This window comes from Rutidosis leptorrhynchoides, chromosome 10 (assembly GCF_046630445.1).
Source record: "Rutidosis leptorrhynchoides isolate AG116_Rl617_1_P2 chromosome 10, CSIRO_AGI_Rlap_v1, whole genome shotgun sequence".
Taxonomy (NCBI): Eukaryota; Viridiplantae; Streptophyta; class Magnoliopsida; order Asterales; family Asteraceae; genus Rutidosis; species Rutidosis leptorrhynchoides.
The window spans coordinates 332,301,257-332,373,345 of NC_092342.1; the positions used below are offsets into that span (position 1 = coordinate 332,301,257).

Consider the following 72,089-nt stretch of genomic DNA (forward strand, 5'->3'; position numbering starts at 1 on the left):
CTTCTTGATTCTAGGTTGTTTTTATGATGATTAAAGCTTGTAATTGAAGCTAAATGATGGGGAAAATACTTAGAGATGATCAAGTATGAAGTTAGGAGTATTTTGAGAGAGAATTTGGAGTGTAAGTATGATAAAATGGAATGAAGAAATGGTGTGTATGCATAAAAACGTTTTTAGTTTATATAGAAAGAAAAGATTCTGAATTTTGTTTTCTTGCTAAATAATTCATGCTACTTGACAAATGGTTGGTTCCACATGTTCCTTAATCATTTAAGGCTGCTAAGGAGCATATTTTTATTGGTATATACCAATAGTAAATACATCTAGAAGCTGGGTATAATACGAGTGCAAATACCGAGCGAATACGAGTAGAATTCTTGATGAAAACAAATGGGAATACAATTGTGATTATTTTTGTTAAGTAAGAGTTTTTTGATATACGTATTGAAGTCCTTCAAATGTGTATTAATACATCTTAATACACTATATATATATATATATATATATATATATATATATATATATATATATATATATATATATATATATATTTAACTGAGTCGTTAAATCATCGTTAGTCGTTACATGTAAGTGTTGTTTCGAAACCTTTAAGTTAACGACCTTGTTAAATGTAATTAATCCCATTATTATTATATCTAATGGGATGTTAAATTGTTATATTATCATGATAACATAGTGTGTTAATATATCTTAATACGATATATAAATATTAAGACGTTATTACAACGATAATCGTTACGTATATATATCGTTTCGAAATCCTTAAGTTAATAGTCTCATTTTATGTATATAGTTCATTGTTAATATACTTAATGAGATACTTAATTATCATTTCATCATGTTAAATATATATATATATAAGTTCATATATATATTATCATGTTATTTACAAGTTATAACGTTCGTGAATCATCGGACAAATTGGGTGGTCACACGTTTACATAAAATTCGTTTCAATTAATCAAGTCTTAAAAAGTTTGATTGCTTAATATGTTGGAAACATTTAATCATGTAAATATTGATATTGTTCAATATATAATCATGGAAAAATCCGGGTCATGACAGTACCTACCCGTTAAAGAAATTTCGTCCCGAAATTTGAAGTAATACCTATTCAATGGGCGGTGTTTGTAAACAGCTGTGGATATTTCTGTTTCATCTGGTCCTCTCTTTTCCAAGTGAACTCAGGACCTCTTCGAGCATTCCAACGAACCTTAATTATAGGTATGTTTCTTTGCTTGAGCCGTTTGACTTCACGATCCATGATTTTGACAGGCTCTTCTATAAAATGCAGTTTCTCGTCGATTTGGATTTCTTCAAGAGGAACAGTGAGGTCTTCTTTTGCAAGGCATTTCCTTAGGTTCAATACGTGAAAGGTATTGTGTACTCCAGCAAGTTGTTGTGGTAGCTTAAGTCGATAAGCCACCGGTCCAATACGTTCGATGATCTTGAATGGTCCTATGTATCTTGGGTTCAATTTACCCCTCTTACCAAAGCGTATCACACCTTTCCAAGGTGACACCTTTAACATAACCATGTCATCAACATGAAATTCTAACGGCTTCATTCGAACATCAGCATAACTCTTTTGACGACTTTGGGCGGTCTTCAATCTCTCCTTGATTTGCACAATCTTTTTAGTAGTCTCCTGTATGATCTCGGGACCAGTCAGTTATCTGTCACCTACTTCGTTCCAATAGATAGGGGATCTAAACTTTCTTCCATAAAGTGCTTTGAATGGTGCAGCATTAATACTCGTATGATAACTGTTGTTATACGAGAATTCTGCCAATGGTAAATATTTATCCCATCCGTTTCCGAAATCGATCACACATACTCTAAGCATGTCTTCAAGAGTCTGGATGGTCCTTTCACTTTGCCCATCGGTCTGAGGATGATATGCAGTGCTCATATCCAGACAAGTCCCTAGAGCTTCATGTAGTGATTGCCAAAACCTTGACGTAAACCTACTGTCATGATCAGATATAATGGAAATAGATACTCCATGTCTTGAAACAACTTCCTTCATGTATAATCGTACCAATTTCTCCATCTTATCCATTTTCTTCATAGGTAGGAAATGTACAGATTTAGTGAGACGATCGACAATTACCCAAATGGTGTCATAACCCCATGCAGTCTTTGGTAGCTTCGTGATGAAATCCATAGTAATACATTCCCATTTCCATTCAGGGATTTCTGGTTGTTGAAGCAAACCTGATGGTTTCTGATGTTCCGCCTTGACTTTGGAGCAAGTCAAACATTCTCCAATGTATGTTGCAATATCAGCTTTCAAATTTGGCCACCAAAATTGTGCCTTAAGATCTTGATACATCTTTCCAGCTCCGGGATGTATTGAGTATCTCGTCTTATGTGCCTCATCTAAAACCAATTTTCTTAACCCTTTAAACTTCGGTACCCAAATACGTCCATTAAAATACCGGGTTTCGTCTTCTCGTATCTCAAGTTACTTGACTAAACCCTTGAGCATCTCATTTCTAAAGTTTTCTTCAGTAAGAGCTCCTCGTTGAGCCTCCTTTATTTGTGTAGTCAGGTTTGTATGAATCTTCATATTCATTGCCCGTACTCGAATTGGCTCTCTTTCCTTCCTGCTTAAAGCATCTGCTACTACATTTGCTTTCCCGGGATGATAGCAAATTTCACAATCATAGTCGTTTATCAGCTCGACCCACCTACGTTGCCTCATGTTCAGTTGTTTTTGGTTGAAGATATGTTGAAGGCTTTTATGGTCGGTATACACAGTACATTTAACCCCGTACAAGTAGTGTCTCTCCAAATCTTTAATGCAAACACCACTACTCCCAATTCTAGATCATGAGTCGTATAATTTTGTTCATGAATCTTCAGTTGTCGGGATGCATATGCAATAACCTTCTTTCGTTTCATGAGGACACAACAAAACCTTGTCGCGAAGCATCACAATAAATTACAAAATCATCGTTTCCTTCAGGTAACGATAGAATAGGCGATGTAGTCAACTTCTTCTTCAATAATTGAAATGCGACTTCCTGCTCAGAAGTCCATTCGTACTTCTTCCCTTTATGTGTTAATGCTGTCAATGGTTTGGCTATCCGGGAAAAATCTTGAATAAACCTTCTGTAATAGCCAGCAAGACCCAAAAATTGGCGTATTTGCGTCGGAGTCTTTGGGGTTTTCCATTTTTCAATGGCTTCAACCTTCGCAGGATCGACCTGAATTCCTCGACTGCTCACGATGTGACCAAGGAATTGTACTTCCTTTAACCAAAAGGCGCACTTAGAAAACTTTGCGTATGCCTGTTCTTTCTTCAACAGTTCCAGCACCAACCTTAAATGTTGCTCATGTTCTTGTTCATTTTTGGAATAAATAAGAATATCATCAATAAAGACGATAACAAACTTATCCAAATACGAACTGCATACCCGATTCATGAGGTCCATGAATACAGCTGGTGCGTTTGTCAGCCCGAACGGCATGACTAAAAATTCATAATGACCGTAGCGTGTTCGAAATGCGGTTTTTGGAATATCTTCTTCTTTGACACGCAACTGATGATATCCCGATCTTAGAAAAATTTTGGAGTAAACACGTGATCCTTGCAGCTGATCAAATAAGTCATCAATTCTCGGTAATGGGTATCGATTCTTAATAGTTAACTTGTTTAATTCGCGGTAATCTATACACATTCGGAAGGATCCATCTTTCTTCTTGACGAATAAAATTGGAGCTCCCCACGGTGAAGTGCTCGATCAAATGAATCCACGGTCCAGTAATTCTTGTAACTAGCTTTGTAACTCTTTCATTTCAGACGGGGTAAGTCTGTATGGAGCACGAGCCACTAGTGCAGCTCCTGGTACTAGATCTATTTGAAATTCTACAGATCTAAATGGAGGTAATCCCGGCAACTCTTCCGGAAAGACTTCAGGAAAATCTCTTGCCACAGGCACATCGTTGATGCTCTTCTCTTTTTCCTTCTTTTCGACTTTATTAACATGTGCTAGGATAGCATAGCACCCTTTCTTCAAGCACTTTTGGACTTTCAAGCAGCTAATGAGTTTTAGCTTTGAGTTACCCTTCTCTCCATAAATCATTACTGCCGTTTTATCCTTACGGGGAATGCGAATTGCCTTCTTGGCACACACAACTTCAGCTCCTATTTTGGACATCCATTCCATGCCGACTATTACATCAAAACTTCCTAATTCTCATCAAATCAATTTTAAACGTCTCTCCGGCTAAATTTATTTTACAATCACGGCAAATTGTATCAGTTTTAATTAGTTTACCATTAGCTAACTCAATCATGTACTTAGCATCTAGAGGTAATGATGAACAATTCAATTTAGCGTAAAAGTCTCTACACATGTAACTTCTATCGGCACCAGTATCAAATATAATAGATGCTGATAAGTCATTAATGGTAAACGTATCCGTAACAAGCTCCGGGTCTTCACACGCCTCTCTAGCATTAATAACAAATGCTCTTCCCCGTGCAGGTCCGTTATTCTTCTATGGATTCGGGCACTGGCTCTTAATATAACTCTGTTTCCCACACCCGTAACAAGTAACAGTAGCCAGGCAGTTCTATTTGCATTGGTGGCAGGAGTCTTAGTGCCATTTGTATTTGTAACAGGAACCCAACAATCTTCAGCAAGATGACCCCTTCGATTACATTTGTTGCACACCACATTGCAAAAACCAGTGTGATGTTTGTGGCATCTGTTACATAAGGGATTATGCCCTTTGTAACCCGAGCTTGAACCACTACCCGCACCTTGCGTGGTTTCCTATTTCTTGAGAGATTGTTGCTGGTGACCTCGATCACGGTTTCCATCCCACTTTCTTTTGTTATCTGATACCTTGGTATCGGTATTTGATGCGTTCTTATCCAGGATGATCTGATCCATTAGCTCATTTGCCATGGTGATAGCTTCATGAATTGTCTTGGGTTTGGATGCTGTAACATTGGCCTTGATGTTCTTTGGCAGACCATCTTTGTACAATTCAATCTTTCGCTCTTCCGTTGGTACCAATTCATGACATAACAAGGCTAATTCCATGAATCGCCTGTTATAGTTGGTAAGTTCCGTTCTGACAACTTTCAGATTCGTAACTCGGCTTCCACCTTCCTAACCTCCTTCCTTGGGCAGTATTCGTTGATTAGCATATTTTTCAATTCCTCCCAAGGAGTATCATATGCTTCATCGCCCCCTACATCTTTTACATAGTTTTTCCACCATGTAAGTGCACCATCCTGTAATGTGCATGAAGCATACTTTGTCCGATCCCCTTCCGCGCAACCACTGATTTTAAATAGGGACTCCAGTTTTTTGAACCATCGGGTTAAACCGACTGGTCCTTCTGTTCCATTGAATGATGAAGGTTTGCAACCTTGAAATGCTTTATATGAGCATCCAACACGAGGGTTTGTGTTGTTTGCTGCTGCTCTTACCACTTCGACCCAAAACATTCGGTCGTTTACGCGTTGGTTGATAAGCTCCTCAATTTCTTGTTCCGTCATTCGATTTAATCGAGCCATGTTTCTTCAATAAACATATAAGATAATTAATCAAATAGAATATTATAGATGTAGCAAGTAATTAATGGTACATCGTGGCATATTAATAATATGAACCAATTATTATAAAAGCATTTTCTTCTTACTAGCGTTTTATAATTGCAGCTCGGGTAGTACCTACCCGTTAAAGTTCATACTTAATAGCTAGTACACAAATTAACTACTACAATCATGATAATATTCTATCATGAAAAACTTAATGCATTAATACTTCACGCTTATTCTTTTAGTATAATATTTTACAATAATTCAATACCACTATTTACATAAAATATATGTAAGATGAAATATAGCACATGATATATTATTATATAAGGCGTGAAGTCGAATAGCTACAAAAACATATTAGAAACGACGAGGCTTCATTGGGAATTCAAAGAAATCTAGGAAATCATAGAATTTTCGCTTCCCTACTGTCAGAGTGCGTATTTCAGCGGTAAGTCTAGGTTTTGGTTGGGGTTGTGACGACCCGAAAATATCCGACCAAATTTAAACTTAATCTTAATATGATTTCGACACGATAAGCAAAGTCTGTATTGTAAAGTCTCGAAAGTTCTTGAACAATTTACAAGAATTCCATTAACCTTTGACTATTCTCGACGATTCACGAACAAGTGTTTGTAAATAAATATGTATATATATATATATATATAAAATCAATGCATAAGTAATATTATATATATTGTAATATATATATATATATATATATATATATATATATATATAATTTATAAATATTAAATATTCATTATATTATAAAATTATAATATTAATATTTTAAAAGTAATGGCAAGTAAAATATGGTTGTTATATTTACTTTCTGTATTATTATTAATATTAATATTAATAATAATATTAGGCAATATCATTAAGTATATATATACATGAAATTGATACGCCAAATTTGTTATATTAATATCATTATAACTATCAATATTATTAACGTCATTACTATTATCACTGAGATTATTAAAATTATTATAAGTGTTGTTATTTTTTATATACAACTTATTATTATCATGAATGTAATTATTATTATTAATAATACTATTAACATTATTATAAATATCATTATTCTTGGGATGTATATTATTGTTATTATTATTAATACCATTAAAATTGTTATCATTCTTTTTATTAGTGTTATTTTGATTATTAATATTATTATTATTATCTTTAATAATATTATTATTATCATCATCATTATTATTAATTAAAATGATCATTTTCATGATTATTAGTGTCATTAGTATTATTAATATATTATTATTATTAGAAATATTAATATTATTATCATTATTACTTTTATTATTAATATTTTTAATACTGAGTTATTTTGACTAGTATGTTTATTATTATCAATAATATATATATATATATATATATATATATATATATATATATATATATATATATATATATATATGTATATATATATATATATATATATATATATATATATACCAATATTATTAATATTAGTATAATATATTTATTAATTATTTAAAAATTAAATTAAGATATATAGAAATAGAGATACCATGCGTAACATATATGTCTTAATCTGTTTTAACTTTTTTCTCATATATACTGTTTTACTTGTGATATATGGTCGACCATAATTTCCATAAGTCAATCTATCTATTTGTATTATTGATAACAATCTATTCAAGCTCTACATCATCGAAAATTCCAATAACTGCTTTGGGATTTATATTTTTTTTATAGCTTAAACCTCTGTCGCCATAGTTATTTTACCATATCTCGAATTCAACAAAATTTTCCAAATTCAACAATGCAGATGTGTTAGGATACATGTAGTTAAACTATCTGCAAAGTTTTGAACTTTAATTCTTCCAATTGATCATGAATTTCTGAGTCAAAGTTTCAATTCAAAAAAAAAGTCAGCTGTTGCTCTTCAATTAAATTCGAGTTATCTGATATGTTTCAGGTAAAATTGATAATTTATAAAGTTTCCATGGATGATTAATAACCTAACTCATGTTATTATCATAAGCTAAAAACACCGAAATTCGAAAATCAATTTTTTTTTCAAAGTTGTGCGACAGTAGCAGGCTGTTCCTCTTATTATATTTTTTTTTAGTAAGTTCAATCGTCGAGAAATTTTGTTTCGTTATATATTCGAAACAAACGTAGGTTAGTTGTTATGATTTTGAATTACTTCCAATGAATTGGATTTTGATGATGAAGAAGAAGAAATTAGAACAGAAACAATATTGGATATATTTAATCGGGTGGAATATAAAACAGAAAAGTAAAAACGGAGCAATGGTTAAGTATGGTTACAGTGTAGCGAGTGGTCGCGGGTTCGAGTCTCACCTGGGACAATTCTTTTTAGACAAAGTTTTGAAAGGGTATACACCATTACCTCTAGTTCTATTATCATTATTAATATTAATTATTATGATTATTATTATTATTGTTGTTATGATTATTATTATTAGTTAACAATGTTATTATTATGATTATAAGTCTTATTATGATTATTATTATTATTATTATTATGATTATTATTATTATTATTATTATTATTATTATTATTATTATTATTATTATTATTATTATTGTTATTATTATTATTGTTATTATTATTGTTATTATTATTATTACTAGTGTTATAATTATTAGTATTATTATTTTTACTAATAAAATTAATAGTTACCATTTATGATTATTATCGTAATTATAATTACAATGATGATATTATTTGTGACGATCGCTCCAAATCCATATGGACAAACACGTCATTCATCGATTTCATTGCGAGGTATTTGACCTCTATATGATACGTTTTGTAAACATTGCATTCTTTTGAAAAGGCACACCATAAATGAATATTTAAATCAAAGGTTTTCGACATCTGATGATTTCTACATATAGACAATCACCGTAAATAATAATTTACAATAGTGCTTCCGTTGACAATGCAGTCAAAATAAGATACATGGTGATGATTTTGTGAATGCAACGTTTCCTTGAAAAATATGCCATGTAAGACTCCATGCACATAGCTTGTCTAACATATAAGCAAACAGCGGAAGACTTCTAGGGAACCTGAGAATAAACATGCTAACAAGTGTCAACACAAAGGTTGGTGAGTTCATAGTTTTAATGTTTCGTATAATCTGTATATAAAGGTGGATCACAAGATTTCAGTTGTTTCACCTGAAATGTTTATCAAAAGATTCTACAAGATTGAGCACTCTGGTAACTAAGCTTTAACGTCTATAATAAGTACCTCTGTTTTAACATACATGCAACCAACATGTACAATACACGCAAACCAACGTGTACTAAACTCAAATAGCATACGTCTGTTTTATAGTTCAGGCTAGGGTTTCTATACCTGGAACATACGGGGATGTCAAGCCCTATGGATCCATATACAACTACTCGCGCCCACCAGTTCTTATAACTGGCAGTTACTAGTTACCAAAGCTAAGGGATTTTCGGTTCAAACTCAGTGTAGAATTAAGTATGTACTTGTATCCATTGCGTTTAAAATAAAGTGCATGTATTCTCAGCCCAAAAATATAGATTGCAAAAGCAATTAAAAAGGGAGCATATGAAACTCACCTTAGCAGCACATAAAGTTGTTCACCAAAATGTGATCGAAACTCGGAATACCCAAATAACCGTAGATCTCAACCTAGAGAACATATGTTGGTCAATAAATGTTTAACAAGCTAGGTATGGTTATAGTGTATCACAAACCTAATGCTCGAGATCAACATACAAAAGTTATCCAAAGTCGTTTCGAAAGGTCAATTTTGACAATAGTTCAACAAAACGAGACGTACCTTATATAAGGATTCATTTACTCGGTTGGTAATATTCAAAAATTCAATTTATCAATCTTACCAACAAGTTGTTTAAATATTAATTGCAGATTCAAAAGCAATTCAAATTAACGTCAATTATAATTCAGTTGACCATATCTTTTGTTTCGTTCATCGAAATTACGCGATTTCTAAATGAAAAGTTATTGATTTTTCGCCAGCTTTCCAAAAACATGTATATCATATACCTTTTACCAATAATATATGTATTTAATTCATGATTCATTATAAACTGTTTAACGACGAAATTTAGCATACAAGCCTGTATAAATATATATACTCGAGCACTAGACATGGATACACAATTAATTTATAAAATATAAAATATAAATGCTTACGTATTATTATTGTGATTCAATATTTCAGAAAAGTACGTAGACGTAACGGAGATGATAAACACTAGGTTTGACTTTTGAATATTACCCACGAATATTACCCCTAACCTCCATAGCTATAACCCATAGTTTCCTTAGCTTTATCCCGCTCGAAAAACTTGTTTTGAAGTGACACGCTCATGACCTCGTCGTAGTATTTTATGTATAATATTAATTAATCATAATACTACTAATAGTATAAAAATTAATTATAATATTAATTAATTAATTAATAATAATAATAATAATATATAAATATATATTACAGAGGGAGATAGATGCATTGGTGTGTGTGTCTCGAAGCAAAACGAATTCAATTTATAAATTTTTCCTGAAATCTGACCCCATGCGATCGCATGGGTTTTATGCCTATTTTCCATGCGATCGCATGACCCCAAAATCCAGCTCACATTTTTTTTTTTGTATTTTTGTTTGTCGACATAATTATTAATAATATATATAATATATTTAATTTATATAATTAATTATATATTATATTAAATTCACATGCATAGTTAACTTGTAATTTTTGTTCCGATAAGTCGTACGTTGTTACGCGACTTATGTCCCGGTTCCGGTTTTTCGAGTGTCCCTTCGTACGCTGAGAAAACTTGTAATTTACATTCCGGGACACATACCTTTGTTAAAATATAGCCTTAAATTATCCCTAAATTATACCACCCAAAGTATATCTTAAACTTTCAAGTATTTTGGTCATTTACTTCTATAAATCATTGTCTCGTTATTTATTAATATAATAGTATTTATCAAAAGTTTCATAACCAAGTTAATATCTATTCTCAATATTTATAAACACGTTTTAAAATACGTATCGCAAGTTATTCATATAATTAATTCTTATCAATTAATATTCCTTAATATTGTATGTGTCCAAATTACGTTATTTAAACAAATAATTCACCATTTATTCCGAATACCGTTAAAAATGAATGATTTCTCAAATCAACGTGGACCTCTCAACAGAGACACGTAATAATATCATAATTCTTAAGAGACTCAGTAAATATCTTTTACTAGAATCATTTGGCATAATGTTTTAACTCTGTAGTTAAATATATCAATCAGATAATCAAACCAATAAGTTTAATGCACAGTATCATATCCTCAACACTTTGTTACATTTTCAAGTTATAGTATATGTATCTATATATAAATGTTCGCGTTTCATTGAGAACAATCGAAGGTTAATTGAACAGTTCAAAATTTTGAGATTTAACTTCATAGACTTTGTTTATCGTGTCGGAAACGTTAATCATACAAGATTAAGTTTAAATTTGGCCAGAATTTTCCGGGTCATCACAGTACCTACCCGTTAAAGAAATTTCGTCCCGAAATTTGAGTGAGGTTGTCATGGCTAACAATATAAATGTTTTTATGACGAATATGAGTCGATAAATAGAGTTTTATCACCGTTGAATAATATGGATAAAACAATCCAATTACTTGAAGCGTATGAGGGAAGTTATCGTAATAAAGTAAAATAGAGAATAGAGATGCGTCTTATCTCTTGACGTAGTAACGATTGATTTCCGGAATTTAAGGAATAGAAAGTCTTCATAATCTAAATAAGATTTGATTCTTCGGGAATTAAGGAGATTAAGATCTTCTTTAATTATATGCGGTCATCTGTCTTGATTGCTCTGTCTGTTATTTCGCTATAAATTGACCTCTTATGTTTCATTATTTTCACCACTCCTACATCTTCTTCCTCATTTCATACTTCCAAAAGATTATGAAATGCTTCATCCAGTTCTGATTCTTGATATACTCCTAACTTTTTTATCTGTCATTCTTCTTTTTCATCTACCACCAGAGGAAGTTACTTTCTTTTACCATTACCTTGGGGTTATAGTGTTTTTCATTCTCCCGTGTCTTTATATTGCTATACGCATTGATATACACGGTTTGTAAATTTCAGAGTTGTTATCGGGCTTATATTCTCCTTTTTATTTCAGAGCTCCATGCTTTCGATTTCTCTTCCCGACCTTATGTCAAGCGGATAATGGTCCAGAATTTGTAGGTATGAATTTCGGATGAACATAATTAATGTTCTAAGAAATAAATTGTAATGGCACGATCTTGATTTGTCAAATTACCAGAATATCTGGAAAAGACCGAATCATCAAGAAGTATATTTTCTTGATATATTTAGAGATTATATAGAATGAAAGAGTTATGTAACATGGTTCATGATGAGGGTGTGATCTGTGAACCTTTATCATGTTCCATTAGAAATTCAGCATGACTTACTGTATTATAATCACGTTGATCAAGTGTCATTATATTATACTAATTCATGCTTTAGTACCCAACACTACTTCAAAACATTCATATTTTAAATTCGAATTTTTCAGAATTTAGAAACTAATACAGTCTCTGTTATGATGTAACACAGATAGCGTGAAGGAATGAATAATTTCAGATAGTCACGAAATTATCCTCAGAAATATTGAGGATATTTATAATGAAAGATATGATGATATCTTAGAATATTTAAGATAATGATGATGATGAAGAATATTGTCCGTAAAGGTTTTAGAGTAAGGAGTAAGGTATTTTCTAAGGATTTCAGCAGACACTGAATCATTTGGATTCTTTGAAGGCAGGTTCAGTCTTTGTGATTTATCCACAGCCTCATTCATACTTTGCTCAATCCGTTTTCCAGTTCCAAACCTTCTCTTTTTCTCAGCTTTACCACCATACCATTCATTATCATCAAACTTTTGACTGTTAAAGTCGTTTACAGTTTTTGCTGCTTCATCAGCATTTCGAGAACTAGTTCGTAGTTCAATGTGTTTTTCAGAAACTTCACATTCGAAGTATGTAAGTCCAGGAGGTAGACGTTATATGTACTCATATAACTGTTGGCGTAGACGTGCTGCAAGATTTCAAAATACTGATTGCTAATTCCCGATAATTCGTATGACCATTATTGTTACTAGATGTGGATGAGTACATGATAGGGTTTCAATGAGTATAAGAATTTTTTGGAAGGTCAAGGATAAATGAAATTGTTGGTAAATTTACTGCTAATGTGGTGGAACATAAAAGGTTCCCCAGTAACAAGAACGTATATATCAAGGTTACAATAAGGCTAATCTGAAAAATCAAAGTTGACTAGTTGAAAGTGTGATAAAACTAGATACTTTGAAAAGGATGGCAAGATTATTTTCGATATTAACAACGCTAAAGGATCTTGCACAGTTTTGAAGTCAAAGTATAGCTTTGAAAGATGTAGAGATCCAAGAATGATATTACTGGTTCAGAGTTATGACTTGGATTCTGATTCATCAATATCAGAATATGTAATTGAACTTGTATGAAAACGATTGTATATCGTTGTGAAGATAGTGAGTATAGTTAATGATTTTTGAATCAAAATTGAAGAATGTACAATGTAACATATTAATTGTGAACTTATATATTTTCCGAGTATTACCTACCCGTTAAAGATTTCACAATTAATATTTTGTACAAAAGAATTTTCATTACAGTCTTTATGAAAATATCTGTATGTATATTTTCTTCGGATGTAATTCGGATTTAATGAGTTAATATCATATTAAGCTCATTTGATTTTTAGCTTGACTTAGAAATGAATAATCTCTAAAATATTAAAGATTACATAATCTTGCGGAGTATTAATGAAATCAATACTTCATTATTTATTCTTATTTTTTGGTGAAGGATGTTGGTGCTCATAGTACTCTCACTAACTTTTCAAGGTACGAATGATGTTGTCTAGAAAGTTTCGAGGGTACCGAAGATGAAAGTGTAAAATCAGACATGTTATTGAATAATACACTTGATTTATTATGAAATGAAATTCATTGAATTTGAAACAAAGATTGTAGTTAACGATGATTAAGTTGCTAACGAAGAATGTACATCATAGCATACTATTACTATGAATTAACTGAGTAGTTAAGTTCCATACATAATAGCTTAGTACAGAAAGATTTATTATAGTTTTAAAAATTTATATATATAAGATATACATATAAATTCTTCAGAAGGAATGAGTTAATATTTCATAACTCGTTGATACAATATACGCGTTATTGACTCGTAATGATTTTCCACGGTGCTTTCTTGAATTGACGGAGCTTATGATGTTAGAGGTGCAGCTGATTCTGACGATGTTGACAGCACTGACTGTGCTGGTGAGGCTGACGGTGTTGTTGATGTTGTGGTATAACAAGTTTAGCTTGTAAATCATACACCATTCCGATCAGGGTTTCTACTCTATCTGATTTATGGTTAAGGCTAGAATAGATAATCTCTATGACTTTAGAGATTACATAATCACCGCAGAATGTTTCTCCGATGAAGTTATGAATCCATACTTCATCGTTTGTTGTTGTTGAAACTCCTTGGTATCTATAGTGCGTATGATGTTGATATCCGAGGTACAGTTTGTGATGTTGAGGCGTGTGATGCGGATGTGGTTGTTGGTGGTGGTAATGATCATGTTGGTGTTGATGATGGTGATACTGGTTATCCTACTGGTGCTGCTGCTGGTGTTTGTAACCTTCGCACTATATTCTCCAAAGTCACTACCCGAGCGCGAAACTCGTTGACTTCTTCTATTATACCGGGATGATCGGTTCCGACGAGCGGATAAATAAGATCTAAAATTCGATGTAGTATATAATCATGACAAGAAACTCTGGAAATGAGAGAGAAAATGGTATTACGAACAGGTTCGCCGGTAAGTGCTTCAGGTTCTTCGCCAAGAGGGAAATTTGGTGAATGGAAGGGATCACCTTCTTCCTGTCTCCAATGATTGAGGAGGCTACAAACCCATCCCCAATCCATCCAAAATAGATGATGGCTAATTGGTTGATCCATTCCGATTACACTACCTTCGGAGTTTGAGTGAAAATCCATATCGGAATAGCTGTCAGCATCTGAGGAATTCGAACTAGATGCAGAATTCATCTTACACGGTTTGGATAAAGGATTTTTGATATAAATTGATTTTTAGATATCGGATGATATTCTAATTACATAGAATACCTATATATAATACAAGGGGTCCGTAAATTACGGAGGAACTTTTCGAAAGCTGTCAGGCAAAGTTTACAGTAACATATACGCTGAGATATAAATTAGCAGATACACTAAGATACGAATTTTGTCTATATACTATTCATGCAATTAATGCAGTAAAACGTGTCTTTGACTAGAAATGATAAGAAATGATAAGGAAAACTTATGACATACAGACACAGTCGAAGTCCAGACTTACGGATGCATCCTAACATCTATCAGTTAGACACATTAATGCAAGACCTGATTCGCTACGACCAACGCTCTGATACCAACTGTGACGATCGCTCCAAATCCATATGGACAAACACGTCATTCATCAATTTCATTGCGAGGTATTTGACCTCTATATTGTACGTTTTGTAAACATTGCATTCTTTTGAAAAGGCACACCATAAATGAATATTTAAATCAAAGGTTTTCGACATCTGATGATTTCTACATATAGACAATCACCGTAAATAATAATTTACAATAGTACTTCCGTTGACAATGCAGTCAAAATAAGATACATGGTGATGATTTTGTGAATGCAACGTTTCCTTGAAAAATATGCCATGTAAGACTCCATGCACATAGCTTGTCTAACATATAAGCAAACAGCGGAAGACTTCTAGGGAACCTGAGAATAAACATGCTAACAAGTGTCAACACAAAGGTTGGTGAGTTCATAGTTTTAATGTTTCGTATAATCTGTATATAAAGGTGGATCACAAGATTTCAGTTGTTTCACCTGAAATGTTTATCAAAAGATTCTACAAGATTGAGCACTCTGGTAACTAAGCTTTAACGTCTATAATAAGTACCTCTGTTTTAACATACATGCAACCAACATGTACAATACACGCAAACCAACGTGTACTAAACTCAAATAGCATACGTCTGTTTTATAGTTCAGGCTAGGGTTTCTATACCTGGAACAGACGGGGATGTCAAGCCCTATGGATCCATATACAACTACTCGCGCCCACCAGTTCTTATAACTGGCAGTTACTAGTTACCAAAGCTAAGGAATTTTCGGTTCAAACTCAGTGTAGAATTAAGTATGTACTTGTATCCATTGCGTTTAAAATAAAGTGCATGTATTCTCAGCCCAAAAATATATATTGCAAAAGCAATTAAAAAGGGAGCATATGAAACTCACCTTAGCAGCACATAAAGTTGTTCACCAAAATGTGATCGAAACTCGGAATACCCAAATAACCGTAGATCTCAACCTAGAGAACATATGTTGGTCAATAAATGTTTAACAAGCTAGGTATGGTCATAGTGTATCACAAACCTAATGCTCGTGATCGACATACAAAAGTTATCCAAAGTCGTTTCGAAAGGTCAATTTTGACAATAGTTCAACAAAATGAGACGTACCTTATATAAGGATTCATTTACTCGGTTGGTAATATTCAAAAATTCAATTTATCAATCTTACCAACAAGTTGTTTAAATATTAATTGCAGATTCAAAAGCAATTCAAATTAACGTCAATTATAATTCAGTTGACCATATCTTTTGTTTCGTTCATCGAAATTACGCGATTTCTAAATGAAAAGTTATTGATTTTTCGCCAGCTTTCCAAAAACATGTATATCATATACCTTTTACCAATAATATATATATTTAATTCGTGATTCATTATAAACTGTTTAACGACAAAATTTAGCATACAAGCCTGTATAAATATATATACTCGAGCACTAGACATGGATACACAATTAATTTATAAAATATAAAATATAAATGCTTACGTATTATTATTGTGATTCAATATTTCAGAAAAGTACGCAGACGTAACGGAGATGATAAACACTAGGTTTGACTTTTGAATATTACCCACGAATATTACCCCTAACCTCCATAGCTATAACCCATAGTTTCCTTAGCTTTATCCCGCTCGAAAAACTTGTTTTGAAGTGACACGCTCATGACCTCGGCGTAGTATTTTATGTATAATATTAATTAATCATAATACTACTAATAGTATTAAAATTAATTATAATATTAATTAATTAATTAATAATAATAATAATAATAATAATAATAATATATAAATATATATTACAGAGGGAGATAGATGCATTGGTGTGTGTGTGTCTCGAAGCAAAACGAATTCAATTTATAAACTTTTCCTGAAATCTGACCCCATGCGATCGCATGGGTTTTATGCCTATTTTCCATGCGATCGCATGGCCCCAAAATCCAGCTCACATTTTTTTTTTGTATTTTTGTTTGTCGACATAATTATTAATAATATATATAATATATTTAATTTATATAATTAATTATATATTATATTAAATTCACATGCATAGTTAACTTGTAATTTTTGTTCCGATAAGTCGTACGTTGTTACGCGACTTATGTCCCGGTTCCGGTTTTTCGAGTGTCCCTTCGTACGCTGAGAAAACTTGTAATTTACATTCCGGGACACATACCTTTGTTAAAATATAGCCTTAAATTATCCCTAAATTATACCACCCAAAGTATATCTTAAACTTTCAAGTATTTTGGTCATTTACTTCTATAAATCATTGTCTCGTTATTTATTAATATAATAGTATTTATCAAACGTTTCATAACCAAGTTAATATCTATTCTCAATATTTATAAACACGTTTTAAAATACGTATCGCAAGTTATTCATATAATTAATTCTTATCAATTAATATTCCTTAATATTGTTTGTGTCCAAATTACGTTATTTAAACAAATAATTCACCATTTATTCCGAATACCGTTAAAAATGAATGATTTCTCAAATCAACGTGGACCTCTCAACAGAGACACGTAATAATATCATAATTCTTAAGAGACTCAGTAAATATCTTTTACTAGAATCATTTGGCATAATGTTTTAACTCTGTAGTTAAATATATCAATCAGATAATCAAACCAATAAGTTTAATGCACAGTATCATATCCTCAACACTTTGTTACATTTTCAAGTTATAGTATATGTATCTATATATAAATGTTCGCGTTTCATTGAGAACAATCGAAGGTTAATTGAACAGTTCAAAATTTTGAGATTTAACTTCATAGACTTTGTTTATCGTGTCGGAAACGTTAATCATACAAGATTAAGTTTAAATTTGGCCAGAATTTTCCGGGTCATCACATTATTATTGTTATTACTAAAATTATTATCATTACTAGTATTATTATTAAGTAGTATTAGTATTATTAATATGATTAATATTGATACAAGTATTATTATTACTATTATGATTATGATTATTATTATTAGTGTTATTATGAAAATAACAGAATTTAATATTATTTTCATTAATATTAGCATTAGTACCATTTTTAGTACTATTATTATTATTATTATTAATAAAAATATTAGTAATATGAATATCAACAACAACAACAACAACAACAACAACAACAACAACAACAATACCCAATCCCACCTATATGGGGTATGGGGGAGGTTGATCGTAGACAATCCTTCCTCTATCCAAGAATACAGATAAATCATTTCTCCACCCCGAGTGAAACACTCCAAAGAGTATAGAAAGTCCTTTCTCTCTCTATTCGACGGATAAAGAGATTGCTTCCAGGGACCTCCGGCCAGAAAGTAGGAAGGAAAGAAAGAAAAAAGAGTACAACATAAAAAGTAGATAAAAATAAAAATAAAAATAAAATAAACGAGACGCCATGAAAATGGTGAGATCAAATTTTCATGGGTTTTAAATCATGCCCGGAGTTTAATTTAGGCTCTAAGTGGCGGTAAAGTCGCCAATAAATCGACGATTGCAGTTGACTCACTTAGTAGAGCCATAAAAAAATTACATTATATATATATATATATATATATATATATATATATATATATATATATATATATATATATATATATATATATATATATATATATATATATATATATATATATATATATATATATATATATATATATATATATATGGGAACGTACCTTAGACTGCCGTGCGAAGCTCAAGGAATGATTGGAAAAGCTACACTACATACCAACATACGCATTCATATATACGAAAACAAACGAGCATATAACCATAGACATGCCGGCCAACATAAAAGCACTCATACCAACATACGTAAACATGTATACACAAGAACATACATACATAACATGCCAACAACCAAAACCCAAACCCTAAACGTAAACATGCATACAAACTAACACATACAAACATACATACCCAACAACCAAACAAAACCATACGAATCTGCACACACATACATACCCAAAACCAAGAAGAGGTCCAAGTAAGGGCAGAGCACGTAAAAACACAAAACCTGAAGATACATACATACACGTTCATACGAAAAACACAAAAAGCGAAGACACGACTACCCTAAAACACATATCCACAAAACCAAAAACACACATACACACAGACCCACATACGCAAAACAAACCTTACCCTACTCGTATATTCTAATTCTAGTCCTCCACGTAAGCCTATCGGAAGTCATGTCCTCGGTCAAAAGAAGCTCCTTCAAGTCGAGCTTAATTCTATCATCCCACCTACGAGTAGGTCTACCCCTTCTCCTTACACCATCAACCGTAAGTGCCTCGATTCTCCTAACAGTTACAGTAGGGGGTCGCCTCCTCACATGTCCAAACCATCGAAGCCGTTCTTCTCTTAGCTTGTCGATGATGCTTCTGACTTTCAGGTTCTCTCTAAAAATGCTATTTGGGATCATATCTAACATTGTTTTACTGCACGTCCACCTCAGCATCCTCATCTCTGCCACCTCCATCCTTCTCTCTTGCGCCTTCGTCAATGGCCAACATTCTGATCCATATAGCATAGCAGGTCTAATTGCCACTTTGTAAAATTTCCCTTTCAGCTTTAGGGGGATCTTCTTGTCGCATAAGACCCCAGTCGCTGCCCTCTATTTCATCCACCCTACTTTAATACGGTGTGACACGTCTTCATCAATCCTCCCCGATTTGTGGAGCATCGAGCCTAGGTATCTAAACAAGGTTTGCGGATGCAAGATCTGGTCTCCAATGTAGATGTTCACTCCATCCTCTTGTTCAATGATCCTGTCAAAATCACATCTAAGATATTCTGTCTTTTGTCTACTAATTAGTAAACCATTACTTTCTAAGGCCACCCTCCATTGCTCCAGTCTACTATTAAGCTCCTCCTTAGATTCGGCCACAAGCACAATATCATCGGGAAAGATCAAGCACCAAGGGATACACTCTTGTATCCCTCGAGAAAGCTCATCAAGGATCAAAGCGAAAAGAAAAGGGCTGAGGGCCGAACCTTGATGCAAACCTACTTCTATTGGAAAGACTTCGGTACTTCCCACCGGCGTTCGAACGCAAGACTTCGCCCCATCATACATATCCCTAATAGCACTAATATATGTACTCGGGATACTTCTACCATTAAGGTTCTTCCAGATCAAGTTTCGTGGAACGCAGTCATAAGCCTTTTCCAAGTCCAAGAAAACCATCTCCAGGTTCTTCTGTTTTTCTCTATACTTCTCCATAAGGTTCCTAATAATATGGATAGCCTCTATCGACGAGCGCCCTGGCATGAAACTAAATTGGTTTTCTGAAACATTTGTTACGCTTCGCAGTCTAGTCTCAGTCACTCTCTCCCAAAGCTTCATAGTATGGCTAAGTAGTTTTATGCCTCTATAGTTGCCGCAGGTTTGAGCGTCCCCCTTGTTCTTATAGATGGGGATAGTCTCGCTCACTCTCCACTCCATAGACATTTTAGAGCTTCGAAGCGTCTTGTTGAAAAGGCAAGTCAACCACCTAACACCATCATCTCCAAGGTACCGCCACGCCTCAATAGGGATCTGATCTAGTCCCACAGCTTTATTTCTCCCCATCTTACGTAGTGCCAATCTTGCTTCCTCTTCGTTGATCCTCTTACACTCTATGTTGTTCCGGGATTATTCTCTGTCAGAGCCTAGCAACTCTTCGTACCGCTGAGATTTTCCCCCAGTGAAAAGAGATGAGAAATACTCTTCTCATCTTTTCCTAATTTTGTCTTCCTTTACTAGGGTTTGACCATCTTCATTTTTGATAAACTTGATGTTATCTAGATCTCCGCTCCTTCGCTCCCTAGCTTTGGCTATTCTGTATATATCATTTGCTCCCTCTTTGGAGTCTAGTTTCATGTACAAATCTTCGTATGCATTTTCTTTTGCACGAGCTACAGCCTTCTTAGCTTCTCTTTTTGCTTCTTTATATCTCTCTACAACCCTAAGTCTATTTGTCGGAGTCCCCTCTTGACAAGAGATGAGCTCCCTAAACCTTAGTTGTTTGATCTCGACTTTGCTTTGAACCTCGTTGTTAAGCCACCGTGATTCTCTATCCGATTTATGTCCTCTCGAGGTTCCTACTGCCACACCTAAGGCTTCCTTGGCTACTTCTCTAATGGTGGACGCTAGACGATTCCACATCTGATCAGCATCATTCTGACGTCCTATTTCTACTTCTGCTCCAATTCTTTCTACAACTACAGTTTTAAAAGTCTCTGGCTTCTCTCAGCTCAGCTTCTTCCACCGGATTTTAGGTTGGATGATCCTGACACTCTTGGTGACTCGTCTCTGGGTAACCAGATCCATGACCACCAATCTGTGTTGGGAGGAGCATGTCAATTCATTCAGGACCTTACAGTCCCTACATGTCCTAAAATCCCCTTTGCGAAGTAACAAATAGTCAATCTGGGTGCTATGACCCCCGCTGTGGAAAGTCGCTAACTGAGCTTCCGTCTTTTTGAAAAATGAATTCACAACAACCATATCGTGAGCAACAGCAAATTCGAGAATAGAGAACCCTTCTTCATTTCTTACACTGTACCCAAAGCCTCCGTGGGCACCCAGGTAACCCTCGATATCCGTTCCTATATGACCATTTAGATCTCCACCAATAAGTAATCGATGGTCCAGGGGGCACATCCTCACAGCCTCATCTAACGATTCCCAAAAGAGTCTCTTTTCAGCTGCTCCAAGGCCCGCATAAGGTGCATAAGCACTTATGACCGTGTAGGTCACCTCCTGGATAACTAACGTAACCGACATAATTCTATCGCTCCGTCTACCCACATCCACGACATTCTCGTTATAGGGTGGGCCTATAATGATACCAACACCGTTTCTAGCTACTCTCGATCCCGAGAACCACAACTTGTAGTCCTTGACCTTAGCCGCCCCTCGACCCTTCCATCTAGTCTCTTGGACAAACAAAATGTCCACTTTACGTTTGCATAAAGTCTCCACTAGTTCATACCGTTTGCAGGTCAAAGTCCCCACATTCCAACTACCTGCTCTAATCCTAACCAGTTTCGCTAACCTATTTCCACTTCTAAGCCCTATAGACCTACCCGCCCCTGAACGAGAAGGACATGACCTCAAGTAACCATGAGAGCGACTAGAGTCTATCTTACCCTATGAAACGATCACGATAAAAAGAACGACAAAAAGATAAAATACAACAAGTAATAATACTAGTAATAATAATAATAATAATAATAATAACAATTAATAATAATAAAAATGTTGATAATAATAATACGGAGTAAGTAATAAGAGTAACAAGAATAATAAAAATAATAATAATAATAATAATAATAATAATAATAATAATAATAATAATAATAATAATTATTATTATTATTATTATAATAATAATAATAATAATAATAATAATAATAATAATAATACTAATAATAATATTAATAAGAAAAATATGGATATAATAATAAAAAGTTTCAAAGAAAAAAGGGCCACACACGACAGGATACACAAAGGAACTAAGTAGAAGTAATACAATCGCAAGACGAACAGAGCCACACAAAAGATAAAAGCAACAATTTAAGCAGAGGCAGTAATATAGTACTAAATCAAAACTACAAAATATGCAATCAGTCCTAATTCCAAAAAAAACAAGGAGTAGAACAAGTAAAATATGCAGAGGCACAAGCATAGACCAATAAACCCAAATCAAACAACAATCCTAAAAGTAGAATTAGAGTTAAGATATAAACAAAAACGTATAATAGAGTAAAATAAGCAGAAGAGGAAAAAAAAAGAAGGGAAAGAAACGCAAACACAATCGGGGTTTGGACAAGTTGCGGAGATCGGGTCACCCGGCCGTTGCTGAAGTAAAGACTACCTTCACAAGGAAGCGTGGCACTGTCAACGCACCCCAAAGTCTGAGATTTGGTCTGAAGATCCCGAAAAATTATGCCGAAAAAACACAAAACCGCCGAGATGTGTCTGAGTGCGTGGCAGTGCGTTGCGAGACCGGCAGAGGTGAGACAAGTACGGGTCTATTTGGAAAACGAATAGGAATAAAGTGGTGACGGTGGCTTGGTCTAGATAAGTATTTTTGATATATTGTTAAGTATTTTTGATATATATATATATATATATATATATATATATATATATATATATATATATATATATATATATATATATATATATATATAATCACTTTCAAATATATATACAAATTAATTACATAATATATAAAGTTATAATTGTTCGATTACGAGTATATGTTTTAATATATATACATAATTGAATATAGGTTCGTGAATCCGAGGCCAACCCTACATTTGTTCAATGTCGTCATATGTATTTTTACTACAAAATACATTAAGTGAGTTTCATTTGCTCCCTTTTTAAATGCTTTTGCAATATATATATTTTTGGGACTGAGAATACATGTGCTTTTATAAATGCTTTACGAAATAGACACAAGTAATCGAAACTACATTCTATGGTTGAATCGTTATACCGGATATCACCCTTGTTGAACTTGGTAGCCTAAGAATTGGTGTTTATTATAATTGCCATCAATTGACGCGAATCCTAAAGATAGATCTATGGGCTTTGACACGCCCCAGTCAGAGAATTTGAACTGCTTTAGTACTTCGATATTTATATATGGGGATATTCTAGATGCATTTTGTTAATGTCGGTTACCAGGTGTTCAATCCATATGACTGAATTTTAAACACTTGCGAGTGTATGATTATTGAATAAATAAAATCTTGTGGTCTATTAAAATGATGGAAATGATCGATTATGATAAACTAATGAACTAACCAACCTTTTGGTTGACACTATAAAGCATGTTTATTCTCAAGTGTTAAAGAAATCTTCCGCTGTGCATTTACTCATTTTAGAGATATTACTTGGAGTCATTCATGACATATTTCAAAAGACGTTGCATTCGAGTCATTGAGTTCATCAAGATTATTATTAAGTCAATTATAGTTGGATATATTATGAAATGGTATGCATGTCGTTAACTTTCGATGTAATGAAAGTTTGTCTTTTAAAAACGAATGCAATGTTTGTAAAATGTATCATATAGAGGTCAAGTACCTCGTGATGTAACCAAATGTAATGTATTCGTCCAGATGGATTAGGACAGGTCGTTAGAGTTGGTATCAGAGCAGTGGTCTTAGCGAACCAGGTCTTGCTTTAGTGTGTCTAACTGATAGTTGTTTAGATGCATTAGTGAATCTAGACTTCGACCGTGTCTGCATGTCAAAAGTTTTGCTTATCATTTCATGTCGAAAATTACCTGCTTATCATTCTTAGTCTAGACACATCTTACTGCATTGATTGCATGAATACTGTATAGACAAATTCATATCTTAGCGTATCTGCTAATCCATATCTTAGCGTATCTATTACTGTAGACTTTATCTGACACGTTTCTTTAATTCCCTCCGTAATTTACGGGATCTTCTGTACTATGTATAGGTATTCTATGTAAATAGAATATCATCCGATATCCGAAAATCATTTCATATCGAAAAATCCTTTATTCAATCATACGAAATGGAACTCGTCACTAGTTCAAGTCCCTCAGATTCTGATATGGAGTTTCACTCTAGCTCCGAAAGCAGTGTGACCGGAATGGATCAACCAATTATCCATCATCTATTCTGGATGAATTGGGGATGGGTTCGTAGTCTACTAAAACATTAGAGACAAGAAGAAGGTGATCCCTTTCATCCACCATATTTCCCTCTTGGCAAAGAACCTGAAGCACTTACTGGCGAACCTATTTGAAACACCATTTTCAGCCTCATTTCTAGACTATCTCGTCACGATTATATACTATACCAAATTCTAGATCTTATTTATCCGCTTGTTCGAACCAACAATCTCCCAGGTGTAATAGAAGAAGTCAACGAGCTTCGCTCCCGGGTAGTAGTTTTGGAGAATATGGTGCAAAGGTTACAAGCACCAGCAACAGCACCGGCAGCAATAGTACCATCACCACTACCAACAGCAACATCCGTATCCCACACCTCGACATCACAATCTGTACCTCGAGCATCAACATCGTACTTACCATAGATACCAAGGAGTACTAATAAGAATCAACGATGAAGTATTGATTCATAACTTCATTGGAGAACTATTAGGCGGCGATTATGTAAGCTCTAAAGTCTTAGAGATTATTTATTTTAGCTCAAACCAAAAAGTAAATGAGATTAATATCATATTAACTCATAAATCCATGATTACATCTGAAGAAAATATACATGTATATATGTTTTCATAAGGATTGTAATTAAAAATTCTTTTGTACAAACTGTTAATGGTGAAAATATTTTAACGGGCAGGTAATACCCGAGGAATATTTAGATTTCACATTAATATGTCACACTGTACATTCTTCGAAGCTGATTCAACAGTCATTTACTATCCTACTTACAACCACCGATATACGTATCCGTTCACCGCAGAATAACCATTTTCATCCAATTTCATATTTAGATTTTGATTTACCAGAATCCAACGAGTGGCATAATGAAGAAAACATTGGACAAAATAAAATTTGTTAGAAACAAACAAATTAACTATGAGAAATTTTGTTAAGAATCCACGCTAACTGTTCCTAGCTAACTGTTCCTAGCTAACTGATTATATTTTATTTATAGCAATTTAATTATCGCAATTTATTTATCGCAATTTAAATTCTCGTAATTTTATTTATTGTCATTTAATTTCTGTTATTTATTTTACGCACTTTAAATATCGGGACACGTATACAAGGTTTTGACATATCATATCGACGCATCTATATATATTATTTGGAATAACCATAGACACTCTATATGCAGTAATGATAGGGTTAGCTATACAGGGTTGAGGTTGATTCTATAATAATATATATACTTTGAGTTGTGATCGAGTCTGAGACATGTACACGGGTCACGATACGTATTAATTAATTCAAATATTATATATTAAACTATAAATGAATTATTGGACTGCTAACTGTAGACTACCAACATTGGACAATTAAAATGAATTAAAATATTGATTATAAAATATGAAACTAAACATTTCTTCAAGTTTGCCACTTGATTTCATCTTAAACCTCACTTGTATCTTGACGATTACAATCTGCGTTCAAACTTTCATGATTCTTGAAAACACCTCGATCGAGAGGATGAACCAACCGCACTTCAGCTACGGAAGAAAAGATTGATGCATATAGTTATGCACCTGAAAACACTCGGAACTTGAGAAAACGATTAACACGTATCTGTGCTAGCTCCTTTGGCATTGTTATTACCAAAAATAACTTTGCAATCCCTTTTCAAAATTTGCCAATTTTGTCACAGCTCCAGCAAATCAACTTCGACTTTCATTCAGATTAGCCTTATTATAACCTTGATATATAAGTTCGCCCTTTGTCATCGTTACCGGGAAACCGTTTATATTCCACCACACTAGCAATAAACTTACCAACAACTTCACTACTCATTGACTTAAGTTTCTCCAAAGAATCATTATATTTGTTCATCAAAACCTTATCATATACTCATCCACATCCTATAACGAGAATTATCATATGAGTCATCAGCAATCAGTATTTTGAATCTCGTACCGTTTCTACATCAACCAATATATGTATACATATAACATTTATCTCTTAGAATTATGCATCCTAGAATTCTGGAAAAGCACTCTAGTCTACGGATCAGTTACTGAAAAACAGATTGAGCAAATCATGAAAGAGACTCTGAACAAATCACAAGGATTAAACTTGTACATAAAGAAACCAGATGATTCTGTTTCTTATGAAATCTTTAGCGAATACCTTGTTCCGTAATTGTTCTAAATCATTGTGAATGAATTCCTTCGTCACATTTTGATTGTAGAATACTAAGATATCATTGTATCTTTCATTGTAAATATCCTCAATATTTATGAAGATATCTTCATAAATATCCTTGTCCGATATTATCTATATCTCCGCGCTATCTGTGTTGAATCATAAAAGAAACTGTTTTAGTTTCAAAAATTCTGAAGAATTCGAATTTGAATTATGAATGATTTTGAAGTAGTGTTGGAAATTGATGCATGAGTTAGTATAATATAATGACACTTGATCAACGTGATTATATTACAGTAAGTCATGCTGAGTTTCTAAATGGAACGTGATGATTCACAGACCATAACGTCATCATGTGCCATGTTACATAACTCTTTCATTCTGCTTAATTTCTGAACATATCAAGAAAGTATATTCTTGATAGTTCTATTCTCAGTGATTCAGATAATTTGACAAATCAAATCGTGCTATTACGTTCTTTCTTGTTTAGAACATTAAGTTCATTCAAAACTCCATACCTACGAATTCTGGATTATTATTCGCTTGACTTAAAGTCGGGAAGAGAAAACAAAAGAATGAAGATCTGAAGAAAAAAAAATGGGAGTATACATCACAGTAAATTAGAGAGAGTATTAACAGTGGATGTCAATGATTACAGAAGGACAGAAGCAGAGACATCGACATATAAGAGAAAATATAAAGCCCAATAACAAACCGGAAGTTACAAACTGTGAATATTAATACGAATAACAATATAAAGACACGGTATAATTAAGAATAGTATCACCCAGGGCAATAGTAGAAGTAAACAGATTTTTCTGATGGAAGATTGAAAAGAAGGATGACAGAAATGATAATTTGGAAAATATCAAGGATTAGAACTGGATTAAATATTTTCATAATCTTTTGGATGTATGAACTAAGAAAGAAAGTATAAGAATGGTGGGAATAATGGAACGAAAGAGTTTAATTTATAATGGAAATACCAGATAGAGTAATCAAGGCAGATCTCCGCATTTAATTAGAGAGATCCTGATTTCCTTATTCGCCGAAGAATCAGATCTTATAGATTTCCAAAGATTTTCTTTTAAATTCCTTAAATTCCAGAAATCCACCGTGACTACGTCGAAAGTTATGACGAATCTCTATTTAATCATTTCACTCTTTTGTGATAGCTTCACTCGTACTCTTCGAATAATCGAATTATCTTACCTATATTACGCAACGGTGATAAAATTCTATTTTATCAACTTATAATCATCATGAAAACATTTTTATTGTTAGCCATGACCACCTCACTCAAATTTCGGGACGAAATTTCTTTAACGGGTAGGTACTGTGACGACCCGGAAATTTCCGATCAAATTTAAACTTAATCTTAATATGATTTTGACACGTGATGGTTAAAGCTAAGGGGTATAAAATACTATTAAATTTTAGCAGGAAATACTATTAAATACGATACAATTTTACACAAGATATTTATTTATTTATAGAATGGATATACTTAAACCTTGCTACAACACTTATAGGCAGTGTACCTAATCGTACAGTAGTGTAGTTTTTAGTAAGTCCGGTTCGTTCCACAGGAAAAATCTTTTAATCAAAGCTTAACGCTATATTAGTTTAATTTATAAAAATATGAATATATATATAAGTAATATTATTATTTTAAAGGGGGGTTTTTACCGTTTAATGACCGGTTTGTCGGTTTTAAAACTTTAGTCGCAGTTAAAACCAAATGTAAAATATTAAATAAATAAAAGAGTTAATTTAAAGCGTAAAGTAAATAACGATAATGAAATTGCGATAAATAAAAGTGCGATAAAATAAACTTGCGATAATTAAAAAGTACGATAATTAAAAGTGCAAATAAATACAATAACAATAAATAAAAATGCGATAATTAGAAGTGCAATTAAATATAAAATAAAGGAAATTAAATATGAAATAAAAGAATTATGCTTATTTAAACTTCTGTAATCATGATGTTTGACGTGTTGATTTTAGTTTTATGCCCATGGGTTAATTGTCCTTTGTCCTGGATATTTAATATGTCCGTCAGGTTTTTGTCCATAACAGTCCATCAGTCATAAATATAAAGTGCGAGTGTCCTCGTTAAATTATCCTTATACCCGAAGTTAAATATTCCAACTAATTGGGACTTAAACTGTAACAAGATTTTAATACTTTGTTTAATAATTACACCAGGATGTCGACTGAGTGTAACCCAAGGTTTTAATACTTTGTTATCAATTATGCCAAGTGTCCTTGTACATAATTTCACCCATGTTTTAATAATTCTAGTGGCTATCAATCCATTCCCTCCGTGTCCGGTTAAATGAATGATTATTCGTACATATAAATACCCCGCCCATCGTGTCCGATTGAGTGTAAATGGTTATTTATAGGGACGCCCAATTGTAAATCTTTATATTAACATTAACAAACTATCATTTAGTTAAACAAATATAAAGCCCATTAATAGCCCATAGTCTAATTTCCATAAGTGTCGTTCTTTTGTCCAAACCCCAATTATGGTACAAAGTCCAATTACCAAATTTTAATAATTAGCCCAACATCATGATTACTTCGGATTAAATAAGCATAATAATAACTTAGCTACGAGACATTAAATTAAAAAGGTAGAACATAACTTACAATGATTAAAAATAGCGTAGCGTTACACGGACAGAATTTCGACTTACACCCTTACAACATTCGCTAACACACCCTTATTATTAGAAATTAAAATTAAAATTAAAATTAAAATATAAATATATATATATTACGTATATATTGAGAGAGAGATTAAAGGATGGATAAATGGTGCACCAAAGCTCGATTTTTATAGGCTTGTGATTTGGAAAAGGGGCTCATGCGATCGCATGGATTTATGCCTTCCAGGCCATGCAATCGCATGGCCAGCTGGGGAGAGCCACTTTTGGTTGTTTTCTTCTGCCGACGTTTATTTAAATATAATATAATATATATATTAATTTTAAGAATTAATTATATATTATATTATATTCATATGCATAGTTGACTTGTAATTTTTAGTCCGTTGCGTCGAGCGTTGAGAGTTGACTCTGGTCCCGGTTCCGGATTTTCGAACGTCCTTGCGTACAATTTAATATCTTGTACTTTTCGTTTTGAATCTTGTACTCTTGTAATTTTGAGACGTTTCTTATCAATAATTGGAACCTCTTTGATTGTCTTTTGTACTTTTGAGCTTTTTGGTCGTTTGCGTCTTCAATTCGTCGAATCTGCCTTTTGTTTTCACCTTTTATTATTTAAACGAATATCACTTGTAAATAGGACAATTGCAACTAAAAGCTTGTCTTTCTTGAGGAATAATGCTATGAAATATATGTTCATTTTTAGCATTATCAAATATTCCCACACTTGAGCGTTGCTTATCCTCAAGTAATATAGTCTTGAAATACTAGAATCACTTCTTTATTCTTCACACTTTGTACATCAGTGATTTCTTTACGGTGGTATAAACAATGGTAGTAACGATGTGGTTTACAGTCTCACATGACTTATGAAAATTTAGATCCTTTAGGAAATTGGATCTTTATGAAAACAATTGATCTTTTGAAAATTAAATCTAGTTTTTACCCTAGATAAGTTTTCCGGAATAACCCTTCACCGGTGTTTGCAAAATATTTTTGTGGGTTTGGTGGGTTTCAGATTTGAAAATTTTAGCTCAAACTTGTGGTTTTGTGTCACCCACTTGCTAACCTTGTATTAGGAAAGCAACACGTCCAATATACTTGCTCCGTATATTACCTTTTGGTAAACTACCGTCCGGTTGTAAAGGAAAGCGTTGAACAAGCAACTGTTAAGACAATGTCCCCTGACATGCTTTTGATTATGGTCTATAACGTGTCGGACGCAATTACTATCCTTTGTAGGAGCAATAGTAAAGCTCACCCTTATAATTTTTCGGTCTGGCACAAGGTCCTGTCTTCGACCATGCTATGCAACCAACGTTCTTACGGTTGACACCCGATTTGGTTCAGGTAACCTAATGAATTCCAGGTGAATTCCTAGGATTTTACGTTCAATGGTAATGAACGCATTGAAAATGGGTTTTCAGAAAATAAATCGGTTTATAATTTGATCAAAATATTTTCTCGTTCAAGCTCGAGTTTAGATATCATTGAATTCCATGATTTTGTAATTCTCAATCTTTAAGGTCAATCTCTAGGATTGAGTAATATCAGTCTTAAAAGCTGATTTTTGATCTTTTAAGGAGATTATCCTTTCTGGGGATCTGATTTATTAGTCTTATCAAGCTAATTTGCACGGTGCCTCCCCATTGTACGAGATAAATCCTTCTCATGGTTAGGATAAATCTGACCACTTGGCGACCCTGTTTTATGCTGAGGTCCGTGGATTTCCTGCTGATTTTAGTGATGACTTTTCTAGGTTTTTTGTCAACCTACAGCTGGTCTGGACGACAACTTCATGACCTAAATCAAGAAGCGCGTTTCTTTTTCGAAAGACTTTACTTCCTTTAAATGATGGAATTGATTCATCGTGTAGATCCATCTCTTCTTTTCTTTCATCGGGTAAAACAGTTTAGTTTAGTCCAAATCAAAAGTATTTTCAATTATTTGTACAAAAATATGTGATATATATTTTGAATAACTCGGTGAAAATTTCCCACACTTGGCTTTTATTTTCCTTTTTATTGTCCTCTATTCCATTTTAAATGAATTCTAACATTTTGGTTTGTTTCTCAATTTATGTCCTTTCCGAGGTAACAATAATTTCGGTGTGAACACCTAGTTTTATCGTTCATAAATATGTATAAACATGATTTTGAGTTCATTTATTTGAAAATTTTGAAAAATTTTACTAGAATTGGGTAGTCAGTATATAAGACTAGGGCTGTTCTTTATTATCAGAGAGCACTAGATTCTAATACAACTACTACTTTACTAATATTTCTAATGGTAACCAAGTGTATAAAGTAATAATTTTAAAATCCGAAAGAATTTAACCTCTTCCCACACTTAAGATCTTGCAATGCCCTCATTTGCAAGAAATCAGTAACAATTTAAATTATTGAGGGTGATTAGCGTAGAAAAATGATTAAATTTTACCAAAGTTTCCAAACATATTGGCGTTTGTTTGCTGAATGATAAATGGTGCATATCATTTGTTCATTCCGTCTGTTGTTACATCACATTTATTTGTCATCTTGTCGTCAAAATTAGTAGCTTTTGCTGAACTTAATGCCAGTCTTTGAAAATGCGCTGTTTTACCCTGTTTTGTACAATTTACAATATACATACATACAAATATAAACATGCTTGGCAATTTGAAATGGGACTTAATATCCCACTTTCAAATCCTAAATGTGAAATATTAGTACACAATAATAATAAAAATGATAAAGATTACATAAGTATATTCAATAACATAAGTTTAAACATGAATAAGTAAAAAGATAAAAACATAAAAATCATATAAATAACCAAATGGAACCAAATCAGTCTGGATATGGGTTCCAGTTCATCTCGTCAGGTGGGTTCCATTGTTGGTTATAGGTGTTCTGATAGGCTTGGTTATAGTCATACCGGTAAAAGGGTGGTCGGATATCGGGGCTGTGTGGCGGAAAATGAGCAGGTCGAGTAGGCACGTAATTATTTGGTACCTGATATGATAGCTGGCTCATGATTTGGTGCTGATGAACTACCCAGCTATCGTGTTGGCGTCGCCTATAATCCTCGTATACTCGCTCGGAGTTGCACTGCTCATACATACTATGTCTGGCCGCGTTCGTTATTGCTTCCTCATCTATACGAACGTGGACGTCAAGAATAGCATCTTGAAAGACATCCTTAATGTCTTCCGCCTCCTCCATTTCCTCGTCTGAGCCTCTCTCTACCTGAGGATGAGATCCCTCATAGGGTACTGCCTGGTTACGTTTACTTTTCAATACCTTAGCACCCACATAAACTTTCAATCCTAAGGGCTCAACCTGTTCTCTACAAAGCTATAATGGACCCCCTTGGTTCCTATCAACACCTAAATACTCTCCAATGAGAGTAACAAAAATTCCTCCTCCTATTATACTCCCGTCCTGCATTCCCTCTACCATTTTAGATAAATAAAAAGCAACACAGTAAGGGATATTGACAAAGCTTCTAGGATCCCGAATACACTTTAGGTAGAATAAATCATGTAAGGTAATTTTTTCTTTATTGTGACCTCTCCGTGTAATCGAGTTACCCAAAAATCTATGAATAATACGAAGCTCGGCTCTGTCAATTTGTGTATAGGAGTGTCCTCCTGCTCGTGTAAAAACATCAAAATGTGACATACACCTCCAAATGGCGTCAGCGTCAAAGTTACTATCTACCCTTTCACCATAATGAATCAAATTTGTACAATCGGGTAATAGCAACTCACCAGGAGTATATATCTGTAAGGCCCTGGCCATGTCCAGCATGGACATTCTGTACATCCTACCGCCAAGGATAAACCTAAGAAATCTTCTATCATCTATTCTAACTATATTTGTATCAAGTGATACAGTACTCATCAACTCAACACACCATTCCTTATATACAGGTCTATGAATGGTGAAAAGACGTTCCCAATCTGTAAAAGAAGAACTGCCATACCTTTGTACCAAAAGCTGTCTAACACGGTCAGCTAGATGGACCGTTTCCAAAGGGGCCCAATCGATTACCCTTGGCACCTCTACATTTTTTGTTACCAATTTGAATTTGTTCCTTTGATATGTCTCGTAATCTCTCAATCTCCTATCAAATCTTAGATTAGGATGCAGAGTGTGCTCAGGAATCGTTGGGAATTCTACTGGCGGCCTCATCGGGAATACTATGAATTCATTAACAAACTGTATCGGATCATAATAAGGTATGTGCTGATCAGGCTGTTGTTGTTGTTCCTGTTGTGGTTGTTGTTCGTGTTGCATTTCTGGTTCTGGTTCTGGTGCTGGTGCTGGTCATCTAGATGATGATGCTCCTGAACCTCCAGTATCGGCTTTCTGCAAAACACATTAAACACAAAATTTGTGCATCCAAATATGCATTAGTGTTAGCAAAATAACAACTTAAAACAATCACTATAACATGTTAAATCAAAATTAAACTTATACACATTTTCACAATTTTTCACAATTCTACACTTTTCAAATAAGCACATATGAAAATGTATACAAAATTCATAAGCATTTAACTCAAATATCATGTCAAAATAGTCATTACTAATAATTAAACAAGTCTCAAATGGTAAATATATCAAATTAATCAAGTTCATGAATTTTGGACTTAAAAAGTCCACTTTAATCTCCAAAAATCATGTTTAGGATCAATGTTTGGATCATTTAACTATCTAAAGATGTTACACTACTCAATTTAGCAATAATTCATGACAAAAATCGGCCATAACCTGTTTATATCAAAAAGCCCCAAATTGCTCAAGAACACAAACCCTAGATTTCTAAAATTTTTGAAGTTTTTGGCTTCAAATCATGTTAAATAGCATCAATCTAGGTTATACATGCATAAAATACTAAAAATTTAACACTAATTATACTAGAAATTAACAAAATTGCATTAGGTAAAAAATTGGTAATTATCACAAAAACTAGGAATTTATAGAGTTTAGGGGTGTAATTTTTACCATTTTGCTGAAGAATGAGAATTTAGGCATGATTAGAGCAAGAAAAATGACGAATTACGGTGGAAAATTGCGAATTTTAGAGGTGATTTGAGAGTGTTTTCGTATGTGTTGTGTGTTTTGTGTGTTGAAGAACAGAACAGGCGACTGCTTGTATCAGGCCTGATTTTACTCCCCATGCGATCGTATGGAAACAAAGGCCTAACTCCATGTGATCGCATGGAGTCTCGGGTACAGTGTTTTTGCATTTTTTTTTTATAAAACCTTATACTTTATAAAACTTATAATTAATTAAATTCTAAAAAATTTTGTTTTCCTTTAGGAGCGAGGGTGTTTCGGATCGTTGTCATAGTCCGTCCCTCGACAAAATTTTTAAAATTTGTCAACTCAAAGCGCGGTTTTAAAAGTAAAGATTTTTGGTTTTTTTTTTTAATGTTTTTGGCATACTTTAGTTCAATAAGATTAAAAATAATGATAATAAAAGTTCTCGTCCCTCCCTCGGGTAAAGCAATTTCGGTTCAACGACCTAGTCTTCAACTCACGACGAATTTTAAAAATCATATTTTTAACTTAGCGAAATAAAGTAAATTTTTGTTTTTAAATTCACACAACTTAAATTTAAAATATGCATACAATTAAAAATTCACATTTTTTTTTAAAAATTAAAAATTCACACCAAACTTATATTATATTTTTTTGTTTTTATACATAAAAACTTATATTAAAAAGATTAATTTTTCAAATATTTACAAACTTAAATATATTGATTTTACAAAGTTCAAAATATTAATTTAATATTTATATATTAATTTTAAAAACATGGTAAAAAATAAAATTAAAAATCTTTTTGGCTTTTATCCCACTTTAATCAATCAAATATTATCAAAAATATACGCCCCTCTTTTCGGTAAAGTAATTTCGGTTCCATGACCTAATTTAACTCATGACGAATTTTTGAAATATTTTGGGTTGATTGATTAAAGATATTTATACCTTAAGAATAAACGTTAAATTTCGCAGTGATGTAATAAATTTTTGAATGATATCAATAATTTCGGTCGCCAAACCTAATTTTATTCAATACCAATTTAATACTTTATAGCGAACAATTTAGCGTTTATTATCAAAAAGGTTAAAAATAAAAAAAATTAAAAACTGTACAGACTTACCTGTGAGATAGTATTCTTAGTTATATGATCTATCCCACTCATAAGATAGTCGGTTTAATTGGTTTTCCATAGCTACATAGGCGTAACCTCGAGCATTCAGTGTTTTTTCTTCTAAACATATGAACAGTCCGTCTCTGCATAAAGTAACAAATTCGGTGTTTGAATAGGTTTGATTATTTGAACATTTACCTCCATGTGACCATTTTCCGCATTTGTGACATCTTTCAAGGTGTCGTGCTCTTCTTTTCGCTGCGGATTTTGATTTTCCTTTACCAAATTGTAACTTATTATCTTCGCATCTGGATTCTTTTCTTACTCCGTCCAATCTTTCTCTGATTACTGATACTATTTCACTCGGAAGTGTGTCATTATTACGTTTAGTGATCAAAGCGTGTAGCATTAGACCATGGTTTAGTTCACAGGCAGTCTTTATTTCGTAAAAACCTAAAAAAATAAAAATTCAGAATGGGGGGAGAAGACTAGTTCTTTAGGGTCTGCTAGGGAAAGACCATTCGGGTTCCATTTTCGAGAACTACACGAAAACAGAAAATCTAACTCTAACAGAAATACATATTATCCTTTAAAGACTTGATTCTCCCCACACTTAGTTAGCTGTGGTATCGAAATTGTGATTAACTTCGTTGTCGACTTCCATCGGATTATCTATGTAATGTTTAACTCTGTGACCATTAACTTTAAATTCAATTCCATTTGAATTTATTAATTCTATCGTTCCATATGGGAAAACTCTTTTGACTATGAATGGTCCAGACCATCTTGATTTCAATTTTCCAGGAAATAGCTTGAATCGTGAATTGAAAAGAAGAACTCTGTCTCCTTCTTTAAATTCTTTTAAACTTCTGATTCTTTTATCATGCCATTTCTTCGTTCTTTCTTTATAGATTAACGAATTTTCGTATGCTTCTTGTCTTAATTCTTCTAAATCGTTTAGTTGACTTAACCTTAGATGTCCAGATTCATGTAAATCAAGATTACATGTCTTCAAAGCCCAAAATGCTTTGTGTTCAATTTCTACTGGAAGATGACATGCTTTTCCGTAGACGAGTTTAAAAGGTGTGGTTCCAATTGGAGTTTTGTAGGCTGTTCTAAAAGCCCAGAGTGCATCCTCCAATTTAATGGACCATTCCTTCGGATTTGATCCTACAGTTTTTTCTAGAATACGTTTTAAAGCTCGGTTGGTATTTTCAACTTGTCCACTTGTTTGTGGATGATATGCGGTGGAGATTTTATGAGTTACTCCATATCTTTTGAGAACTTTCTCAAGTTGATTATTACAGAAATGAGTACCCCGATCACTTATTAAAGCTTTCGGTGTTCCAAACCTTGCAAAAAGACGTTTTAAAAAGTTGACTACAACTCGTGCATCGTTAGTTGGGAGAGCTTGTGCTTCCGCCCATTTAGATACATAATCCATGGCTACGAGAATGTAGAGATTATTATGAGATTTTAGAAATGGACCCATAAAGTCAATACCCCAAATGTCAAATACTTCGCATACTTGAATGACATTTTGTGGCATTTCATCACGTTGACTTATTTTTCTGACCCTTTGACAAGCATCACAGGATTTGCAAAGAAGGTGAGCATCTTTGTAAATTGTAGGCCAAAAGAATCCAGCATCATAAACTTTTCTTGCTGTTAGTTGAGGCCCATAATGCCCTCCTGTTGGTCCTGTGTGACAATGGTTTAAAATTTTACTAGGTTCATCTCCGTATACACATCGGCGTATTATTCCATCTGGATAATTTTTAAACAGATGTGGATCTTCCTAGAAATAGTGTTTTATATCACTGAAGAATTTTTTTCGTTTTTGGTACGATAGTCCTTTTTCAAGGAATCCACATACTAAGTAGTTTGCATAGTCTGCAAACCATGGAATTTCATTATAATCTATCTTCAATAGATATTCATCAGGAAAGTTGTCTTGTATGGCCGATTCATTTAGAACTTCTAATTCAGGATTTTCAAGACGAGAAAGATGATCAGCGGCGAGATTTTCTGCTCCTCTTTTATCTCGGATTTCAATATCGAACTCTTGTAAGAGTAAGATCCAACGGATTAATCTTGGTTTGGCATTTTGTTTCGAAAATAGGTATCTAAGAGCAGAATGGTCGGTATAGACCACCGTTTTTGCTAGAACGAGATATGAACGAAATTTGTCAAAAGCAAAGACAATAGCAAGGAGTTCTTTTTCAGTAGTTGTATAGTTCGTTTGTGCTCCTTGTAATGTCTTACTAGCATAATATATAGGTTGAAATCGTTTTTCAATTCTTTGTCCTAAAACGGCTCCCATTGCAAAATCACTTGCATCGCACATAAGTTCAAACGGTAGATTCCAATTTGGTGTTATCATGATCGGCGCATTAGTGAGTTTCTCTTTAAGAATATTAAAAGATTTGATGCATTCATCTGAAAAGATGAATGGAGCATCCTTTTCTAGGAGTTTATTCATAGGAGTGGCAATTTTAGAAAAATCTTTTATGAAACGTCGGTAAAAACCGGCATGCCCTAGAAAACTCCTAACTCCTCTAATATTGGTGGGATGTGGAAGTTTAGCAATTACATCTACTTTAGCTCTATCTACTTCAATTCCTTCCTTTGAGATTTTATGTCCAAGAACGATGCCTTCTTTAACCATGAAATGGCATTTCTCCCAATTAAGAACTAGATTTGATTGTTCGCATCTAATAAGCATTCGTTCAAGATTAACTAGACATGATTTAAATGTATCACCGAAGACTGAAAAGTCATCCATGAAAACTTCCATGCATTCTTCTATCATGTCGTGAAAAATAGCCATCATGCACCTTTGAAAGGTTGCAGGGGCGTTGCAAAGTCCAAATGGCATGCGTTTGTAAGCAAAAGTACCATAAGGGCACGTGAATGTGGTTTTCTCTTGATCTTCGGGTGCTATTGGAATTTGAAAATATCCGGAAAATCCATCAAGAAAACAATAGTAACTATTTCCGGCTAATCTTTCCAACATTTGATCAATAAAAGGTAAGGAAAAGTGATCTTTTCTGGTGGCGTCATTTAATTTTCTATAATCAATACATACACGCCATCCTGTTACAGTCCTAGTAGGAATAAGCTCATTTTTTTCATTTGTAATGACAGTCATGCCACCCTTCTTAGGCACGCATTGAACTGGGCTTACCCATGGACTATCAGAAATTGGATAAATTAGACCTGCGTCTAGCAGTTTAATAATTTCTTTTTTAACTACATCTTGCATATTCGGATTTAGTCTTCGTTGGCGTTGCACATACGTTTTATGACCTTCTTCCATAAGGATTTTATGTGTGCAATACGAAGGACTTATTCCTTTAATATCTTGAATCTTCCATGCAATGGCTGGTTTATGAGCTTTCAACACAGAAATGAGTTGTGATTTTTCATTTTCAGTAAGAGAAGATGATATTATTATAGGTAATTCAGATTCACCATGTAAATAAGCGTATTCCAAATGGTTTGGAAGTGGCTTTAACTCTAATGTCGGAGGTTCTTCTATCGATGATTTATATCGATATCTGTCTTCTTCTTTTAGCATTTAAATTTCTTCTGTTGTTGGTTCATATCCATTAGCTATTAGTGTAGCTAACATTTCAGCTTCATCAATTTGTTCAGTTCCTTCTCCTAAAGAACATTCTCCTGTTCCTTGTAATTCTGGAAATTCTTCCAACAATTCTGCATGTGAATCTATAGTTTGAATATAATAATATGTATCATCTGCAGATTGCGGTTGTTGCATTGCTCTATCAACTGAAAAGGTAACACTCTCGTCCTCTATACTTAGGGTCAATTTCTTACCGAACACGTCTATCATTGCTTTAGCCATGTTTAAGAATGGTCTTCCTAATATGAGAGGAACTTGAGAATCTTCTTCCATGTCCAGAACAACAAAATCTACTGGAAATACTAAAGTACCAACTTTAACTAGCATGTTCTCCATTATCCCTCTAGGATATTTTATTGATCGATCGGCTAGTTGTATACTTATTCTTGTTGGTTTCAATTCTCCTAGGTCTAGTTTAGTGTATAGTGAATACGGCATTAAATTTATACTAGCACCTAAGTCTGCCAATGCTTCTATTAAACTAAGACTACCCAGAAAACATGGAATTGTGAAACTTCCTGGATCAGATAGTTTTTCTGGTATCTTATTCAACAGCACTGCTGAACAATTAGCATTCATAGTAATAGCCGAGAGTTCTTCCATTTTCTTTCTATTTGAGATTAGATCTTTCAAGAATTTAGCATATCTAGGCATTCCTGAAATCACATCAATGAAAGGAAGATTTACATTTATCTGTTTAAACATATCCAAGAATTTGGATTGCTCGGCTTCAAGTTTCTCTTTCTTCATTTTACTCGGGTAAGGAAGTGGTGGTTGGTATGGTTTAACATAAGGTTTATCCTTAGCTGTGTTATCTTCATTAACCTTTTCAACTACCGGTTCTTTTTCCTTATCTTGATCAGGTTGTGGTTCTTATGGAGTAGGAATAGCTTCATCAGAAGTTACAGGTATTTCAGGTGGTTTAAGTGTTGTACCACTTCTTGTGGTAATGGCTTTAGCTGTTTCATTCCGGGGGTTTGCATTTGTATCACTAGGTAAACTTCCCGATTTTCTTTCACCTATTAACCTTGCTAGGTTACTTACTTCTTGTTCCAAATTTTGAATAGAAGCTTGTTGATTTCTAAATGCTTGAACATTTTGTTCATTGGTTTGTTTCTGAGATGTGAAAAACTGCGTTTGAGTTTCAACTAGCTTCGTCATCATATCTTCTAAATTCGGCTTTTTATCATCGGTTTGTGGTGGTTTGTTTTGAAAATTAGGTCTTTGCTGGTTGTAAGTATTGTTGGATACTTGTTGATTGCTAGGACATTGTTGGTTGTTGTATGGAATATTTCGATTATAATTCTGGTTTTGATTGTAAATCGGTCTTGGCGGTTGATAATTATTCTGATAATTATTTTCAGGCCTTTGGTTTAGATATGAAACATTCTCTCTTTGTTCCATTGTTAATTCAATACTGAGACAATCTTTTGTCAAATGTGGTCCTCCACACTGCTCACAACTAATTCGTATTGAGTGGATATCTTTAGTCATCTTTTCCATTCGTCTCTCGACAGCATCTATCTTTGCGGAAATGGAATCTAAGTCATGGCTAGAATCGGCTCTAGCTGCTTTAGATGATCTAACGATATCTTTTTCTTGATGCCACTCATGTGAGTGGGAAGCAGTGTTATCAATAATTTTGTAAGCATCAGTTTCGGTTTTCTTCATAATAGAACCACCAGCTGCTATATCGATGTCTTTCCTTGTAGTGATGTCGCATCCTTGGTAGAATATTTGTACTATTTGACAGGTATCTAAACCATGTTGCGGACATCCTCTTAATAACTTTCCAAATCTTGTCCACGCCTCATATAGAGTTTCATTCGGTTTCTGTGTGAAAGTAACAATTTCTCCTTGAAGTCTTACGGCTTTAGATGCCGAAAAGAATTGTTTAAGAAATTTTTCAACTAAAATGTCCCATGTATCGATCGCCCCTTCAGGTAACGATTCCAACCAATCTTTGGCTTCTCCCTTTAAAGTCCAGGGAAATAACATGAGATATATCTGTTCATCCTCAACTTCTCGGATTTTAAATAGAGTGCAGATCCTATTAAAGGTACGAAGATGTTAATTTGGATCTTCCTTCGGCGCACCACTAAATTGGCATTGATTAGTCACCATGTGTAGAATTTGTCCTTTGATTTCATAATCTGGCGCATTAATGTCAGGATGAGTAATTGCGTGACCTTGGCCAGTGCGTTTAGCTCTCATTCGGTCTTCCATACTTAAAGGTTCCAGATTCTCCATAATTGAATTTGTTGAATCGGAATCACTAGAGGATTCTGATTTAATGGTTTGTTCCTCAACAATCTCTGTTTGAATGATTGGTGGTTCCGGAGAAAAATTTAATGGTTCAGGATCTATGAATCATCCCTGAATATTCTCCGGATTCTCAATTGTGAGGTCGGGTTCAAAAAATAGATTATCGAAAATTTGAATTGGAGTACTTGGTCGACTGGATGACGATTCTAAAGAAAAATCAACGGCGGTAATATTTGCTAGATGTCTTGATCTAGTTACAGGGGTGAACATACAAAAGGTGGTGAACGTCTTGCTCGGTGCATTCACTGAATATCTTATTAGTTTTTAAAAGGAAAGAAAAATTATATAAGTTATCCAATTAATAGACTTTTCTGATTTTGCTCACGTTTCGAATAGCCAAAAGATGCAGCAGAGGGGCAGGATTCGTTTGGTCTCAATATAATTGAGGACTGTTTGGCTCCAATAACCCGGTCCACGTACAAATCCAACTATTACTACGAACCAGAAAATTTTGATGTCTATCAATTTAACCACTTAAAATAAATTTTCGTAATTTTAAGAAATTTAGATAAGAAGTAGAATAAAAATCTATGTCCTAAAACTAGAATGGCGAGAAATAAGAAAGAAAAAGAGCGCGTCGAAAAAGGTCGAAAAAGAAAAAAAAATTGAAAAAGGCGTCGAAAAATAAGAAAGTGAATTATAAAACTTAAAAATACCTGACTATCCCAACCTTATTACTATCACTAACTTAAAATTATAATCGCAAATTGAGATTACTAATTGGAATGATAATTGATCCATAGGTAAAAGGCGTCTAAAAATATTAAAGCTTACAAGTAGAACTATATCCCAAATGGCAATAATTTAAAAAGGTACTAAAACTTAAAAAGGCGTCGCAAAATTCTAAAGCACCTATATCTTAGTCTAAAGAAAAAGCACTTAAGGAATTTTACGACAGAGCCTAAAAATCTAGAAATAAAAATAACTATGGCAAAAACTATGTCTTAAAACTAAATACAAGCGAAAAATACAAAAGTTACGCTAAAACAATTAAAAAGGAACAAAATATAAAAATATACTAAAAGTTGTAAAAAGGACAATTTTTATAAAAATATTATTTTTATATTATTTATTTTATAAAACTATTAATTTTATAAATTAATTAAACTAATTAAACTTAAATAATACAAAATAGTAAAATTAAAACTTAAATATTATAATAATACAACCCTAATTAGGGTTTGTTTAATAATAATAATAACCCGTAATAAATGCTGACTGCAACCAACTGTGGCGTGTCAGACGGGCTCATGCGATCGCATGAGTCCTAAGCTATCCAGCCATGCGATCGCATGGGCTAGGGTTTCGGGCCACAGAGTGGGCTGCTACAGTACCGGACTCGAGTGTTTTTATTTTTATTTTTTTATTTTGCTGTGTTGAATTTTCTGTTTTATATATTTATGTAATATATTTATATAAATTAAATAAAACTTATATTTTTATAAAATAAAGATAAATAAACTTTTATAGAACTTAAATATTTAACAAACTCTTAAAAATATTTATATTTTTGTTTTCTTTTTATATTTTTGAATATATTAAAACGTATTTTTTTACAAAAGCGTATTTTAATAAAAGTAAACTAAAAATAAAAATCTTTTTGTTTTTTATATATATTAGTGTTGCGCTTCCGGCTTTTAAGCAAGAAAGTTCCCCGGCAGCGGCGCCAAAAATACTTGATGGTTAAAGCTAAGGGGTATAAAATACTATTAAATTTTAGCAGGAAATACTATTAAATACGATATAATTTTACACAAGATATTTATTTATTTATAGAATGGATATACTTAAACCTTGCTGCAACACTTATAGGCAGTGTACATAATCGTACAGTAGTGTAGTTTTTAGTAAGTCAGGTTCGTTCCACAGGGAAAATCTTTTAATCAAAGCTTAACGCTATATTAGTTTAATTTATAAAAATACGAATATATATATAAGTAATATTATTATTTTAAAGGGGGGTTTTTACCGCTTAATGACCGGTTTGTCGATTTTAAAACTTTAGTCACAGTTAAAACCAAATGTAAAATATTAAATAAATAAAAGACTTAATTTAAAGCGTAAAGTAAATAACGATAATGAAATTGCGATAAATAAAAGTGAGATAAAATAAACTTGCGATAATTAAAAAGTACGATAATTAAAAGTGCAATTAAATACAATAACAATAAATAAAAATGCGATAATTAGAAGTGCAATTAAATATAAAATAAAGGAAATTAAATATGAAATAAAAGAATTATGCTTATTTAAACTTCTGTAATCATGATGTTTGACTTGTTGATTTTAGTTTTATGCCCATGGGTTAATTGTCCATTGTCCTGGATTATTTAATATGTCCGTCTGGTTTTTGTCCATAACAGTCTATCAGTCATAAATATAAAGTGCGAGTGTCCTCGTCAAATTATCCTTATACCCGAAGTTAAATATTCCAACTAATTGGGACTTAAACTGTAACAAGATTTTAATACTTTGTTTAATAATTACACCAGGATGTCGACTGAGTGTAACCCAAGGTTTTAATACTTTGTTATCAATTATGCCAAGTGTCCTTGTACATAATTTCACCCCTGTTTTAATAATTCTAGTGGCTATTAATCCATTCCCGTATCCGGTTAAATGAACGATTATTCGTACATATAAATACCCCGCCCATCGTGTCCGATCGAGTGTAAATGGTTATTTATAGGGACGCCCAATTGTAAATCTTTATATTAACATTAACAAACTATCATTTAGTTAAACAAATATAAAGCCCATTAATATCCCATAGTCTAATTTCCACAAGTGTCGTTCTTTTGTCCAAACCCCAATTATGGTACAAAGCCCAATTACCAAATTTTAATAATTAGCCCAACATCATGATTACTTCGGATTAAATAAGCATAATAATAACTTAGCTACGAGACATTAAATTAAAAAGGTTGAACATAACTTACAATGATTAAAAATAGCGTAGCGTTACACGGACAGAATTTCGACTTACACCCTTACAACATTCGCTAACACACCCTTATTATTAGAAATTAAAATTAAAATTAAAATTAAAATATAAATATATATATATTACGTATATATTGAGAGAGAGATTAAAGGATGGATAAATGGTGCACCAAAGCTCGATTTTTATAGGCCTGTGATCTGGAAAAGGGGCTCATGCGATCGCATGGATTTATGCCTTCCAGGCCATGCGATCGCATGGCCAGCTGGGAGAGCCACTTTTGGTTGTTTTCTTCTGCCGACGTTTATTTAAATATAATATAATATATATATTAATTTTAAGAATTAATTATATATTATATTATATTCATATGCATAGTTGACTTGTAATTTTTAGTCCGTTGCGTCGAGCGTTGAGAGTTGACTCTGGTCCCAGTTCCGGATTTTCGAACGTCCTTGCGTACAATTTAATATCTTGTACTTTTCGTTTTGAATCTTGTACTCTTGTAATTTTGAGACGTTTCTTATCAATAATTGGAACTTCTTTGATTGTCTTTTGTACTTTTGAGCTTTTTGGTCGTTTGCGTCTTCAATTCGTCGAATCTGCCTTTTGTCTTCACCTTTTATTATTTAAACGAATATCACTTGTAAATAGGACAATTGCAACTAAAAGCTTGTCTTTCTTGAGGAATAATGCTATGAAATATATGTTCGTTTTTAGCATTATCAACACGATAAGCAAAGTCTGTATTGTAAAGTCTTGAAAGTTCTTGAACAATTTACATGAATTCCGTTAACCTTTGACTATTCCCGACGATTCACGAACAATTGTTTGTAAATAAATATGTATATATATATATATATATATATATATATATATATATATATATATATATATATATATATATATATATATATATATATGAAATCAATGCATAAGTAATATTATATATATTGTAATAAATATATAAAATTTATAAATATTAAATATTCATTATATTATAAAAATATACTATTAATATATTAAAAGTAATGGCAAGTAAAATATGGTTGTTATATTTATTTTCTGTGTTATTATTAATATTAATTTAATATTAATAATAATATTAGGCAATATCATTAAGTATATATACATGAAATTGATACGCCAAATTTGTTATATTAATATCATTATAATTATCAATATTATTAACGTCATTACTATTATCACTGAGATTATTAAAATTATTATAAGTGTTGTTTTTTTTTATATACAACTTATTATTATCATGAATGTAATTATTATTATCAATAATACTATTAACATTATTATAAATATCATTATTCTTGGGATGTATATTATTGTTATTATTATCAATACCATTAAAATTGTTATCATTCTTTTTATTAGGGTTATTTTGATTATTAATATTATTATTATTATCATTAATAATATTATTATTATCATCATCATTATTATTAATTAAAATGATCATTTTCATGATTATTAGGGTCATTATTATTATTAATATATTATTATTATTAGAAATATTAATATTATTATCATTATTACTTTTATTATTAATATTTTTAATACTGAGTTATTTTGACTAGTATGTTTATTATTATCAAAAATATATATATATATATATATATATATATATATATATATATATATATATATATATATATATCAATATTATTAATATTAGTGTAATATATTTATTAATTATTTAAAAATTAAATTAAGATATATAGAAACAGAGATACCATGCGTAACATGTATGTCTTAATCTGTTTTAACTTTTTTCTCATATATACTATTTTACTTGTGATATATGGTCGACCATAATTTCCATAAGTCAATCTATCTATTTGTATTATTGATAACAATCTATTCAAGCTCTATATCATCGAAAATTCCAATAACTGCTTTGGGATTTATATTTTTTTATAGCTTAAACCTCTGTCGCCATAGTTATTTTACCATATCTCGAATTCAACAAAATTTTCCAAATTCAACAATGCCGATGTGTTAGGATACATGTAGTTGAACTATCTGCAAAGTTTTGAACTTTAATTCTTCCAATTGATCATGAATTTCTGAGTCAAAGTTTCAATTCTAAAAAAGTCAACTGTTGCTCTTCAATTAAATTCGAGTTATCTGATATGTTTCAAGTAAAATTGATAATTTATAAAGTTTCCATGGATGATTAATAACCTAACTCATGTTATTATCATAAGCTAAAAACATCGGAATTCGAAAATCAATTTTTTTTTCAAAGTCGTGCGACAGTAGCAGGCTGTTCCTCTTATTATATTTTTTTTACAAAGTTCAATCGTCGAGAAATTCTGTTTCGTTATATATTCTAAACAAATGTAGGTTAGTTGTTATGATTTTGAATTACTTCCAATGAATTGGATTTTGATGATGAAGAAGAAGAAATTAGAACAGAAACAATATTGGATATATTTAATCGGGCGGAATATAAAACAGAAAAGTAAAAACGGAGCAATGGTTAAGTATGGTTACGGAGTAGCGAGTGGTCGCGGGTTCGAGTATCACCTGGGACAATTCTTTTTAGACAAAGTTTTGAAAGGGTATACACCATTACCTCTAGTTCTATTATCATTATTAATATTAATTATTATGATTATTATTATTATTGTTGTTATGATTATTATTATTAGTTAATAATGTTATTATTATGATTATAAGTCTTATTATGATTATTATCATTTTTATTATTATTATTATTATTACTAAACTTATTATCATTACTAGTATTATTATTAAGTAGTATTAGTATTATTAATATGATTAATATTGATACAAGTATTATTATTACTATTATGATTATGATTATTATTATTAGTGTTATTATGAAAATAACAGAATTTAATATTATTTTCATTAATATTAGCATTAGTACCATTTTTAGTACTATTATTATTATTATTAACAAAAATATTATTAATATGAATATCATTAGTAGTAATGTTATTATCAATATAATTAAATACAACTTTTATTTATATTAAATATTATTATCTATATAAAAATATACTTATAAGTATATTACATATAAATATAAATTAACTAGATTAAAAATTTTATATAAATATCCATATATAACAAATTAAGTATTTTTGATATATTATTAAGTATTTTTGATATATATATATATATATATATATATATATATATATATATATATATATATATATATAATAATCATTTTCAAATATATATACAAATTAATTACATAATATATAAAGTTATAATTGTTCGATTACGAGTATATGTTTTAATATATATACATAATTGAATATAGGTTCGTGAATCCGAGGCCAACCCTACATTTGTTCAATGTCGTCATATGTATTTTTACTACAAAATACATTAAGTGAGTTTCATTTGCTCCCTTTTTAAATGCTTTTGCTATATATATATTTTTAGGACTGAGAATACATGCGCTTTTATAAATGCTTTACGAAATAGACACAAGTAATCAAAACTACATTCTATGGTTGAATCATTATACCGGATATCGCCCTTGTTGAACTTGGTAGCCTAAGAATTGGTGTTTATTATAATTGCCACCAATTGACGCGAATCCTAAAGATAGATCTATGGGCTTTGACACGCCCCAGTCAGAGAATTTGAACTGCTTTAGTACTTCGATATTTATATATGGGGATATTCTAGATGCATTTTGTTAATGTCGGTTACCAGGTGTTCAATCCATATGAATGAATTTTATACACTTGCGAGTGTATGATTATTGAATAAATGAAATCTTGTGGTCTATTAAAATGATGGAAATGATCGATTATGATAAACTAATGAACTCACCAACCTTTTGGTTGACACTTTAAAGCATGTTTATTCTCAGGTATTAAAAAAATCTTCCGCTGTGCATTTGCTCATTTTAGAGAAATTACTTGGAGTCATTCTTGACATATTTCAAAAGACGTTGCATTCGAGTCGTTGAGTTCATCAAGATTATTATTAAGTCAATTATAGTTGGATATATTATGAAATGGTATGCATGCCGTTAACTTTCGATGTAATGAAAGTTTGTCTTTTAAAAACGAATGCAATATTTGTAAAATGTATCATATAGAGGTCAAGTACCTCGCGATGTAACCAAATGTAATGTATTCGTCCAGATGGATTAGGACGGGTCGTTAGAGGGGTTCAGTAGATGACATTTCTGTAGTATTGGTAAGACATTGTTGACTAGGTGTGGTAGTATCGGGAGCACTTGGTATAATAATTGTTTTATTAGTTTCTGCTTTTGGAATTTCTGGGTTGACGATTATAGGTTCCTCTTCTGGTTCCTCTAGGAATTGTGAGTCTTCCAAAAATGCATCCGACTCCAGGTCATCATCATCATCAGTTATATAGATGATTGATACACCTTCCTTCGTGTCATCATTGTTATCAGATAAGTCGATGATTGGTACTTTTACTGGAGATTCAACTTCGGAGTCGCTGAATGTGATAATGAGATTGGTGCTAGAAGTAGACATCTATCACACATTAACTACCTCATTAGTAATATACCACATAATATTTACATGTTATAATATTTAATTTCTGACCAAAAATGATAAGTAATGGTTTTCAAAAACAAGTTCGGTCAAAGTCCAGACTCACTAATGCATCCTAACAAATACCTGTCAGACACACTAATGCAATTTCTGGTTCACTAAGACCTCTGCTCTGATGCCAACTGAAATGACTCGTCCATATTACTATATACGCGGTACGTTATTCATTGGTCCCATAGCGAGGTATTTGACCTCTATATGATACATTTTAGAAAATATTGCATTCGTTTCATAAAAAGACACACCCTTATTATACATAATGCATGTTTTAAACAAGTGGGCGATTATTTAAGAAATAATTCCCATAATACATCAGTTTTCAAATACTACACACGTGACATAACAGTTGAATATAATACATGACAAAGTTTTTATTGAATGCAACACTTCATTTAAACAAAAGCATGAGACTCCATGCACAGCTTGCTCAGATAATGCAACAGTGGAAGACTTTCTTAAGGACTTGAGAATAAACATGCTTAAACAGTCAACACAAAGGTTGGTGAGATATATAGGTTTAAAGCTAGCATCGATATGAATATAGACCATAAAATTTCATAGTTATAAATATTTCAATAAAGATATTCTATAAGTTGTTGAGCGCTTCGGTAACCATACTTAACCATAAATGTAGCATATTCCCTTTATTATGAAATCTCCCTACACTGTACCAAGTGTAGTAAAAATGAAGTACTATGCAACCGTTTATGATACTAGAGCGACTAGCCCGGTTGGGGTTGTCAAACCCGATAGATCTATCAATAGGATTCGCACCTACATGTTCTTACAACATGTAAATATTAGTTACCAAGCTATTAGGGAAGATATGCAATGTGGCACAACTCAACGTAGAATATATTTTAAGTACTTGCGTCCATGGTGTAAAACATAAAATGCATGTATTCTCATCTCAAAATATTTTTAGAGTTTAAAAATGGGACTATATACTCACGGTAGTAAAAGTATATTAATAATAAGTTTTCAGCTTATTAAAAATATGGCCATCGTCCTTGGATTCACGAACCTATAACAATAATAATGATTCAGATAATAATACGACATATGAATAAAATAAAACAAGTTCATAGAATACTTATATATTAATTTTTAATATTTTTATGTTAGTAGTCCTTGGTTAGTAGTCCAAAATAGTCTGAAATGTCCAACAGTCCAATAATCGGTATATATATAATCTTAGAATTACCCCCACGATGTATTGTATACGTATTGTATTTGCATCAACCCAGAGATGTATTGTATATGTATTGTCTTAGAATTTATCAAAATGTATTGTATACTTATTGTCTTAGGATTTATCAAAACGTATTGTATACTTATTGTCATGGAATGTACCAAGATTATTATATATATACAATCTTGGAATTAACTAAGATTATAATATTTTGTTATACTAATGATAACATGTCCAAATATATATAGAAAAAGTTAGCAAGGATATGGTTAATATAGTTTTTACAATATAAATTTCGTCCATACAACGTTAATTTTAGCAGATTTTGTTTTGCTCGCCAAATATTCATTACAATTCCGTTTAAAGTGAATCAAATTGCTATGGTTTCATAATGAATTGTAGTATTTAGAACTAAACTGAAAAAGTAGTAGTTTATAGTCAGAGTTATAGGTTACAAGTCATATTTGAAAGAGGTAGTCATTTCCGTCGAAAAACGACATCTTGATGACCATTTTGAAAAACATACTTCCACTTTGAGTTTAACCATGATTTTTGGATATAGTTTTATGTTCATAAGAAATATCATTTTCTTAGAAGAACAACTTTTAAAACAAAGTTTATCATAGTTTTTAATTATCTAACCCAAAACAGCCCCCGGTTTTACTACAACGGCGTATGTCCGGTTTTACGGTGTTCTTCGTGTTTACAGGTTTTAAATCATTAAGTTAGCATATCATATAGATATAGAACATGTTTTTAGTGGATTTTAAAAGTTATGTTATAAGGATTAACTTTGTTTGCGAACAAGTTTAGAATTAACTAAACTATGTTCTAGTGATTACAAGTTTAAATCTTCGAATAAGATAGTTATATATATATGAATCGAATGATGTTATGAACATCATTACTACCTCAAGTATAGTAGGTAAACCTACTGTAAATTATGAGAAAATAACTTGAGCTTCAAAGGATCTTTGATGGCTTGGAAGTTCTTGAAGCAGAATCATGACACGAAAACAAGTTCAAGTAAGATTACTACTTGATTTAAGGTAGTTATGTTTATAGGAATTAAACCAAAGCTTGGATATAATTATTACCTTGATTAAGAATGAAAAGTTACTGAGATTAGATGGAAGTTTTTGATCTTTGATGAGTTGTTGGATTGGATTAAAAAGATTGGAAGTAATCTTGCAACTTCTTGATTCTAGGTTAATTTTTATGATGATTAAAGCTTGTAATTGAAGCTAAATGATGGGAAAAATACTTGGAGATGATCAAGTATGAAGTTAGGAGTATTTTGAGAGAGAATTGGGAGTGTAAGTATGAGAAAATGGAATGAAGAAATGGTGTGTATGCATAAAAACGTTTTTAGTTTATAAAGAAAGAAAAGATTCCTAATTTTGTTTTCTTGCTAAATAATTCATGCTACTTGATAAATGGTTTGTTCCACATGTTTCTTAATCATTTAAGGCTGCTAAAGAGAAGATTTTTATTGGTATATACCAATAGTAAATACATCTAGAAGCTGGGTATAATACGAGTGCAAATACCGAGCGAATACGAGTAGAATTCTTGATGAAAACAAATGGGAATACAATTGTGATTATTTTTGTTAAGTAAGAGTGTTTTGATATATGTATTGAATTCCTTCAAATGTGTATTAATAAATCTTAATACACTAGATATATATACATTTTAACTGAGTCGTTAAATCATCGTTAGTCGTTACATGTAAGTGTTGTTTCGAAACCTTTAAGTTAACGACCTTGTTAAATGTAATTAATCCCATTGTTATTATATCTAATGGGAGGTTAAATTGTTATATTATCATGATAACATAGTGTGTTAATATATCTTAATACGATATATAAATATTAAGATGTTATTACAACGATAATCGTTACGTATATATATCGTTTCGAAATCCTTAAGTTAGTAGTCTCATTTTATGTATATAGTTCATTGTTAATATACTTAATGAGATACTTAATTATCATTTCATCATGTTAAATATATATATAAGTTCATATATATATTATCATGTTATTTACAAGTTATAACGTTCGTGAATCATCGGACAAGTTGGGTGGTCACACGTTTACATAAAATTCGTTTCAATTAATCAAGTCTTAAAAAGTTTTATTGTTTAATATGTTGGAAACATTTAATCATGTAAATATTAATATTGTTCAATATATAATCATGGAAAAATCCGGGTCATGACAAGTTTCATCATATCCCGAAATAGAGACTGCACATCCAAACGGCTAATAGAGCAGAAACAACGGCAGCTTTCCTTTTTTATCAAGGTGGTTCCAAAAGTGATTCGGAACCTTACCTCAATATAGAATTAGCTGTTAGATTTTTGATGTATAAAAGAAAGCTCATTGCTATTGTCAATCTCAATTCAGTCAATTGTAACTGATTATAGCATTCAATAAACACACTTCAATCTTTAAATTTCACTGTTAACATGGTAATAGAGCTAACGGGATCGATCCATTGATCAATACAATCATTTTTTTAGCTTCAATCATTTACCAGAAACAATTTCAAGCTGCCATGTCAAGAATCGACGGTAGCTCAAAAGACAAAGCTGCCATGTCAACAAGTAACGGTAGCTCGATTAATCACATCAATTGCAGTGATTTTAGAATAAATAATATAAAATCTGAACAAATAAGGTTAAGCAAAAATACTTACCTTAGCATTCTCCTCAAATCACCATCGGTTACCATCAAAATGAAAGAGTTCATAGCCTGCCCACGAAGCAAAAGTTTGAGAACGGCGGAAATGGCAACAACGGTGGCGACTGTAGCGGCGGCCGGCGGCGACCAGAAGGTTACCAATAATGGCTCATGGAGAATCAATAAAGAAAACAGCACACCATCACAGGTTCTGTTTAATCCAAACCATCTTTTATTTAATTGTTGTAAATCGGTCAGATGGGTGAGGAAAAAATCCTCAAGCCCTAGAATGCCACAACTGATTGATTTGAAAAGGGAAAACCCTACTCATTGTCAATCTATTAATGCAATAAACCATAATCGGTTCTGGTGTCTTCAAGATGAAGAAATAGGGATAAACCCTAACCTTGGATCGAAATTAAGGGAGCCGAGCAAGAGGGAGAAAAAACTCTCAAACCCTAAAACACATACGATGACTAAAAGGTGTGTGTTAGGAGATTTTTTAAACCAAGATGAGGTGGTCATCTTGCAACCAACAAAAAAATAAAAAGCCCATTCTACCAGGCCCTTTTATTCGTGAAAATAAATCTAGAAAAGTCCAAAACCATTTTCTAAATAATGGATTAAAGAAAGTCATCCTGAACACTAATTTTTCTGAAAATAACCACTTAAATAAAATAAATAATGATTTATGCATCGGAAAAGTGAATGCGATTTCAGAAAAAATAAAAAGTAATGAATGGATTTTTGACTGTGGTGCTACTCACACAATGATTTTTGAAAAATCCGATTTTTATTCCGAATCAAAACCTCGGGTAAATAAGATTCAAACCGCTAACAGAGGAATTGTACAAGTAAAAGGGGGTGGAAATATTGAAATTACTCCAACTATGAAATTATCTAATTGTTTGTATATTCCTGCCCTATCCCATAAATTGTTATCGATTAGCCACGTCATAAAAGAACTGAATTGTTCTGTTTTATTACACCCTACCTTTTGTATCTTACAATATATTAGGACCGGGCTAATTATTGGGCGGGGCACTGAACGGGGTGGGTTATACTATGTAGACGAAGTAACCCAATAAGGTACCGTGATGCTTGCACATGGAACACCTAATAGGGAGGCATGGTTATGGCATAGGAGATTGGGTCACCCTTCTGTCGGATATTTACATGCTTTATTTGAGACGACCCGTCCTAATCCATAAAGACGAATACAATAATATATGGTTACATCGTGAGGTACTTGACCTCTATATGTTACATTTTACAAACATTGCATTCGTTTTTAAAAGACAAACTTTCATTTCATTGAAAGTTGACAGGCATGCATACCCTTTCATAATATATCCAATCTATAAATGACTTAATCTATTATCTTCTTAATAGTAATCTTTATTGAACTCAGTGACTTGAATGCAATGTCTTTTGAAATATGCCATGAATGACTCCAAATAATATCTCTAAATTAGCAAATGCACAGTGAACGATTTCTTTCAAACCTGAGAATAAACATGCTTTCAAGTGTCAACCAAAAGGCTGGTGAGTTCATTAGTTTATCATAAACATTCATTTCCATCATTTTAATAGATCGCAAGATTTCAGATATATAATTGTACACGTAACCCGAGTACAAAATAGTACGCATAACCTGCGAATTAAAAATCATTCATATGGTGAACACCTGGTAACCGACATTAACAAATACATCTAGAATATCCCCAATATATAGGTACACTCATCTGTATATAAAATCGAAGTACTAAAGCATCCATAACCCGGATGGGACGTGTTAAAGTCCATAGATCTAACTTCAGGATTCACGTCAATTTAGGGGTCTGTTCTCAAATTCTTAGGCTACCAAGCTAAAAGGGTGATATCCAGTTTAATAATTTAACCATAGAATGTAGTTTCAAGTACTTGTGTCTATTTCGTAAAACAGTTATAAAAGCAGCGCATGTATTGTCAGTCCTAAAAATATATATAAAAAGGGAGTAATGAAACTTAAAATAATGTATTTCGTAGCAATAATGCATATGACGTCACTGAACAAGTGCTGGGTTGGCCTTGGATTCACGAACCTATTTAAGTATCTGTATATTTATATAATGATCAATATCTGTCTAACAATTAAGGTCGAGTCATAGTGTATCACAATCCTAATGCTCGAGATTATCATGCAAAAGTCAACAAAAGTCAACTTGACCTACAATAGCTTTCAAAATCTATACATGTTTATTATATAATTTAAATATAGTCGTTATATGTATTTACATATATTTATCAGAATTTATTAGAGTAATTAATACAAGTCATTTATTAATAAAATTTATTAAAATTTATATATAATAAAAATATTTTTTTATATATCTCAAGTAATAAAATTTATTAAGTTCACTAATATCATAAAAATATAGTGGTATGTATTATTAATGTAATTATGTTAAGTGCGATAAAAATATCTTTGTATCTCATATTTATTCGATAAAAATAATATATAATAATAATAATGAGTAAAAGTTGTATTATTTTGTAATAATAATAATAACTATTATTATTCTACAAATATAATAATAACATTTATATTTACTATTGATGACATTAATTATAATAAAATGATTATTCTAATCATGATAATTTTAATAATAACAATATTTTTTATTATTAACTATAATAATACTAATATTTTATTAAAATAATAATTCTATTCAAAATGATAATTTTTAACAATAATGCTAAAATGATAATAATAATGATATTTAATAATAACAATGATATTTCTATTAAAATCATAATTTTAATAAAAATGATAGTTTTAATATTAATAATACTTTTAATAAAAATAACGCTAAAAATAATAAAATGATAGTTTTAATAAAAATATTAAATATTTTAATAATAATAATAATAACAGTACTAATAATAATAATAATAATAATAATAATAATAATAATAATAATAATAATAATAATAATAATAATAATAATAATAATATTGATTATTAAATAATAATAATAATAATGACGATAATAACGACGATAACGATAACGATAACGATATCGATAATGATATCGATAACGATAACGATAACGACAACGACAACGACAACGATAGTAATAATAATAATCATTTTAACAATAATACTTAAAATTATAGATAATTCAATTGACTATATCATTTAATCCGTTCATCGAAACCATACGCTTTCTAAATGAAAAGTTATTAATTTTTTGCCAGCTTTCCAACGACATACATATCATATACCATATCCTAGTAGCATATGTAATAAATTCATGATTTATCATAAAATATATAACAACTAAACTAAGCATACAAGCATGCATAATCATATTTACTCGAGCACGAATCAGGGATACATTATTAATATATTAAAATAAGGTATGAATGCTCACGTATTGCAGGAAAGGTACGTAGACGCAACGGAGATGTTAAATATTAGTTTGTCCTCACGAGCTATACCCCCGAACCATACTCATAACCTGCATAGTTATAACCCATAATCTCCTTAGCTCTATCCTACTCGAAAAAACCCTTTTTGAAATAACTCGCTTATGACCTCGTCGTAGTATTTTATGTATACTAATACTAATAATAATACCAATAAGATTAATAATAATATTCTTTAATAATAATAATAATATTAATAAAATAAATAAATATTTACGGAGTACATAATCAGAGAAAAGAGATGAGTGAATTGAGAAATGATTCGAGCACAAAAACGATCGAACTTATAGGGTGTTTCTGGGATCCACATCTCTGCGACTGCAGAGTGTTTCCCTTTGATTATTACCGCGATCGTGGCACCCCTAGTTCCAGCTCATTACCATTTACCTCATGGGCTGCCGACGATTTTTATTATATTTTATATATAATATATTTAATTTATATAATTAATTATATATTATATTATATTTACGTGCATAGTTAATTTGTAAATTTAGCTCCAATGACTCATACGTTGTCACTCGACTTATGTCCCTGTTCCGGTTTCTCGAACGCATTTTCGTACGCTTAGAAAACTAGCACTCTATGTTATGCGACGAGTATCTTTATAAATAATTATGCTTAAAACATCGATAATCTATATCACTTGAAATATAACTTGTACGTTTGAGTGTTGTGGTCATTTGCTTTTATAAATCATTGTGTCGTTATATATTAATACTAAATTATTTTTAAAGCAAAACGGTTTCTGACAAAATTAATATTATATTTAATCGCATTGTAAAATATGTATAAGTTTTCATTTAAAGACATAAGTTTGTACATATAATATAGGATTGAAATATTTATTTAATAATATAATATTTTAGTTTTTCAAAAGAAATTATATTTCAAAATTCATTTATAATCATTTAAATGATAGAAAATATTATGTCATATTACGTTTACGTTTTTGAAACACTATATATATATATATATATATATATATATATATATATATATATATATATATATATATATATATATATATATATATATATATATAATATAAAGCTTTAATTAAGTTCTTCAAAATTCCTTTAACAAAGTATCTTATAAAACGTTTTGATAATAAAGCTCTTTCTAAGTTGAAAACGCCTTAGTATAAAATCAAATAAATATGATAACTTTTGTTTTTCAAAACTAATATATATTTAAGAATCATTTTGTTAAAAGATTAAAATAATGGAGATCGTTATATCATAAAATGTTTTAGAAAAGTAAGATCGTATATAATTCATAATAGGTTTTCAAGTTTTTAAATTACCGTTTGCTGGTGAAGCGTAAGATAAAGTCCAATGGTTAATATTAACGTATGAAATCGTCTTATTGTAAAATGTCAAATGGGTTTATCTAATCGACGAACCTTATCCTAGTTATTTATTCTATATGTTCAATTATTATGAAAGCTAAATAATTAACTTATCAAAAGACACGAGGAAAATATTGTAAAGTAAGTATTGGAGGTCAAACAGGAATCTCCACTAACTTTTGTCTAACACTCGTTAATTGATACCTTGTTCTCACTTGTAAATCACTTTACCAATTATTTCGAATGCCGTTAAAAAGGATAGATATCATAATTCATAGTGGACCTCATAACAGAGACTCGTAATCAAAATTACAATGTATCTGATAAATCAATCATTTGATAATATCTTATAATTCTATCGATAAACATATTGAAACAAATACGTTCATGTAAAGTATTATAGGTTTAATACTTTGTTAATATTCTTAAGTTATAATATATACATATACATATATGTACATATTCATATCTAATTATAAAATGGTTCGTGAATCGTAGGGATTTGGTCGAGGTTAAATGAATGTATGAACATAGTTTAAAATCCTTGAGATTTAACTTAACAAACTTTGCTTATCATGTCGGAATATTATAAAGATTAAAGTTTAAATTTGGTCAGAAATTTCCGGATTGTCACAGTACCTACCCGTTAAAGAAATTTCGTCCTCGAAATTTGATTGAGGTCATCATGGATAACAATAAGAATGTTTTCATGACAAATATTAGTCGATAAATAGAGTTTTATCATCATTGAATAATATGGATAAAAAAATTTGATTACGCGAAGAGTATAAATGAAATTATCACAAAAAGATGAAATGAGTAGGTGTAGATTCGTCATATCTTTTGACGTAGATACGATTGATTTCCAAGTTCAAGAGATTTGGAGAAAATCCTCGTAATAAGATTTGATTCTTCGGTAATCAAGGGAATTAGGATCCGCTTTAAATGCGATCATCTGTTTTGATTGCTATGTCGGATATTTTACTATAAATCCACCCCCTTCGTTTCCTTACAACTCATACCTTCTATTCTTTCTTCCTCAATTCATACTTTTAAGCATTTATTAATATGCTCCATCCAGTACTGGTTCTTGATATACTTCTAACTTTCATATCTGTCATTCTTCTTTTTCATCTACCACCGGAGGATTTTATTTATTTTTACTATTACCTTGGGGTTATAGTAATTTTAATTCTCCCGTGCCTTTACGTCACAATACGTATTGATATGCACGGTTTGTAATTTATGTGTTGTTGTCGAGCTTTATATTTTCTTTTATATTCAAGAGTTACATACTTTTGTCTCCTCTTCCCGACTTCAAGTCAAGCGATTAATGGTCCAGAATTTATAGGTATGGATTTTCAAATGAACATAGTTAATGTTCTAAGAAGGGAATTGTAATGGCACGATCTTGATTTGTCAAATTACCAGAATATCCCGAAAAAGGCCGAATCAGATCGAATTCCAATCGCAAAATTGTTCTCAAGCGAATGGCTTTTACTCAACCTCAATTCATTCAGTTAGGACCTCCCTTTATTTCATTTCTTTCCTTGGCAGCGTGAGGAGGATTTGTTGATATTTTAGAGGTTAAATAGAATGAAAGAGTTATGTAACATGGCACATGATGACGTTATGGTCTGTGAATCATCATGTTCCATTTAGAAACTCAGCATGACTTACTGTAATATAATCACGTTGATCAAGTGTCATTATATTATACTAACTCATGTTTCAGTTCCCAGCATTACTTCAATAACTTTCATATTTTAAGTTTGAATTTTTTAGAATTTAGAAGCTAAAATAGTTTTCCTTCTGATCTAATACAGATAGCGCGAATAGATAATTGATTTCAGATGAGAATAGTTATGAAGATATCTTCAGAAATATCGAGGATATTTATAACGAAAGATACGATGATATCTTGGAATTTCTAACATCGATGGATGATGATGAGGATTTATCCATAAAGATATAGAGTCAGGAGCAAGGTATTCGATAATAACTTCAGCAGATACTGAATCATTTGGATTCTTTGAAGGCAGGTTTAGTCTTTGTGATTTGTCCACAGCCTCCTTCATAGTTTGCTCAATCCATTTTCCAGTACCAAACCTTCTCTTTTTCTCAGCTTTGCCAACCCACTATTCTTTATCATCAAAATTTTGAATGTTAAGATCGTTTACAGTTTTTGCTGCTTCATCAGCATTTTTCCAAAAATTCGGAGAACTAGTTCACAGTTTAGGGTGTTTTTCAAAAACTTCACATTCGCAGTATATAGGTCTAGGAGATAGACGTTATATGTATATATATAACTGTTGGCGTAGAATTGCTGCGAAATTCGAGAATAATGATTGATGATTTTCGACAGTTGGTATGGCAATTATTGTTACAGGATGCAGATGAGTAGATGATGGGTTTTCATGAATAATATAGATATTTTTCAGATAGACTAAAGCCGAAGTTGCTGGTACATCTGCTGATAATGTGGTGGAATATAAAAGGTTCTATGATAATAAAAAGGTAATCGTATATATCAGGGTTATAATAAGGCTACAACGAATGAAAGATCAAAATTGACTTGTTGGAGCTGTGATAGAATTTGCTACTTTGAAAAGGAATCGTAAAGTTATTTTTTTGCTAATAAATGTCAAAGGATCTGACACGGGTACGTGTTAAACTATGACTTTGGTTTCGAGAGTTTTTCAGGTGCATGACTGTGGGTAACATGTGGTTGGATCATCATCCTGATTGTTCATTATTTGAAGTGTCTTCAGGAATTTCGAGGGGTTTGAACATAGATTGTAATCATTAATATTCATATGATGTTCTAGGATTTTGAATGATACAAATACTTTTATGGGTTCTATGAATAAAAATGATGTTCTAGCACAGTTTTAAAGTCAAAGTATAGCTTGGAAAGATGTAGGGATCTAAGAGTGATATCTTCTGCTAAATCTTGACTTTGGATTTCTGATTTGTTCAAAATCAGGGTATGTAATTTATGAAAATGGTTGTCCTGATTTTATGAAAGAATGTGTGTCGCTGTAAAAGTAGTGAATATAGTTAGTGATTGGTTAGTCAGAATCGAAGAATGTACAGTGTAACATATTAATGTGAAATCTAAGTATTTCTCGGGTATTACCTACCCGTTAAAAGTTTCACAAGTAATATCTTGTACAAGGGAATTTTATTACAATCTTTATGAAAATACATGTATATTTTCTTCAGACGTAATACAGATTTAATGAGTTAATGTAATATTGACTCATTTGATTTTTGGCTGGATCTAGAATTGAATAATCTCTAAAACCTTTAGAAATTACGTAATCTTCGCAGATTATCTCTTCAATGTAAATGAAATTATAAATCAATACTTGATTATTCATTTTTATTGATTTTCCTCGGTGAATGGTGTTGGTGCTTGTGGAATTCTTGCGAACTTCGCAAGATACGAATGATGATTTCTAGAAAATTTCGAGTATATCGAAAATGGAAGTGTAAAAATCAAACATACAATTGAATAATACACTTGGTTTATTATGAAATGGAATTCATTGATTTGAGACAGAGATTGTAGTTAACGATGGTTAAGTGGTTAACGACGGATGTACCTCATAGCATATTAGTGATATGAATTAATCGAGTAGTTAAGATTCACACATAATAGCTTAGTACAAAAAGATTTATTATGTTTTCGAAATTTATATATATATAAGATATACATATAAATTCTTCAGATGGAATGAGTTAATACTTCATAACTCGTTGATACCATATACTCGTTGTTGATCAATGATGATGTTCATGGTGACTATGGATCTGGCGGAGCTTGTGATGAGGTAGATGCTGCTGGTGCTGACGATGCTGACGGTACTAACGGTGCTGGTGATGCTTGTGTAAGTCTCGCTTGTAAATCACACACTATTCCAGTCACGGTTCCTACCATATCTTCTATCCACTCATCTGATTTATGGTTAAGGCTAGGATAGATAATCTCTAAACTTTAGAAATTACATAATAACCGTAGAATGTTTTCCCCAATGAAGTTATGAATCAATACTTCATCGCTTGTTGTTGTTGGTATTCCTTGGTATCTACAGGGCGTATGACATCGATGCTCATGGGACGGATTGTGAAGTTGAGGTTTTTGATGCGGTTGTTATTGGTGGTGGTAATGGTACTGTTGGTGTTGTTGATGGTGGTACTGTTGTTGCCGTTGCTGCTGCTGGTGCTTGTAATCTTTGCACCATATGTTCTAAAGTCACTACCCGAGCGCGAAGCTCGTTAACTTCTTCTGTTACACCGGGATGATTGTTGGTTCGGACGAGTGGATGAATAAGATCTAGAATTTGAGATAGTATATAGTCATGACGAGATACTCTGGAAATGAGAGAGAAAATGGTGTCTCGAACAGGTTCACCGGTGAGCGCTTCAGGTTCATCGCCAATAGGGCAATGTGGTGGGTGAAAAGGATCACCTTCTTCTTGCCTCTAATGATTAAGTAGGCTACGACCCATCCCTAATTCATCCAGAATAGATGATGGCTGATTGGTTGGTCCATTCCGGTCACACTGCTTTCGGAGTTCGAGTGGAACTCCATATCAGAATAGCTGTCGGAATTCGGGGAACTGGAACTGGTTACAGGATCCATCTCATACAGAGTAGGGAAATGATTTTTCGATATGAGGAAGATTATAAGACTTAGATTTGGTATTCTTTAATACATAAATTATATATGTATATATAATACCAAAATCTCATAAATTACGGAGGAATCTTTGAAATATGTCAGGCAAAGTTTACAGTAACAGATACGTTAAGATATGCATTAGCAGATACGCTAAGATATGAATTTTGTCTATACACTATTTATGCAATCAATGCAGTAAGATGTGTCTAGACTAAGAATGATGAGCATGTAATTTCTGACAAGAATGATAAGCAAAACTTTTTGACATGCAGACACGGTCGAAGTCCAGACTCACTAATGCATCCTAACAACTATCAGTTAGACACACTAATACAAGACTTGGTTCGCTAAGACCACCACTCTGATACCACCTGAGACGACCCATCCTAATCCATAAGGATGAATACAATAACATATGGTTACATCGCGAGGTACTTGACCTCTATATATTACATTTTACAAACATTGCATTCGTTTTTAAAAGACAAACTTTTATTTCATTGAAAGTTGACAGGCATGCATACCCTTTCATAATATATCCAATCTATAAATGACTTAATCTGTTATCTTCTTAATAATAATCTTTATTGAACTCAATGACTTGAATGCAATGTCTTTTGAAATATGCCTTGAATGACTCCAAGTAATATCTCTAAATGAGCAAATGCACAGCGGAAGATTTCTTTCAAACCTGAGAATAAACATGCTTTCAAGTGTCAACCAAAAGGTTGGTGAGTTCATTAGTTTATCATAAACATTCATTTCCATCATTTTAATTGACCACAAGATTTCAGATATATAATTGTACACGTAACCCGAGTACAAAATAGTACGCATAACATGCGAATTAAAAATCATTCATATGATGAACACCTGGTAACTGACATTAACAAATGCATCTAGAATATCCCCAATATACAGGTACACTCATCTATATATAAAATCGAAGTACTAAAGCATCCGTAACCCGGATGAGACGTGTCAAAGTCCATAGATCTATCTTCAGGATTCGCGTCAATTTGGGGGTCTGTTCTCAAATTCTTAGGCTACCAAGCTAAAAGGGTGATATCCAGTATAATAATTCAACCATATAATGTAGTTTCAAGTACTTGTTTCTATTTTGTAAAACAGTTATAAAAGCAGCGCATGTATTCTCAGTCCCAAAAATATATATAAAAAGGGAGTAATGAAACTCACAATACTATATTTCGTAGCAATAATGCATATGAAGGCACTGAACAAGTGCAGAGTTGGCCTCGGATTCACAAACCTATATTAAGTATATGTATATTTATATAATGATCAATATCTATCTAACAATTAAGGTCGAGTCATAGTGTATCACAATCCTAATGCTCGAGATTATCATGCAAAAGTCAACCTGACCCACAATAGCTTTCAAAATCTATACATGTTTATTATATAATTTAAATATAGTCATTATATGTATTTACATATATTTATCAGAATTTATTAGAGTAATTAATACAAGTTATTTATTAATAAAATTTATATTAAAATTTATATATGATAAAAATATATTTTTTTATATATCTCAAGTAATAAAATTTATTAAGTTAGTTAATATCATAAAAATATAGTGGTATGTATTATTAATGTAATTATGTTACGTGCGGTAAAAATATCTTTGTATCTCATATTTATTCGATAAAAATAATATATAATAATAATAATAATGAGTAAAAGTTGTATTATTTTGTAATAATAATAATAATAACTATTATTATTCTACTAATAATAATAATAACATTTATATTTACTAATGATGACATTAATTATAATAAAATGATTATTCTAATCATGATAATTTTAATAATAACGATATTTTTTATTATTAACTATAATAATAATAATAATATTTTATAAAAATAATAATTCTATTCAAAATGATAATTTTTAATAATAATGCTAAAATGATAATAACAATGATATTTGATAATAACAATGATATTTATATTAAAATCATAATTTTAATAAAAATGATAGTTTTAATATTAATGATACTTTTAATAATAATAACGATAAAAATAATAAAATGATAGTTTTAATAAAAATATTAAATATTTTAATAATAATAATAATAATAACAATAATAATAATAATAATAATAATAATAATAATAATAATGATTATTAAATAATAACGATAACGATAACGATAACGATATCGATAACGATAACGATAACGATAACGATAATGATAGTAATAATAATAATAATAATCATTTTAACAATAATACTTAAAATAATAGATAATTCAATTGACTATATCATTTAATTCATTCATCGAAACCATACGCTTTCCAAATGAAAAGTTATTAATTTTTCGTTAGCTTTCCAACGACATGCATATCATATACCTTATCCTAGTAGCGTATGTAATAAATTCATAATTTATCATAAACTATCTAATGACTAAACTAAGCATACAAGCATGCATAATCATATTTACTCGAGCACTAATCAGGGATACACTATTAATATATTAAAATAAGGTATGAATGCTCACGTATTGCAGGAAAGGTACGTAGACGCAACGGAGATGATAAATATTAGTTTGTCCTCACGAGCTATACCCCCGAACCATACTCATAACCTCCATAGTTATAACCCATAATCTCCTTAGCTCTATCCTACTCGAAAAACCCTTTTTGAAATAATTCGCTCATGACCTCGTCGTAGTATTTTATGTATACAAATACTAATAATAATACCAATAAGATTAATAATAATATTCTTTAATAATAATAATAATAATAATATTAATAAAATAAATAAATATTTACGGAGTACATAATCAGAGAAAAGAGATGAGTGAATTGAGAAATGATTCGAGCACAAAAACGATCGAACTTATAGGGTGTTTCTGGGATCCACATCTCCGCGACTGCAGAGTGTTTCCCTTTGATTATTACCGCGATCGTGGCACCCCTAGTTCCAGCTCATTACCATTTACCTCATGGGCTGCCGACGATTTTTATTATATTTTATATATAATATATTTAATTTATATAATTAATTATATATTATATTATATTTACGTGCATAGTTAATTTGTAAATTTAGCTCCAATGACTCATACGTTGTCACTCGACTTATGTCCCTGTTCCGGTTTCTCGAACGCATTTTCGTATGCTTAGAAAACTAGCACTCTATGTTATGCGACGAGTATCTTTATAAATAATTATGCTTAAAACATCGATAATCTATATCACTTGAAATATAACTTGTACGTTTGAGTGTTGTGGTCATTTGCTTTTATAAATCATTGTGTCGTTATATATTAATACTAAATTATTTTTAAAGCAAAACGGTTTCTGACAAAATTAATATTATATTTAATCGCATTGTAAAATATGTATAAGTTTTCATTAAAAGAAAAAAGTTTGTACATATAATATAGGATTGAAATATTTATTTAATAATATAATATTTTAGTTTTTCAAAAGAAATTATATTTCAAAATTCATTTATAATCATTTAAATGATAGAAAATATTATGTCATATTACGTTTACGTTTTTGAAACACTATATATATATATATATATATATATATATATATATATATATATATATATATATATATATATATATATATATATATATATATATATATATATATATATATATATATATATATATTTGTAATTTATAATATAAAGCTTTAATTAAGTTCTTCAAAATTCCTTTAACAAAGTATCTTATAAAACGTTTTGATAATAAAGTTCTTTCTAAGCTGAAAACGTCTTAGTATAAAATCAAATAAATATGATAACTTTTGTTTTCCGAAACTAATATATATTTAAGAATAATTTTTTCAAAAGATTAAAATAATGGAGATCGTTATATCATAAAATGTTTTAGAAAAGTAAGATCGTATATAATTCATAATAGGTTTTCAAGTTTTTAAATTACCGTTTGCTGGTTAAGCGTAAGATAAAGTCCAATAGTTAATATAAACGTATGAAATCGTCTTATTGTAAAATGTCAAATGGGCTTATCTAATCCACGAACCTTATCCTAGTTATTTATTCTATATGTTCAATTATTATGAAAGCTAAATAATTAACTTATCAAAAGACACGAGGAAAATATTGTAAAGTAAGTATTGGAGGTCAAACAGGAATCTCCACTAACTTTTGTCTAACACTCGTTAATTGATACCTTGTTCTCACTTGTAAATCACTTTACCAATTATTCCGAATACCGTTAAAAAGGATAGATTTCATAATTCATAGTGGACCTCATAATAGAGACTTGTAATCATAATTACAATGTATCTGATAAATCAATCATTTGATAATATCTTCTAATTCCATTGATAAACATATTGAAACAAATACGTTCATGTAAAGTATTATACATTTAAACATTGTTAATATTCTCAAGTTATAATATATACATATACATATATGTACATATTCATATCCAATTATAAAATGGTTCGTGAATCGTCAGGATTTGGTCGAGGTTAAATGAATGTATGAACATAGTTTAAAATCCTTGAGATTTAACTTAACAAACTTTGCTTATCATGTCGGAATAATATAAAGATCAAAGTTTAAATTTGGTCAGAAATTTTCGGGTTGTCACATTATTTCCTAGTCTTTTTCCATCTAATGTTAATTTAAAATGTGAAACTTGTATTTTGGCCAAAAGCCACCGAAGTACTTTTAAACCTTAGTAATACTAGAAAAGATGTACCATTTGCATTAATTCATTCTGATGTATGGGGTCCTGCACCGGTTACTGGGGGGAGAAATTTCTGGTACGTTCTCTTATTTATTGATGACCATTCACGCATGACTTGGACTTATTTTTTAACTCACAAATCGGAAGTGTTTGAAAAATTTTCCCACTTTTATAAAATGGTACAAACTCAATTTAACAAAAATATACAAATTTTAAGATCCGATAATGGGGGTGAGTTTTTCAATACTTCAATGAAACATTTTTGAGAAAGTAATGGAATTATTCATCAAACCTCGTGTGCTCATACTCCCGAGCAAAATGGCGTAGCCGAACGTAAAAATCGACTACTTTTAGAGATGACAAGAGCTTTATTAATTGAATCCAAGGCTCCGAAAAGTTTTTGGCCCGAAGCTCTTGCTTCCGCTACCTATCTTATCAATCGATTACCTACTAAAGTTTTAGGCACAAAAACTCCTAAAGACACTCTTTCCCAATTTCATACCCTTCCAACCTCATTTAGCATTGAACCTCGCATATTTGGGTGTTCCGTCTTTGTTCACATCCCAAAAAGTGAGCGCACCAAACTAGATCCATGTGCGGAAAAGTGTGTGATGGTTGGTTATGGGATCAACCAAAAAGGGTATCGGTGCTATAGTCCAAAGAAACGTCATTTCTATACTACTATGAACTGTGACTTTGTCGAAACTGAATATTTTTATGATACCCAACTCACGAGTGAGGGGGAGAAAGAGGATAATAACACTCTCAGTTGGGTAACTTGGATACCTAAACTGTGACGATCGCTCCAAATCCATATGGACGAACACGTCATTCATTGATTTCATTGCGAGGTATTTGACCTCTATGTGATACATTTTGTAACATTGTATTCGTTTGAAAAGGTATTTCATAAATGAATATATAAATTCCAGGTTTTTAACATCTGATGATTCCTACGTATAGACAATCACCATTTAAATGGTTTACAATAATACATCTGTTGACAATACAGTCAAAATAAGATACATGGTAATGGTTTGGTGAATGCAAGTTTCTTGTATATAGCATGTATGACTCCAAGCACATATCTTGTATCACGTATAAGCAAACAGCGGAAGACTTCTAGAAACCTGAGAATAAACATGCTTCAAGTGTCAACACAAAGGTTGGTGAGTTCATAGTTTTAATATTACACATAATCCGTATATCAATGTGGATTACAAAAGTTCAGTTGTTTTATTCAAAACGTTTATCAATAGGTTTTACATAAAAGGTGGATCACAAGATTTCAGTTGTTTCATCCGAAACGTTTATCAATCGGTTCTACAAAATTGAGCACCCTGGTAACTAAACTTTAACGTTTATATAATTTGTACCCTTTGTATAATCATCTTAATAATACACGCAAACCAACGTGTACGCTTCTCAAATAGCATACGTTCGTTAAAAGGCTAGCGCTCTAGCTCGGACGGGGATATCAAGCCCTATGGATCCATATACAACTACTCGCGCCCACCAGTTCTTATAACTGGCAGTTACTAGTTACCAAAGCTAAGGGATTTTCGGTTCAAACTCGGTGTAGAATTTAGTATGTAATTGTGTCCATTGCGTTTAAATTAAAGTGCATGTATTCTCAGCCCAAAAATATATATTGCAAAAGCAATTAAAAAGGGAGCAAATGAAACTCACGCATATAAATATTGTATATCGGTTAATAAAGCATTTGCGTGTATTCTCAGCCCAAAAATGTAGAGAGTAAAAGGGATCTTATGAAACTCACGCATATAAATATTGTATATCGGTTAATAAAGCATTTGCATGTATTCTCAGCCCAAAAATGTAGAGAGTAAAAGGGATCTTATGAAACTCACTGTTTTATATTGATATACAATATTGCAGGAAAGCACGTAGACGCATCGGAGATGATAAACACGAGGTTTGATTCACAAAAATACCCCCGAACATTACCCATAACCTCCTTGGTAATAACCCATATTTTCCTTAGCTCTAGCTCGCTCGGAAACTCGTTTTGAAAATTACTTGGACAACACTCCGTCTTAATATTTTATGTACATTATTATTTTTGTATCGCAAAAATAATAACATTAATAATAAAAATAATAAGATTAATAATAATCTTATTATTAATAATAATAATAATAATAATAATAATAATAATAATAATAATAATAATAATAATAAAATAAATACGGAGTAATATATGTTAAAATAGAAGCAGAATGATCGAGTTTTTATAGGTGTGGCCTGTCCCCAGGCCCCATGCGATCGCATGGTTCTGAAGGCCATTGGCCATGCGATCGCATGGCCCATTTTTCCAGCTCACATAATTTTGTCCTAATGCTTGTCGACATAATTAAATAATATATATATAATATATAATTTAAATTAATTAATTATATATTATATTTTATTTCCGTGCATAGTTGATTTGTAATTTTTGTTCCGATAAGTCGTACGTCATCACTTGACTTATGTCCCGGTTCCGGTTTTTCGAATGTCCTTTCGTACCTTTAGAAAACTTGCATTTTACGTTTCGTGTCACGTACCTTTGTCAAAATATAGCCTTAAGTTATCCATAAACTATACCACTCAAAGTATATCTTAAACTTTAGAGTGTTTTGGTCATTTACTTCTATAAATCATCGTCTCACTATTTGTTAAAATACATTTTTAAAATAGTGTTTTAATGTAGCAATTCACTGTAGCAAAGTAAATTTTACTGTAGCAAATAGTGATTTTCGAAAACACTGTAGCATTTTGGGTACTGTAGCAATTTGAAAATACTGTAGCAAATTAGTGTTTTACTTGTTCATCTTAAACGTTATAGTTAACTTATCTAAATATCAATCGAATCAATAATCGAATGTTACTATCGTTTACTAAATAACTTGAAATCATATATATTCAAATAGATATATAAACCAATAAGTTTAATGTACGGTAACATGCAATTAAAACTTTGTTACGTTTTCAAGTTATAGTATATATATGTATCTATTTACATATAATGGTTCGCGAATCGTTGAGAACAACTGAAGGGTATTTGAATAGTTTAAATTTTTTGAGATTCAGTTTTACAGACTTTACTTATCGTGTCGAAATCATTAATCATTTAAGATTAAGTTTAAATTTAGTCGAAATTTCCGGGTCATCACATAAACCTAGTAACACCCAAACACTAATGCCCAATTCCGATAATATATTAACACCAAATCCTGATCCCGAATCACCAAATCCTGGTCCCGAATCACCAAATCCTGGTCTCGAATCACCAAATCCTGATCCCGAATCACCAAATCCTGATTTCGAATCACCAGATCCTGATCCCGAATCATCAAATCCTGATCCCGAATCACCAAACCCTAGTCCTGAATCACCCAACATAGAACCAAATGAAAACTCCTTAGTAATGAACAAGGAGAACAAAACAGTCCAACTTCTGCTGAAACCACACAAAGATATGTGCTACCGCAAAGAGCCAACAGAGGAGTACCACCAAAAAGATACTCTCCGGAAAAAGAAGCTCAAAGGTCGAGGTATCCTATGGCTAATATTGCACAAGGAAACCTATCAAGAGAAGCACGAAAATTCAATTCGACTTTATATTCTGAAGAAATTCCAACAAGTGTTGATCAAGCCATGAAATCTGAAAAGTGGAAGAATGCCATGGAAGAAGAAATGGAAGCTCTCAAGAAAAGTGACACATGGGAAAAATGTGTCATTCCTCAAGGAAAAAAACCTATAGGGAATCGATGGGTGTTTACAATAAAATACAAACCAGATGGTACCATTGAAAGATACAAAGCCCGACTAGTTGCGAAGGGATATACTCAAACATATGGAATAGATTATTCCGAGACTTTCTCACCAGTTGCAAAGATTGATACCATCAGGGTTTTTTTCTCAGTTGCTGCAAATGAAGAATGGCCACTTCACCAATTTGATGTGAAGAATTCCTTTCTGTATAGTGAACTAAAAGAAGAAGTCTATATGGAAGCTTCTTCAGGATTCTCCGGAAACTTCGAAAATGGGGAAGCTTGTCGAATTAAGAAATCTTTATATGGGTTAAAACAATCCCCAAGGGCTTGGTTTGGGAGATTTACACTAATTATGAGAAAATATGATTTTAAACAAAGCAACGCGGATCATACTCTCTTTTTTAAAAGAAAAGAAAATTTAATTACATGCTTAATCATTTACGTTGATGATATGATAATAACAGGAAATGATAAAGAGGAAATTTCTAACTTAAAAATGAACTTATTTAAAGAATTTGAAATGAAAGACTTGGGCAGACTTAAGTATTTTTTGAGGATTGAGGTATTACGATCCCAACAAGGAATATTTATCTGTCAAAAGAAGTATGTTCTTGATTTTCTTGCAGAAACAGGTATGATTGATTGCAAACTAGCTGATACTCCAATGATTCCAAACCAGAAGCTATATATGGAAGATGAAGCTGGCCTTGCTGATAAAGGGCAATACCAAAGGATGGTGGGAAAACTCATCTATCTTGCTCACACTCGACCTGATATAGCACACGCAGTTGAAGTTATGAGTCAATTCATGCATCAACCACAAGTTCACCATATGGAAGCTATAATGAGAATCATCAGA

At 31.7% G+C, this 72,089-nt stretch overlaps 1 protein-coding gene across 1 annotated transcript; it reads right to left on the reverse strand.

Moving 5' to 3' along the window:
• Positions 1-20,888: 20,888 nt before the first annotated feature.
• Positions 20,889-52,930, reverse strand: LOC139871361 (uncharacterized). The gene is made up of 4 exons (XM_071859079.1): positions 52,881-52,930; positions 23,038-23,089; positions 21,539-22,310; positions 20,889-21,379 (listed from the first exon to the last, which is right to left on the reverse strand). The coding sequence occupies exons 1-4, from the start codon at positions 52,928-52,930 to the stop codon at positions 20,889-20,891; spliced, it is 1,365 nt and encodes a 454-aa protein (XP_071715180.1).
• Between the last annotated feature and the right edge of the window lie 19,159 nt (positions 52,931-72,089).

Excerpts from the sequence above, each read along its gene's own strand:
- LOC139871361 (XM_071859079.1), bottom strand. The coding sequence starts at position 52,930 with ATGAGCTTTCTTTTATACATCAAAAATCTAACAGCTAATTCTATATTG. Across the intron at positions 23,090-52,880 it reads ACAGCTAATTCTATATTGAG|ACCAAATCTCAGACTTTGGG; the intron begins GTAAGGTTCCGA and ends CGGGATCTTCAG. Across the intron at positions 22,311-23,037 it reads TGCCACGCTTCCTTGTGAAG|GGTAAGATAGACTCTAGTCG; the intron begins GTAGTCTTTACT and ends ATCGTTTCATAG.